Consider the following 72,089-nt stretch of genomic DNA (forward strand, 5'->3'; position numbering starts at 1 on the left):
AATGAGCAAACTCAAGGTCCTCCTCAGCCAGGGTATCAAATTTGTAAATTTTAGCAAAAGTGTTAGACCCTGACCAAGTAGCCGCTCGGCAAAGTTGCAGTGCCGAGACCCCTCGGGCAGCCGCCCAAGATGAACCCACCTTCCTTGTGGAGTGGGCTTTTACTGATTTTGGCTGTGGTAGTCCTACCGCAGAATGCGCAAGCTAAATAGTGTTACAAATCCAGCGAGCAATGGTCTGCTTAGAAGCAGGAGCACCCAGCTTATTGGGTGCATACAGGATAAACAGCGAATCAGTTTTCCTGACTCCAGCCGTCCTGCAAACATACATTTTCAGGGCCCTGACTACGTCCAGCAACTTGGAATCCTCCAAGTCCCTAGTAGCCGTAGGCACCACAATAGGTTGGTTCAAGTGAAACGCTGATACCACCTTCGGGAGAAACTGAGGACGAGTCCTCTACTCTGCCCTATCCAAATGGAAAATCAGATAAGTGCTTTTACACAACAAAGCCGCCAATTCTGATACACGCCTGGCCAAAGCCAGGGCCAACAACATGACCACTTTCCACGTGAGATATTTCAAATCCACGGTTTTAAGTGGCTCGAACCAATGTTACTTCAGGAATCCCAAAACCACATTGAGATCCCAAGGTGCCACTGGAGGCACGTAAGGAGGTTGAATATGCAGAACTCCCTTGGCAAAAGTCTGAACTTCAGGCAACGAAGCCAGTTCCTTTTGAAAGAAAATCGACAGAGCCGAAATCTGGACCTTAATGGACCCCAATTTGAGGCCCATCGTCACCCCTGCTTGCAGGAAATGCAGGAAACGACCCAGTTGAAATTCCTCCGTTGGGGCCTTCTTGGCCTCACACCAACCCACATATTTTCGCCAAATGCGGTGATAGTGGGTTGCAGTCACATCCTTCCTGGCCTTGATCAGGGTAGGAATGAATTCCTCCGGAATACCTTTTTCCTTCAGGATTGGCGTTCAACCGCCATGCCGTCAAACGCAGCCACGGTAAGTCTTGGAACAGGCAGGGCCCCTGCTGCAGCAGGTCCCGCCTTAGTGGTAGAGGCCATGGGTCCTCTGAGAGCATCTCTTGAAGTTCCGGGTACCAAGTTCTTCTTGGCCAATCCGGAACCACGAGTATAGTTCTCACTCCTCCCCTTCGTATTATTCTCAGCACCTTGGGAATAAGAGGCAGAGGGGGAAACACGTAAACTGACTGGTACACCCACGGTGTCACTAGAGCGTCCACAGCTATCGCCTGAGGGTCCCTTGACCTGGCGCAATATCTTTTTAGCTTTTTGTTGAGGCGGGACGCCATCATATCTACCTGTGGTCTTTCCCAACGGTTTACAATCAATTGGAAGACTTCTGGATGAAGCCCCCACTCTCCCGGGTGAAGGTCGTGTCTGCTGAGGAAGTCTGCTTCCCAGTTATCCACTCCCGGAATGAACACTGCTGACAGTGCTAGTGTTATGATTCCTGTACTCCAGACCGGAGAAGATCTTATGGCAGGGATCTGAGTACAGGAACAATATGCTGGTTGTGGGAGCTGGAGAGCCTAGTAACCCCTGGCGCCCTAACTCCGTTGTCTCGCCCGTGTTATCAGAAATCCCCTGCGAGACTATGGTTGCTTGAGCCCATGGCAGCCGCGTTCGAAGGGCGGATTATGTCTGCCCAACCCCGATGCCCCCGCAGGTCTTAATGGGAGACAAGGGGAAATCCGAGACAGGGTGATAACAAGGGGCCCTCTGACTAAGCAACCAGGCCAGGGGTTACAAGCTAACTAACTTAAATCAAAAGGTATGTGCGGACTAGCCGCCAGGGAAAAGGACAACCAAAGATCCACTGATCCGACACTCCTATCCGGCACCGCTGGACACCAGAGTGGATCTGTGGAAGCGGAATCCTCCGCAAAAGCTCCAGAACACAATTAAACAAAATAATAAACAGTAAGCGGACAAGCCGCAACACACGGCTGCGCCGCGACTCACGAACACCACCAGATGTTAAAGGTGCTCGGTCAGACTCCAGGAACAGATGGTAAACTTCCGAGTACAGGATCTCTGAGGACAGGAACAACCGAATAGACCGGGACTGGGAACTCTCTGCAGCAGACACAGGCAAACAGGAAGCTATCACCGGCGTCTGTGAGAAGCCCAGGAAGTGTTCTTAACAGAGAGTCCTCCAATCAGCTGTTTGGAGGCTGATTGGATTAAATGCCATGCAGCTGCCAAGCTGCCTGGCCAGGGAAACAGATGAGTGATTAATTACAACATGCCGTGCAGCTGCATGCTACACAGCCAGGAAACCAATGAGGTGATTAACTTAGACCCAGCAACGGGGAACGCGGTCCGACAGTGGCGTCCCCGTTGCTAGGCGCCGGGCCGCACTGACGAGCGGACCCTCGGCGCCTAACAGCTAGCACGTGATTTTCCGCCCACCGGAGAAACCTTGTGGCTTCTGCCATTGCCCTCCTGCTTCTTGTGCCGCCCTGTCTGTTTACATGGGCGACCGCCGTGATGTTGTCTGATTGGCTCAGAACCGGTTTGTTTTGAAGCAGGGAACCTGCTTGGCATAGGGCATTGTAAATGGCTCTTAGCTCCAGGATATTTATGTGTAGTGAAATCTCCTGATTTGACCACAGCCCTTGGAAATTTCTTCCCTGTGTGACTGCTCCCCAGCCCCGAAGGCTGGCATCCGTGGTCACCAGGACCCAGTCCTGTATTCCGAATCTGCGGCCCTCTAGGAGATGAGCCCTATGCAGCCACCACAGTAGTGACACCCTGGTCCTTGCCGACAGGGTTATCCGCTGCTGCATCTGGAGATGCGACCCGGACCATTGGTCCAACAGGACCCACTGGAAAATCCTTGCGTGGAACCTTCCGAATGGAATTGCTTCGTACGAAGCTACCATTTTTCCCAGGACTTGCGTGCATTGATGTACCGACACCTGTCCTGGTTTTAGGAGGTTTCTGACTAGAGATGACAACTCCTCGGCTTTTTCCACTGGAAGAAACACTTTTTTCTGGTCTGTGTCCAGAATCATTCCCAGGAACAGAAGACGTGTCGTCGGGACCAGCTGTGACTTTGGGATATTGAGAATCCAGCCGTGCTGCTGCAGCACTTCCCGAGAAAGTGCTACCCCCACTAACAACGGTTCCTTGGACCTCGCCTTTATCAGGAGATCGTCCAAGTACGGGATAATTAAAACCCCCTTCTTCCGAAGGAGTATCATCATTTCGGCCATTACCTTGGTAAAGACCTTCGGTGCCGTGGATAACCCAAACGGCAGCGTCTGGAACTGATAGTGACAGTCCTGTACTACAAACCTGAGGTACTCCTGGTGAGGAGGGTAAATGGGGACATACAGGTAGGCATCCTTGATGTCCAGGGAGACCATGTAATCCCCCTTGTCCAGGCTTGCAATAACCGCCCTGAGCGATTCCATCTTGAACTTGAATCTTTTGATATATGTGTTCAAGGATTTTAAATTTAAGATGGGTCTCACCGAACCGTCCGGTTTCGGTACCATAAACATTGTGGAATAGTAACCCTTTCCTTGTTGAAGGAGGGGTACCTTAACAATCACTTGCTGTGAATACAGTTTTTGGATAGCCACCAACACTGCCTCCCTGGCAGAGGGAGTTGCTGGTATGACAGATTTTAGGAAATGGCAGGGGGGAGACGTCTCGAATTCCAGCCTGTACCCCTGAGATACTACTTGAAGGATCCAGGGATCCACCTGTGAGAGAGCCCACTGTGCGCTGAAATTTCTGAGACGGGCCCCCACCGTACCCGGGTCCGCCTGTGAAGCCCCAGCGTCATGCTGTGGACTTACCGGACGCGGGGGAGGACTTCTGCTCTTGGGAACTGGCTGTATGCTGCAGTTTTTTCCCTCTACTTTTGCCTCTCGGCAGAAAGGATGCACCTCTAGCCCTCTTGTTTTTATGGGGCCGAAAGGACTGTACTTGATAATACGGTGCTTTATTTTGCTGTGGGGTAGCCTGTGGCAAAAATGTCGATTTCCCAGCTGTAGCTGTGGAAACGAGATCTGAAAGACCATGCCCAAACAGTTCCACCCCCTTATAAGGCAAAACTTCCATGTGCCTTTTTGAATCGGCATCACCTGACCACTGCCGAGTCCATAACCCCCTTCTGGCGGCAATGGAGATTGCGCTTATTTTTGATGCCAGCCGGCAAATATCCCTCTGTGCATCACGCATGTATAAGACGGCGTCTTTTATATGCTCTATCGTCAGCAAAATATTGTCCCTATCCATAGTATCAATATTATCCGACAGGGAATCTGACCACGCAGCTGCAGCACTGCACATCCATGCCGATGCAATAGCTGGTCTCAATATAATGCCCGTGTGTGTGTATATAGCTTTAAGGGTAGTTTCCTGCTTTCTATCAGCAGGTTCCTTTAGGGCGGCCGTATCCGGAGACGGTAGTGCCACCTTTTTTGATAAACGTGTAAGCGCTTTATCTACCCTAGGGGGTGTTTCCCAACGTGACCTATCCTCTGGCGGGAAAGGGTACGCTGCCAATAACCGTTTAGAAATTATCAATTTCTTATCGGGGGAAGTCCACGCTTCCTCACACACCTCATTTAATTCCTCAGATGCAGGAAAAACTACTGGTAGTTTTTTCTCACCAAATTTAATACCCTTTTTTGTGGTACTTGGGGTACTATCAGAAATGTGTAATACATTTTTCATTGCCTCAATCATGTAACGTGTGGCCCTATTGGAAGGTACACTAGTCTCATCGTCGTCGACACTGGAGTCGGTATCCGTGTCAACATCTGTGTCTGCCATCTGAGGTAGCGGGCGTTTTAAAGCCCCTGATGACATTTGAGACGCTTGGACAGGCACAAGCTGAGTAGCCGGCTGTCCTATGTCGTCAAACCTTTTATGTAAGGAGCTGACACTGTCACGTAATTCCTTCCATAAGTCCATCCACACAGGTGTCGACCCCGCAGGGGGTGACATCACATTCACAGGCATTTGCTCTGCCTCCACATCATTATCCTCATCATACATGTCGACACAGCAGTACCGACACACAGCACACACACAGGGAATGCTCTGACAGAGGACAGGACCCCACAAAGCCCTTTGGGGAGACAGAGGGAGAGTATGCCAGCACACACCAGAGCGCTATATAAGACAGGGATATCACTATACAGAGTGTTTTCCCCTATAGCTGCTTGTATTATATATACTGCGCCTACATTTATTGCCCCCCCCCTCTCTTTTTTACCCTTTCTGTAGTGCAGGACTGCAGGGGAGAGCCAGGGAGCGATCCTTCCAGCGGAGCTGTGAGGGAAAATGGCGCCAGTGTGCTGAGGAAGATGGCTCCGCCCCTTTTTCGGCGGGCTTTCTCCCGCTGTTTGTGTAATTCTGGCAGGGGTAATTTACACCTATATAACCTCTAGGGCTATATATGGTGTCAGTTTTGCCAGCCAAGGTGTTAATATTGCTGCTCAGGGCGCCCCCCCCCCCCAGCGCCCTGCACCCATCAGTGACCGGAGTGTGTGGTGTGCATGAGGAGCAATGGCGCACAGCTGCAGTGCTGTGCGCTACCTTGGAGAAGACAGAAGTCTTCAGCCGCCGATTTTCCGGACACTTCTTGCTTCTGGCTCTGTAAGGGGGACGGCGGCGCGGCTCTGGGACCGGACGACAAGGTCGGGTCCTGTGTGGGATCCCTCTGGAGCTAATGGTGTCCAGTAGCCTAAGAAGCCCAAGCTACCACCAGTTAGGTAGGTTCACTTCTTCTCCCCTTAGTCCCTCATTGCAGTGAGCCTGTTGCCAGCAGGTCTCACTGTAAAATAAAAAAACTAAAATATACTTTCTTTCTAGGAGCTCAGGAGAGCCTCCTAGTGTGCATCCAGCTCGGCCGGGCACAAAAATCTAACTGGGGTCTGGAGGAGGGTCATAGGGGGAGGAGCCAGTGCACACCAGATAGTCCTGAATCTTTCTTTAATTGTGCCCAGTCTCCTGCAGAGCCGTCTATTCCCCATGGTCCTTACGGAGTCCCCAGCATCCACTACGGACTACGAGAAATAGAATTACCGGTGAGTAAAATCTTATTTATATCAGGCGTCACTCAGTGATTGGCAATAGTATTGTGTAGATACATGTTGGGACAACTTAGCAGGCCTTTGGAATGAAACAGGCAGAAAGCTGGATATTATCTATGTACTAACCTTGGGATAATATAATGTATACCTCGCTCTGTGACAGGGTTTCATATTGTATACCATGGGGGTAATTCCAAGTTGATCGCAGCAGGAATTCTGTTAGCAATTGGGCAAAACCATGTGCACTGCAGGGGAGGCAGATATAACATGTGCAGAGAGAGTTAGATTTGGGTGTGGTGTGTTCAATCTGCAATCTAATTTGCAGTATAAAAATAAAGCAGCCAGTATTTACCCTGCACAGAAATAAAATAACCCACCCAAATCTAACTCTCTCTGCAAATGTTTTATCTGCCCCCCCTGCTGTGCACATGGTTTTGTCCAACTGCTAAAAAATGTCCTGCTGCGATCAACTTGGAATTACCCCCCTTGTTACAGGGGATATCCCTTCTCAATAACAATATTGTCACAGAAGTGATACAAATGTGTAGAATTGGATATGCATGCCTTAGAGAACTGTGCTGTGTTACAGGGTTACACATGATATGCTCAGTCACAGGAGAACACCTTTTATTACCAACAATATTGTTTTATTCAATGTGCATATCTTTGTGATGTGGTCAGTTATCAATTTATATATGTACTGAATGGGTAACACATGTGATTGAGGATTCTGCTCTGGTACAGGGTTTTACAATGATATACTTGGTTATAGGAAAACATTTCCTCTCAATACCAATATTATTACATATGTGCTGAATTGTACATATATGTTTCTTTGTGCCTGTGAGAACGATGCCACTGTTATACAGTATAGGTAGTAACACTGTCTTATCGTGTGATACGCTACGGGTAGTAACAAAGTGGTCATTGTAAGACATAGCGGTTACCAGAAAAGGCCACTTAGGTTGTATGCAGTAGTAACGCTCTGCAGGGAGCACTTAGGTTGTATGCAGTAGTAACGCTCTGCAGGGAGCACTTAGGTTGTATGCAGAAGTAATGCTCTGCAGGGAGCACTTAGGTTGTATGCAGAAGTAATGCTCTGCAGGGAGCACTTAGGTTGTATGCAGTAGTAATGCTCTGCAGGGAGCACTTAGGTTGTATGCAGTAGTAATGCTCTGCAGGGAGCACTTAGGTTGTATGCAGTAGTAACGCTCTGCAGGGAGCACTTAGCTTGTATGCAGTAATAATGCTCTGCAGGGAGAACTTAGGTTGTATGCAGTAGTAATGCTCTGCATGGAGTACTTAGGTTGTATGCAGTAGTAACGCTCTGCAGGGAGCACTTAGGTTGTATGCAATAGTAATGCTCTGCAGGGAGCACTTAGCTTGTATGCAGTAATAATGCTCTGCAGGGAGAACTTAGGTTGTATGCAGTAGTAACGCTCTGCAGGGAGCACTTAGGCTGTATGCAGTAGTAATGCTCTGCAGGGAGCACTTATATTGTATGCAGTAGTAACGCTCTGCAGGGAGCACTAATGTTGTATGCAGTAGTAACGCTCTGCAGGGCGCAGCTGTAAAACAGTTTTTTTCTGAGATCACAATCCCGTTGTGAAAGGATCTCATAAATTTGATAAATAAAACCTGTGTTTAAATTCCTTTTATATTTCACTTGCTAATATCAGTTATTGCTCTACCCATATACCCATACATAGGTAGTGCTGGTATATAAATTATTTTATATTTTTCATTTATTTCTTGTCTTTCCAGGCTGACAATCAATTGCCTTATGTCATGTCTATTGAAAAATCCTTCTTAAATAAAAATAATAAAAGTTATGCTTTCATTTATTCATGAAACGTAAAGAAAAAAGAGTGCGCCACACATTAAGACTTCTTTAGATATAAGCCCACTAGTGTTTTTTCTAAACCCCCTAACCATTGCAATTTGCTTAATGTCGCACCTCCAACCAGATTAGCTAATCTTTGGTATCAACACTTTCGGATTATTCCCTCTATCCGTTGGTTCATACATTGAAGGATCATAAAACAATTATCACTTGGGCCTGTGCATAGTCCCTCAGACTTAGCGTTTTCCCTGGAAATACTTGTGGATGGAGCCATTCATTCGCTTTGCCAGGATTCAAGGGTGGTCAATCTGTTGAAATCAGAGCACTACATTTTGGCCACTGTGCTCGATCCTAGGTGTAAAGCCTACGTTGTATCTCTCTCTCCAGACACAAGTCTGCAGAGGTGGAAAGACCTGCTGGTGAGAAAATTGTCAACTCAAGCGGAACGTGATCCGTCAACAGCTCCTCCTTCATTTTCTCCAGCAACTGGGGCTGCGAGGAAAAGGATAACATTTCCGAGCCCACCCGCTGGACACAAAAGTAACAATACAAGTGACACATTAACAGGAAATTGTTTCTGTCACCATAGCGACAATTATCTGGAAATAAGATAATACACAGACACATAAAAAGACTCAACGAAAATCTTTTGTTTTTAAAAAAACTTTATTTCATATCTTTAATAAACAGATTTTTCTCTATATTTTAAACTTAAAAAATACTTTACTCTGCACAACATGGATAAAATATCCTTTAAAGCACAGAAACAATTCAAGTTACATTATAGTATTGCACGTAAGTAAAACAGATACATATCAGGAGAGCCAAAACCCTATGGGGGTCATTCAGACCCAGCCGCAATAGTGGCCCGCAGCTGTTTACTGGTGGTGACAAAATGCACGTGCAGAGGCTGCAGACACACGCATTGTGGCCGCATCCCTGAGGGGTGAATGAGGGCGGGCCAGGACCATTTTCCAGGGGCTGCGTGATGTCACATCTGCGGTCATCTCAGATTAACCCCCTATAAGCTTCCAGAGTGCACCTCATATCTCATCTTTTCCAAGTTACTACAAATGATATGAGATCGGTAGCAGCACTACTTTCAGGATTATTACACAGAACACACATAAAGGCTGACACAGCAAATAACAGTAACACATACAAGGGATTCATTAGAAGTAAGGAAGAATAATCATTAAGTCTAATTATCAACTGGTTCTGTGCAGGACCCATACACCTCGTTACTACCTCCAGCAGCCCCTGGTACTGCACTGTGACCATCCACCCTGTCTCCCCCCCCTGCTGTCACCTGCCCTATCTCCCCCTACTACTGCCACTGCCCTGTCTCCCCTTCTGACACCTTAGCACTGCTTGAGGACAATATTACCCACAGACAGTGCCTCCGGCAGCCCCCGCTACAGCACTAGTGCCACCACCCTGTCTCCCCCTCTGACATCTCAGCACTGCTTGGGGATTCTTGGTACTGCTGGTAACAGTCCTTTATCTGCAGATGGAAGTAAACAAGCAGGGCAGTAATGAGGCAGAAGCTGCTTCTGGTACCATAGACCCTGGTCATGTAGGGCTGGGAGAGTCAGTAAGATTATGTAATAGTCACCATCTTACAGGCAGCCGGAGGAGGTAGAGAATGGGTGTTATGTGGCAGGAACGGGCTGGTTAGGTAACAGCCTGGCTGCTGCATTCTGTACAAGCTACAAGCAGTGCAATTCTTTTGCTGGGAGACCCAGGTAGAGGACATTGCAGTAGTCCATGTGTGATGATACAAGTGCATGTATGACTGTAGGTAGATCTTCTGAGGGAAATAAGTGCTGGAGTCTGGCTATGTTCCTCAGATGAGGATCTGATTGTGGCAGATACTGATGTCTAAGTGTCACTCCACCATCCAGGACACCAAGATTCCGCATATGGGGGGTCATTCCGAGTTGTTCGCTCGTTGCCGATTTTGGCAACGGAGCAATTAATGCGAAAATGCGCATGCTACGCAGTGCGCTAAGTATTTTAGCTCAAACTTTGTAGATTTAATCACGGAAGAACAAAGAATTTCCATCGTTGAAGTGATCGGAGTGTGATTGACAGGAAGTGGGTGTTTCTGGCCGAAAACTGACCGTTTCCTGGAAGTGTGCAGAAAAACGCAGGCGTGCCAGGATAAAACGCAGGAGTGTCAGGAGAACGGGGGAGTGCCTGGCTGAACGCAGGGCATGTTTGTGACGTCAAACAGGAACTAAACGGCCTGAGCTGATCTTAGTGTTGGAGTAAGTCTGGAGCTACTCAGAAACTGCTAAGAATTTTCTATTCGCTATTCTGCTAATCTTTCGTTCACAATTCTGCTAAGCGAAGATACACTCCCAGAGGGCGGCGGCATAGCGTGTGCAATGCTGCTACAATCAGCTAGCGAGCGAACAACTCGGAATCACCCCCATGATCAGCATTTTGTAACTCTGAACCCCCAAGCGTAATTCTGGTTGGTAGGCAAAGCTGAGCTGTAGCCCTGTCCTTTGTTGGTGAGCTTCTATCACAAGGACCTGTTTCACCAACTGGCATCACCCACACCTGGAGCTCAGCTAGACAACCATTTAGGATTGGTACTGGGTTCTCAGTAACCAGAGCAAAAGACAGGTCATCTGCATAGCAGTGGTAGATGAGGACATGACATCTGATTATTATACCCAGTGGTAGCATGTATATTGCAAAAAGCATAGGAGATAGGATAAGAACCTTGAAAAACAACGCATGGCAATGATGAGTATACTCCAGAAGATTAAAATGGTTCTTCACCTGAGTTATGTCTATTGTGTGCAACAAGAGCTGATTTATTTCTCAGAGTATAGAAATGGCTTCTCACCTGTGTGACTTCTCTGATGTATAACAAGAACTGATTTTCGTGTAAAACATTTCCCACACTCAGAACATGGAAATGGCTTCTCACCCGTGTGACTTCTGTTATGTCTAACAAGAACGGTTTTGTGTGCAAAACATTTCCCACACTCAGAACATGGAAAAGGCTTCTCACCTGTGTGAATTCTCTGATGTATAACAAGTTGTGATTTCTGTGTAAAACATTTTCCACACTCAGAACATGGAAATGGCTTCTCACCTGTGTGACTTCTGTTATGTCTAACAAGATCTGATTTGTGTGCAAAACATTTCCCACACTCAGAACATGGAAATGGCCTCTCACCTGTGTGACTTCTCTGATGCTTAACAAGATCTGATTTGTTTGCAAAACATTTCCCACACTCAGAACATGGAAAAGGCTTCTCATCTGTGTGACTTCTCTGATGTATAACAAGTAGGGATTTCCAGGTAAAACTTTTCCTGCACTCAGAGCAAGAAAATGGCTTCTCACGTGTGTGACTTCTCTCATGTATAACAAGATTTGATATGTGTGCAAAACATATCCCACACTCAGAACATGGAAATGGCTTCTCACCTGTGTGAGTTCTGTGATGTATAACAAGATCTGATTTCCGTGTAAAACATTTCCCACACTCAGAACATGGAAATGGCCTCTCACCTGTGTGAGTTCTGTGATGTATAACAAGATCTGATTTCCGTGTAAAACATTTCCCACACTCAGAACATGGAAATGGCTTATCACCTGTGTGACTTCTCTGATGTTTAACAAGATCTGATTTATGTGTAAAACATTTCCCACACTCAGAACATGGAAATGGCTTCTCACCTGTGTGACTTCTCTGATGTCTAACAAGACATGATTTCCGTGCAAAGCATTTCCCACACTCAGAACATGGAAATGCCTTCTCACCTATGTGACTTTTCTGATGTATAACAAGATCTGATTTGTATGTAAAACATTTCTCACACTCCGGACATATCAGTGGCCTTTCACCTACCTTACCTGTGTGTGGGTTAATAGGCTTTGTGTTCTGTGTAAAACATTTGGCATCTACAGAACACGGAAACACTGTATCTACTGTCAGAGCTGTAACAGATGCACCAATATCAGAATGATCAGGAGAACATTCACCAGGATCAGGGGGATCAGCTGACAAAGCTGGATGTATAATTGGGTTAATGGGGTTAGCTCCTGGAGAATCCTGTCTACTGTCATTATCTTTTATGTCACAATCCGGGGATAACATTAGATGTCCTTCTGAGATATTCCTGCTTGTGTGTCCATCTGCTGGAAATAAAATACATTATGGAAATGGTGACATTTTCTGTAACAATATTAATCTTGTAAACAATAGGAGAAGACGACTCTCTGGGACACTTAATTATAAATGTGTGTGTATAATAAAACATAACTTTTAATGAAGGCTTTATAATACTGTGTCTCAGACTATCATTGTGTCCACCCTCCTGAGAACACTCACAATAACAAATGTAATAATAAGATTTTACTCACCGGTAAATCTATTTCTCGTAGTCCGTAGTGGATGCTGGGGACTCCGTAAGGACCATGGGGAATAGACGGGCTCCGCAGGAGACTGGGCACTCTAAAGAAAGATTTAGTACTACCTGGTGTGCACTGGCTCCTCCCTCTATGCCCCTCCTCCAGACCTCAGTTAAGGAAACTGTGCCCGGAAGAGCTGACATTACGAGGAAAGGATTTTGGAATCCAGGGTAAGACTCATACCAGCCTCACCAATCACACCGTATCACTTGTGATAAACTTACCCAGTCAACAGTATGAACAACAACAGAGCATCAAACAATGGATGCCAACATAACATAACCCTTTATTAAGCAATAACTATATACACGTTTTGCAGAAAGTCCGCACTTGTGACGGGCGCCCAGCGTCTACTACGGACTATAAAAAATAGATTTACCGGTGAGTAAAATCTTATTTTCTCTAACGTCCTAGTGGATGCTGGGGACTCCGTAAGGACCATGGGGATTTTACCAAAGCTCCCAAACGGACGGGAGAGTGTGGATGACTCTGCAGCACCGAATGGACAAACACAAGGTCCTCCTCAGCCAGGGTATCAAACTTGTAGAACTTAGCAAATGTGTTTTAACCCGACCAAGTAGCTGGGGGGCAAAGCTGTAATGCCGAGACCCCTCGGGCAGCCGCCCAAGAAGAGCCCACTTTTCTTGTGGAGTTGGCTTTCACAGATTTTGGATGTGGCAATCCAGCCGCAGAATGAGCCTACTGAATCGTGTTACAGATCCAGGGAGCAATGGTTTGCTTTGAAGCCGGAGCACCCAGCTTGTTGGATGCATACAGGATAAACAGCGAGTCAGTTTTCCTGACTCCAGCCGTCCTGGTTACATAGATCTTCAAAGCCCTGACTACATCAAGCAACTTGGAATCCTCCAAGTCACGAGTAGCCGCAGGCACCACAATGGGTTGGTTCAAATGAAAATATGACACCACCTTCAGCAGAAATTGCGGACGAGTCCGAAAGTCTGCCCTGTCCATATGGAAAACCAGATAGGGGCTTTTACATGACAAAGCCGCCAATTCTGACACACGCCTAGCCGAAGCTAAGGCCAATAAGCATGACCACTTTCCACGTGAGATACTTCAGCTCCACGGTCTTAAGTGGCTCAAACCAGTGGGATTTCAGGAAACCCAACACCACGTTGAGATCCCAAGGTGCCACTGGTGGCACAAAAGGGGGCTGAATATGCAGCACTCCCTTAACAAACATCTGAACCTCAGGAAGAGAAGCCAGTTCCTTTTGAAAGAAAATGGATAGAGCCGAATCTGGACCTTAATAGAGCCCAACTTCAAGCACATAGTCACTCCAGACTGTAGGAAGTGCAGGAACCGGCCCAGCTGAAATTCCTCTATAGGGGCCTTCCTGGCCTCACACCAGGCAACATATTTTTGCCATATGCGGTGATAGTGTTTTGCCGTCACGTCCTTCCTAGCCTTTATCAGCGTAGGAATAACTTCATCCAGAATGCCTTTTTCCGCTAGGATCCTGCGTTCAACCGCCATGCCGTCAAAAGCAGCTGCGGTACGTCTTGGCCCCTGTTGCTGCAGGTCCTGTCTGAGAGGCAGAGGCCATGGGTCCTCTGTGAGCATTTCTTGCAGTTCCGGGTACCAAGTCCTTCTTGGATAATCCGGAACAATGGTGGTCATTCCGAGTTGTTCGCTCTGTAATTTTCTTCGCATCGCAGCGATTTTCTGCTTATTGCGCATGCGCAATGTTCGCACTGCGACTGCGCCAAGTAAATTTGCTATGCAGTTAGGAATTTTACTCACGGCATTACGAGGTTTTTTCTACGTTCTGGTGATCGGAGTGTGATTGACAGGAAGTGGGTGTTTCTGGGCGGAAACTGGCCGTTTTATGGGTGTGTGTGAAAAAACGCTACCGTTTCTGGGAAAAATGCGGGAGTGGCTGGAGAAACGTAGGAGTGTCTGGGCGAACGCTGGGTGTGTTTGTGACGTCAAACCAGGAACGACACTGACTGAACTGATCGCACTGGCAGAGTAAGTCTCGAGCTACTCAGAAACTGCAGTATATTTCAGCATTGAGACAGCGACTGACTCGTCCCATACAAAAACAAAGGTGTTGGATTTTAGGAAGGCTGATTTTGTAGGGATGGGAAAATGTGTAAGTGATTCTTTGGCAGAGTGGAGGAACTTGGAAACAGTGCAGGAGAGGTGGGAAACATTCAAATGTGCAATATTGAAGGCAACAGACCTTTGTATCAAAACTGTTAGGAAAAACACAAGGAAAAGGAAGCCAGTGTGGTTTGCAAAAGAAGTAGCAAATATTGTGAGAGCAAAAAAGATGGCTTTTAGGAAATATAAGCAGACACAAAATAATGAAGACAAAAAGATATATCTTGTTAGACAGAAGGAGACAAAGAAGGTAATCAGATGTGCAAAGGCACAAGCTGAGGAGAAAATGGCCCAGTCAGTGGGTAAAGGAGGCAAAACTTTTTTTAGGTATATAAGCGAAAAGAGAAAAACAAAAGGCGGAATTATAAAACTAAAGACGGACACTGGGAGTCTTGTTGAAGGAGACAATTTAATAGCAGATCATCTTAATGATTATTTTTGCTCAGTATTTACTACTGAAAGAGAGGGGAAGGGGCCACAGTTAAGTTGCAGGGATAATCAGGAAAATGAAACAAGTACATTTACAGAGGAGAAGGTCCTAACAGAACTCTCAAAGCTGAAAGTGGACAAATCTATGGGGCCAGATGGGATACATCCAAGGATACTAAAAGAACTTAAAGAGGTGCTGGCAGCACCATTGACAGAATTATTCAACCAGTCATTAGCTACAGGAGAAATTCCAGGGGACTGGAAAAGAGCAAACGTAGTCCCACTGCACAAAAGTGGAAGCAAGGAAGAGGCAAACAACTACAGACCAGTGAGTCTTACATCAGTAGTGGGGAAATTGATGGAAACACTCTTAAAAGAAAGAGTTGTAGATTATCTCAAATCCGGCAATTTACTGGATCCCAAACAGCATGGATTCACTGGGGGGAGATCATGTCAAACAAATCTTATTGACTTTTTTGATTGTGTGACTAAAGTGATGGATAAAGGTGGAGCCATGGATATAGCTTATCTAGACTTTAGTAAGGCTTTTGACACAGTTCCACATCGCAGACTGCTAAATAAACTTGAAAGTTTGGGATTAGATATTAGGATTATTGAATGGATAAGATCTTGGTTGAAGGATAGAAAACAGAGAGTTGTGGTAAATGGAGTGCATTCACAGGAGGGAAATGTTACCAGTGGAGTACCCCAGGGATCTGTACTTGGACCAGTGCTTTTTAATATCTTTATTGGTGACATTGCAAATGGCATTAAAGGGAAAGTATGCCTTTTTGCAGATGACACAAAGGTATGCAACAGGGTAGACACACCAGGTGGGGTAAAACAAATGATTGAGGATCTAGGTAGACTAGAGGAATGGTCAAGAGTCTGGCAATTACAGTTTAATGCCAAAAAATGCAAAATCATGCACTTGGGTCTCAAAAATCATAAAGCTAAATACAGTATTAATGGCACTATACTGGAGACTACTGAGGAGGAAAGGGATCTAGGAGTCACTATTTCAGATGACTTAAAAGCAGGTAAGCAATGTAACAAGGCAATGAGGAAGGCTAGTCAGATGCTTGGCTGCATTGGGAGAGGAATCAGCAGCAGAAAAAAAGAAGTAATAATGCCACTGTATAGGTCATTGGTACGGCCTCATCTAGAATATTGTATTCAGTTCTGGAGGCCATATCTTCAAAAGGATATTAATACATTAGAAACTGTACAAAGGAGGGCAACTAAAATGGTGCATGGCCTACATCACAAAACATACCCAGAAAGACTAAGAAATCTCAATATGTATAGTTTGGAGCAGAGAAGGGAAAGGAGGGACATGATAGAAACTTTCAAATATATGAAGGGTTTTAACAAAGTCCAGGAGGGAAACATTCTCCAAATGAAGAGAAGCAATAGGACACGAGGACATGCACTGAGACTGGAGGGGAGGGGGGGGGGGGTTCAGGGGAAATTTGCGGAAAAATTATTTCACAGAAAGGGTAGTGGACAAGTGGAATAGCCTCCCATCAGAGGTGGTAGAGGCTAAGACAGTAGAGCAATTTAAACATGCATTTGATAGACATAAGTATATCCTTACAAAGAAATAAGGATCAAATAAGGTTAGTGATAAAAAATAATATAAAAATAAAATAAAAAATAAGAGGCAGACTAGATGGGCCAAGTGGTTCTTATCTGCCGACAAATTCTATGTTTCTATGTTTCTATGTAACTGCACAGAGATGTCTTTTCGCAATATTGCGAATCTTTCATTCGAAATTTAAAGATGCTAAGATTCACTCCCAGTAGGCGGCGGCTTAGCGTGTGCAATGCTGCTATAAGCAGCTTGCGAGCGAACAACTCGGAATGAGGGCCAATGAGAACAATTGTTCTCACTCCTCTTTTTCTTACGATTCATAGCACCTTGGGTATGAGAGGAAGAGGAGGAAACACATAGACCGACTGGAACACCCACAGTGTTACTAGTGAGTCCACAGCTATCGCCTGAGGGTCTCTTGACCTGGCGCAATACTTTTGTAGCTTTTTGTTGAGACGGGATGCCATCATGTCCACCTGTGGCAGTTCCTATTGATTTGTAATCTGGTTGAAGACTTCTTGATGAAGTCCTAATTCTCCCGGGTGGAGGTCGTGCCTGCTGAGGAAGTCTGCTTCCCAGTTGTCCACTCCCAGAATGAACACTGCTGACAGTGCTTGCACGTAATTCTCTGTCCAACGAAGAATCCTGGTGGCTTCCGCCATCGCTACCCGGCTTCTTGTGCCGCCCTGGCGGTTTACATGAGCCACTGCGGTGATGTTGTCTGACTGAATCAGCACCGGTTGGTTACGAAGCAGAGGTTCCGCTTGACTCAGGGCGTTGTATATGGCCCTTAGTTCCAGGATATTTATGTACAGACAAGCCTCCTGACTTGACCACAACCCTTGGAAGTTTCTTCCCTGAGTGACTGCCCCCCATCCTCGGAGACTCGCATCCGTGGTCACCAGGACCCAGTCCTGTATGTCGAACCTGCGGCCCTCGAGAAGGTGAGCACTCTGCAGCCACCACAGAAGAGACACCCTGACTCTGGGGGATAGGGTGATCAGCCGATGCATCTGAAGATGTGATCCGGTGTTATGCACACCAGTGCCTGCAGGAATGTACTGGTGTCTGAACGGAGAGGGATGCAAAACAAATGAACTCACTGACAGACTGGGGAATATGACATTACGTACACAGAAGGTGATAGGGTAACAAAATAAACACAAAGTGAACAGAGAAGCCCAGAGGCTAAGAAACTGGGTGTCTCCCTAGTATTATGAATGCTCAGATGGAAAGAAGCGAGATGTTGTGTTTTAATACGTAGAGAACCCGAAATGCTGTTGCTAAGGGCAACAGCAAAACCCTAAAGGGTTACCAACGGGTGTGGCAGTAAACTCCTTGGTCAGAGATGGAATAATAGACACAAGGAGAGTCTCCACAATCCTAGTCCTCACTTGCAGTGCACTGGTTCAGCTTACTGCCACTAAACTGACACCTGAACACCTTGCACAGTGAGAAAGGATTTTGGCAGGCAAGTCTGAGAATACAGCCGCAAACTTGCTAAGTTCACAGAGTACCAAAAGAACCCCAGCAAGTTAAACGACTGACTCCAGTCTTACTGCTAGGTCTGAATTGGCAGAGTGTAGTACCAAATCCCAAGGCCTATTTGCAGTAAGCAACAAACAAATACAAAGTTACACAGTACTGGCTAACTTTCAGGAACTGACTAACCAACAAAGATTCAGCAGCATCTGCTTAACCTGAGAAGAGGATTTATATAGCAGGTGCTGTCCACGCCCCACTCAGACCTCACAGACTGTGAGCACAAAAACCAGCACCGGATCCCCTGCCGTGCACAAGGCCTGTAACCACTGCACAGCAAAAGACCCGAACCGGAGTATCAGCTGCGCTCAGGTTACTCCGCTAGCACTTGCCTCCCGGTTGCCATGAGGTCGTGGCAGCACAGGGCAGGAGACCCTAACATCCGGACCACTTGTCCAACAAATCCCACTGAAAAATCCTTGCATGGAACCTGCCGAAGGGGATGGCTTCGTATGACGCCACCATCTTTCCTAGGACTCACTTACCTGTTTCGGTTTTAAGAGGTCTCTGACTAGAGTCACGAGCTCCTGAGCCTTCTCCGTCGGGAGAAACACCTTCTTCTGGTCTGTGTCCAGAATCATGCCCAGAAAGGGCAGACGCATCGTAGGAATCAGCTGCGACTTTGGGATATTCAGAATCCAGCCGTGCTGTCGCAACACTTCCTGAGAGTGTGTTACGCTGATCAGCAACTGCTCCCTGGATCTCGCCTTTATGAGGAGATCGTCTAAGTATGGGATAACTGTGACTCCTTGTTTTCTCAGGATCACCATCATTTCTGCCATTACCTTGGTAAATATTCCCGGTGCCGTGGAGAGCCCAAACGGCAACGTCTGGAGTTGGTAATGACAGTCCTGTACCACAAATCTGAGGTACTCCTGATGAGATGGATAAATGGGGACATGCAAGTAAGCATCCTTGATGTCCAGAGACACCATAAAATCCCCCTCTTCCAGGCTTGCAATGACCACTCTGAGCGATTCCATTTTGAACTTGAATCTTTTCAGATAAATGTTCAGGGACTTTAAATTCAACATGGGTCTGACTGAACTGTCCGGTTTCGGTACCACAAACATTGTGGAATAGTATGCCCTTCCCTGTTGAAGGAGAGGAATCTTTACCACCACCTGCTGGAGATATAACTTGTGAATTGCCGCCAACACTACTTCCCTTTCTATGGGGGAAGCTGGCAGGGGCGATTTGAGGTAACTGTGAGGGGGCACAACTTCGAATTCCAGCTTGTATCCCTGAAACACAATCTGTATAGCCCAGGGATCCACCTGTGAGTGAACCCACTGGTGGCTGAAATGTCGGAGACGCGCCCCCACCGCTCCTGGCTCCACCTGTGGAGCCCCAGCATCATGCGGTGGATTTAGTGGAAGCTGGGGAGGACTTCTGCTCCTGGGAACTAGCTGTATGGTGCAGCTTCTTTCCTCTACCCCTGCCTCTGGCAAGAAAGGACGCACCTCTGACCTTCTTGCTTCTTTGTGATTGAAAGGACTGCATTTGGTAATACGGTGCTTTCTTAGGCTGTGAGGGAATATATGGCAAAAAATTTGACTTCCCAGCTGTAGCTGTGGAAACCAGGTTTGAGAGACCGTCCCCAAACAATTCCTCACCCTTGTAAGGCAAAACCTCCATGTGCTTTTTGGAGTCGGCATCACCTGTCCATTGCCGAGTCCACAGGACCCTTCTGGCAGAAATTGACATTGCATTTATTCTAGAGCTCAGTAGGCAAATGTCCCTCTGGGCATCCCTCATATATAGGACAGTGTCTTTTATATGCCCCAGGGTCAGTAAAATGGTATCCTTGTCTAAGGTATCCAGCTCCTCAGACAGATTATCTGTCCATGCTGCTACAGCACTACACATCCAGGCCGACGCAATCGCCAGCCTCAGTAGAGTACCTGAATGTGTATAAACAGATTTCAGGATACTTTCCTGCTTCCTATCCGCAGGATCCTTTAGGGCGGCCGTATCCTGTGACGGCAGGGCCACCTTCTTAGATAAGCGTGTCAGAGCTAATACTACCCTAGGGGTGGATTCCCAGCGCATCCTGTCGGTTGGCGGGAAAGGGTACGCCATAAGTAACCTTTTGGAAATCAGCACTTTCCTATCGGGGGAATCCCACACTTTTTCACATAACTCATTTAACTCATGTGAAGGGGGAAAGTCACTTCTTGCTTTTTCTCCCCATACATATAAACCCTCTTGTCAGGGACAGGGTTTCCTCTGATATGTGTAATACATCCTTCATTGCTATAATCATGTAGCGGATGGCTTTAGCCATTTTAGGCTGCAATTTTGCATCATCGTCATCGACACTGGAGTCAGAATCCGTGTCGATATCTGTGTCAACCAACTGGGATAGTGTGCGCTTATGAGACCCTGACAGCCTCTGAGCTGTAGGATCAGACATGGGCTGAGACCCTGACTGTCCCAAGGCTTCAGCTTTATCCAACCTTTTATGCAAGGAGATTACATTATCATTTAACACCTTCCACATATCCATCCAATCAGGTGTCGGCACCGTCGGCGGAGACACGTCATTCATCTGCACTTGCTCTGCCTCCACATAGCCCTCCTCGTCAAACATGTCGACACATGCGTACCGACACACCACACACACAGGGGATGCTCTATTTGAAGACAGTTCCCCCACAAGGCCCTTTGGAGAGACAGAGAGAGAGAGTATGCCAGCACACACCCCAGCGCTATATGACCCAGGAATCACACAGTAACTTATTGTGTACCCAGTAGCTGCTGTAAATATGATTAAAGCGCTAAATTTATGTGCCCCCCCTCTCTTTTCTACCGTGAGTCTGCAGGGGAGAGCCTGGGGAGCTTCCTCTCAGCGGAGCTGTGGAGAGAAAATGGCGCTGGTGAGTGCTGAGGAAGAAGGCCCCGCCCCCTCAGCGGCGGGCTTCTATCCCGCGATTTTGTGTAAAATTAATGGCAGGGGCTCATGCATATTACAGTGCCCAGCTGTATATAAGCTGCTTTTGCCAGTAGGTACTCAATTGCTGCCCAGGGCGCCCTCCCCCTGCGCCCTGCACCCTACAGTGACCGGAGTGTGTGGGTTATTAGCAAGCTCAGGAGAGCCCACTAAAAGCACCCAGCTCTGGCCGGGCACAGATTCTAACTGAGGTCTGGAGGAGGGACATAGAGGGAGGAGCCAGTGCACACCCAGAATACAAAGCTTTCTTAAAGTGCCCTTGTCTCCTGCGGAGCCCGTCTATTCCCCATGGTCCTTACGGAGTCCACAGCATCCACTAGGACTATAGAGAAATTATAATAAGACTTAGATATATCTCTCTCTTGTACTGGTAACTAACCATGAAGTATAAATGGAGACGTAGTCCCTCGGCAAGTCCTATGTCAGCACCAATGTAAAACAATGGATGGGGAACATATCGTATGAATTGGAGATTCTAGATGAATAATAACATCAGTCATATGAGTTGATGGATCAGAGAAATGTCTCCTAACGTTACTCCTGGAAGCATTGGTAAGGTAGCATTCCTTTATGTGTGTGCTCATACGCTGGTAAGCCTGTACATGTGTTACTCACCCTTATATAAGGTATATTGCTACAGCAGAGTAGGTGTGGAACAAGGTACTTTACATGCAATACACCATATAATACCCTGTAATCATCATCTGCTAGGTTATACTCTACTTTCTCTTACGTCCTAGAGGATGCTGGGGTACATTTAGTACCATGGGGTATAGATGGGCCCTTTGGGAGCCACTGGCACTTTAAGAGTTTAATAGTGTGGGCTGGCCCCTCCCTCTATGCCCCTCCTACCAGACTTAGTTTAGAAAATGTGACTGGAGAAGCCGGTCACAGCTAGGGGAGCTCCTAGGAGTTTTCTTAGTTTTTTATTTTCTAGAGATAGGTTACAGGAAGGCTCCTGGCAACAGCCTCCCTGCTTCATGGGACTTGGGGGTGGGGGGATCGGGAATAGGAACCAACTTCCTGAAGAGTTAATGGTTCCCTACTCCGCTGACAGGACACTGAGCTCCTGAGGGTGCTCCTGTTAGCACTAAAATCCTCAGGCCAGTATAAACAATTAGTGCGGGAAGCCGGGCGCCATTACAAGGGGCGGGGCTTCCTCTCAGAACGGATCCAGCACTCACCAGCGCCATTTTCCCCCTGCAGATCATAGGAACTAGGACACTGACAGGGAGCGCTGCCTTCCCTATTAAGATTAGTCAGCACCGGGCTTTTATCATAGTAACTGCCTACAGGGGCGCTGTGTGGCTGGCTCCTTATACTCTGTGACTCTCTGAAGGTACTCTGGGGGAAACTGTGTCTGACATTTTCCTGTGTGTGTGTATATCCACATTACCATGTCTAAGGACTCTGTGTCCTGTGCTGCAGAGTGTGTATCTTCTCCTGAGGAGTCTATTCCATGTACTCAGGACTGCAATGTGCTGTCTCAGCCTTCTGAATCCGAACCCCCATGGGTGGATTCTTTAAGGGGAATGATATCCCAGATTTCAACAAGGATGTCACATACTGAGAAAGAGACGCAGTTTTGAGACAATCTGTGGTGGGTTTGAAGTATTCAGCTCCCACTACTTCATCTAAAACCCCACCTACATACCCCAAAACACGTACACTTGCCCAGATAACACTGGTACCGACTCTGATACAGGGGACGGTGATGGGGATATGCAGGGGGGGTGCATCCATTGCTAAAGGGGCGCAGCTAATGATTGAAGCCATTAGGGATGTTTTGCATATTTCTGAGAAGGTTCCGGAACAAGTAGAGGAATCTTATTTTACAGTAAATAAGAAGTCCTCGCTTACCTTCCCTGCTTCTAAAAAGTTAAACTCCTTGTTTGAAAAATCCTGGGAAAACCCAGAGAAAATATTCAAGATCCCTAAAAGAATTATCATTGCTTTCCCTTTCCCTGAAGAGGATAGAAAGAAGTGGGAAAACCCACCTATAGTAGACGCTTCTGTACCTAGGCTGTCTCAAAAGGTGGTTTTACCTGTCCCTGGTTCAACTGCCTTAAAGAAGCTGGCTGATCGCAAGATTGAAACTACGCTCAAATCACTATACACTGCTACAGGCGTGGCTTTAAGGCCCACTATTGCTTGTGCATGGATTTCTGAAGCCATAGTAAAGTGATCAGGCACCTTACTAGAGGACTGAGATACTATGGATAGGAATGACATTTAATTATCTTTACGTCACATACAGGATTCTGCAGGTTTCATGGTGGAGGCCATGAAGGACACTGGCCTGCTACTTCCATGGCTGTCTCTGCACGCAGAGGAAAAGTGTGGAGAACCTGCCATTCACAGGTCAGGCACTATTTGGGGATGCATGGATTTCCACGGCAACTGCGGGTGATTCGACATTTCTTCACTCCGCAGCAGTCCCAGCTAGGAAATCTTATCCTACACCTACACTGCAGTCCTTTTGGACCACAAAATTTAAAAAATCCAAACCCCCTCCCACCTTCTTTAGAGGAGGTTGGGGAAGATCTAAAAAACCTCACCAACAGGTTCCCAGGAACAGAAACCAGGTTCTGCTTCCTTCAAATACTCAGAATGACCGTGTACCTCTCAGCCTGGAGATCAGGCAGGTGGGAACAAGACTACACGATTTCAGTCACGTCTGGGCGTCATCATGCCTAGACCCCTGGGTGACGGATATTGTTACCCAGGGGTACAGACTGGAGTTTCAGGAACTCTCACCTCACAGATTCTTTAAATCCGGCTTACCAGCTTCGCTGACAGAAAGTGCTATCCTACAGGAAGCCATTCAAAAACTGGTACAAACAAATGTTATTGTTCCAGTTCCACCTCACCCAAAAACCAAGGGTTATTACTCAAACCTGTTTGTGGTACCAAAACCGGACGGTTCAGTAAGGCCTATATTAAACCTGAAGTCGTTGAACCCCTAACTTGAGGGTTTTCCCATTCAAGATGGAGCCTCTGAGAGCGGTGATCTCAGGTCTGGAGGAGGGGGAAAACCTAGTATCCCTGGATATCAAGGATGCGTACCTTCACATTTTGCTCTGGCCGCCTCACCAGGCCTATCTACGGTTTGCACTACAGGACTGTCACTATCAGTTCCAGACATTGCCATTTGGCCTCTCCACAGCACCGAGGGTGTTCACCAAGGTCATGGCAGAGATCATGCTCCTCCTTCGCAAACAGGGAGTGAACATAATTCCATATCTGGATTATCTGCTGATAGAGGCATCTTCTAAGGAGAAGCTGTTGCAGGGTATTGCGCTGTGAACTCAACTAATCTGGGATCATGGGTGGATCCTGAACCTTACAAAGTCACATTTTGAACCGACAAGGAGACTGCCCTTCCTGGGGATGATACTCGACACGGAAGTGCAGAGGGTGTTTCTACCGGTGGAGAAAGCGTTGGTGATCCAATCAATGGTCAAGGTTGTCTTGAAACATCCCCGGGTATCTGTTCAGGGCCATCTTTTCGTATGGTCTCAATAGCTCTTGCCCAAGGGCCCCAGGAGTAAAAGGGCCCTAGGCTGATAGCTGAGGGTCCCCTCTTTCCAGGGGTACCAGATTTTTGAAAATCGGCCCTGGGGTACCGGAGATATCCGACTTCAAAACAGTGGTCCCCATCCAAGCCTGTTAATTGTCCTTCCCAGCCAGATATCTCGGGTTCTGTCTGACTTAGAGTTTTTCTGAGGGATATCAGCTTTCAAGCAGCTTGTCTCTGCTCCAGCTCCAGACGCTTGGTATGCAGTTTTATATTTTTGTTGGTGGATTGCTCTGGCTCCTGAACTTTGATCCCCAAGTTCCCATTACCTCTTGAAAGGTGGGACTCTCTAGTTTTTTGCACCCATAAAAGTTAAGAAATCTATTTCCAGGAAATGGAGATATCTGCAATCAAGCAAGCTGCCCTCCCACCAGAAAATTATGAATATTAAGCCCACTCCACTATCGACCCCTCCCCTACGTATTAAACATTCCCTACCAACCTGAAAGTCATGTACCAGGGCCCCTTCACTTTGCCCAATTTCCCCTTCTACAGTTTAGTGTTCTCATTCCTGCCCCATCTGTGCAGTAAAGGAGTAATTAGCAGAAATAATTTCTCCAGGTCCTACATGCTGAGCAAAAGATAGAACACCCCCTATCGCCCGCTGGACATCAAAACTGCCGCTGACAGCACCCCCACCCCTACTGCTGGAGGATGGGTAGGGGCCCCAGTGCATTGCTGTGCCCCGGGGTCTACACTGCTGTTAAGATGGCTCTGTATCTGTTCATCAGTGCATTCACCTTCTGGGGAAGATGGTAGCCTCCTACGAGGCTCTACAATATGGCAGATTCCATGTACGTTTCTTCCAGCTGAATCTCCTGGACAAGTGGTCGGGATCGCATCTTCACATGCACCAGCGGATATGACTGCAGCTGAAAGCAAGAATTTAACTACTGTGGTGGCTGCAAACTTCTCACGTGCTCCAGGGCCGCAGGTTCGGGATTCAGAATTGGATTCTTCTAACCACAGATGCAAGTCTCAAAGGTTGGGGAGTAGTCACCCAGGGAGAAAACTTCCAAGGAAAGTGGTCAAGACAGGAATCGGTCCTTCCAATAAACATTTTGGCACTAAGGACCATATTCAATGGCCTTCTACAAGCGCTCATCTTCTGCAAGATCGAGCCATTCAGGTTTAGTCAGACAATGTCACAGCGGTGTCCTACATAAACAGGCAGGGTGGAACGAAGAGCAGGGCTGCAATGTCATAGGTAACAAGAATCCTCCTCTGGGCAGAAAGACACGCGCTGGCGCTATCGGCGATCTTCTTACCGGGAGTGGACAACTGGGAAGCGGACTTCCTCAGCAGACACAATCTCCACCCAGAAGAATACCCAGAGGTATTCAGAGGTAACACGCCGATGGGGTGTACCTCAGATAGACATGATGGCCTCTCCTCTCAACAAGAAGCTTCGGAGGTACTGTTCCAGTTCACAAGATCCACAGGCAGTGGTGGTGGACGCCTTGGTGACTCTGTGGGTGTTCCAGTCAGTGTATGTGTTCCGTCCACTTCCACTGATCCCAAGGATTCTCAAACTAATAAAAAGATCAAGAGTTCCGGCGATCCTCATTGCTCTAGACAGGCCAAGGCGGGCTTCATATGCGGCTCTTTCTTGAAAGAGGTTCTGCACATCCAACCACCCTTTGTGCCTCCTACGACACCTTGGGATCTTAATGTGCTGCTGCAGTTCCTGTAATCGGATTGCTTCGAACCTTTACAGGAGGTGGATGTAAAGTTTCTTACTTGGAAGGCGGTCACGTTGTTGGCCTTGGCTTCTGACAGACGTGTGTCAGAATTGGGGGCATTGTCACACAAGAGCCCCTACTTGATTTTCCATGAGGATAGAGCTGAGCTTAGAACGCGTCAGCAATTTCTCCCTAAGGTTGTGTCGGCTTTTCATATCAACCAACCTATTGTGGTGCCAGTGGCTACTGACACCTCAATTATCTCAAAATCCGTGGATGTCATGCGGGCTTTGAAAATCTATGTGAAGAGAACTACTCATCACAGGAAGTCGGACGCACTATTTGTACTTTATGATACCAACAAGATTGGGTGTCCTGCTTCTAAGCAGACAATTTCACGCTGGATCAGGCTTACTATCCAGCATGCTTATTCCACGGCGGGATTGGCAATTCCAAAATCTGTTCAGGCCCACTCTACCCGTAAAGTGGATTCTTCCTGGGCAGCTGCCTGGGGTGTCCCGGCTATTCAGCTTTGCCGAGCAGCTACTTGGTCAGGGTTGAACACGTTTGCTAAGTTTTACAAGTCCTATACTTTGGCCTCTGAGGACCTCAAGTTTGGTCAATCAGTTCTGCAGGAAGCCCAGCACTCTCTCTCCTGTACTGGGAACTTTTGTACATCCCCATTGTACTAAATGGACCCCAGCATCCTCTAGGACTTAAGAGAAAATAGGATTTTAATTACCCACTGGTAAATCCTTTTCTTGTAGTCCATAGAGGATGCTGGGTGCCCGCCCTGTGCTTTGTATTACTACAGTGTTACTTGGTTCAGTATTGTTGGTTCAGCCGTTGCTGAATTGTTCCAAGTTGGTGAGTTTGGCTTTCCTTTTTGTTATGTGTGAGCTGGTGTGAATCTCACCACTATCTGTGTATTTTCTTCTCTCAAAGTATGTCCGTTTCCTTGGGCACAGTTTCTAGACTGAGTCTGGTAGGAGGGGCATAGACGGAAACCAGCCCACACTATTAAACTCTTAAAGTGACAGTGGCTCCTAAAGCACCCGTCTATACCCCATGGTACTAAATGGACCCCAGCATCCTCTACAGACTACGAGAAAAGGATTTACCGGTAGGTCATTAAAATCCTATTTTTACATCCCCATCATCAGTGTCTTACCTCTATATTCTCAATAGTAATAAGGATGATGTGTGTACGGTAAGTATGATATAGAGATTTACATATCAGAATCTATACAGCTGCCGCCATACTTCTGCTTCTCATACGTGTGCTACTGGCAGCAGTGAACATCTGAGTGAGAGTGCAGGGAAGACAGCAGAGTCTGATGAGAAAGAGATTGGATCTGCCATTGCAAGGATGTACCACACCTGTCACCTCTGTTAGTATATAAAATAATAAATAAGAGCAGCGTAGTCCATCCAGACCTGCTTTCTGGAGATCTCCTCACTAAGTGGCTTCTTATCTACCCTACCTGATAGCTCTCCGCCACTGCTGGGACCAAGAACCAATCTATTAAGTCCCCCACTCCTACTGCCCTAAAGCCACTCCCTCCGGGCACCATTCACTGCCGCAGCCTGGTGACGCCTATGAAGCCACGGGCTGTATTCTGGGGCTATGTACGCCCAGTCTTTCCTGCACGGTCCAGACACCTGACTTGGAGGCGCTTTTGGCTAAGGTGGGAGCACTTACTCTCCAGATAACACGGGTGCGCAGCTTCCGCTACTGCTGAGGACAGAACAGGATGCCCACAGTCACCGGAGCCCGGCAGTGATATTGGGAAGTGAGATGGCTGTGAGATTTTGGATCCTGGTGCCCAGCCATTGTATGCTTTGCCTTCTGCCTTCAATAAGGTTTAATATAAATAAGTGTCCTGACGGCTGGACCGGGGTCACTACACTAAATTGCCTGGAGACAGCGCCTTTGCTGTGATACCTTCAACAGAGGATGGCTCTGCTATTCTGAAAAAATAGGATTTTAATACCTACCAGTAAATCCTTATCTCATAGCCCGTAGGGAATACTGGGATGGTCTTAGTACCATGGGGTATAGATGGGATCCACTGGAGCCTGGCACTTTAAAACTTCAGAGTGTGCTGGCTCCCCCCCTCTATACCCCTCCTGTAGACTCAGTCTAGCAAAACCCGAGGAGACGGACATACTTTGAAAGGAGGAAAAGAGACAAGAAAGTGGTGAGAAGGAACCAGAACACAACATAACAAGAGGATAGCAACACTAACCACAACATGAAAATAGGGACAGCAAAAGCAGACCCAAACTACAACACACAAGAACAACTCTTGCTGGAAAATATCAAAGCACAGAGGCGAGCGCCCAGCATCCTCTATGGACTATGAGAAAAGGATTTACCGGTAGGTATTAAAATCCTATTTTCACTAATGTCAAAGGGGATACTGGGATGGTCTTAGTACCATGGGGAAGTTCCAAAACTCCAAATCGGGTGGGAGAGTGCTGAGACCCCATCAAAATTGATTGACCAAACTGAAGGTGCTCAATAGCAAAGGTATTAAACCTTTAAAACTTTACAGCGTGTTCGAACCCAACCAAGTAGCTGTCCAGCATAACTGCAAAGCCGAGACACCCTGGGCAGCCACCTAGGAAGAACCCACTGACGGTGTGGAGTGGGCCTGAACAGACCTTGGCAGCGGCAAAGCCACCGAAGAGTGAGCCTGTTGGATCGTAAGCCTGATCCAACACACAATAGACTGCTTTGAAGCAGGACAACCAATCTTTGAGGCATCATAGAGAACAAAAAGCAAGTCTGATTTTCTGAGAAGAGCTGACATATATCTCCAAAGCCCGAACCACGTCTAAGGGCATTGGTGTAACAGACGTCCCAGTGACAACCAGAACCACCATCGGCCAATTGATATGAAATGCCGACACCACCTTAGGCAAGAATGTCTAGCGAGTTTTAAGCACCACTCTATCCTCATGAAACACCAGATAAGGACTCTTACATGATAAGGCCCCTAATTCCAAAACAAGCCTCACTGAGGCCAAAGCCAACAACATGATAGCCTGCCATGTTAAATACTCCATGTCCACCTTGTGGAAAGGTTCAATCAAACCGACTGGAGAAAGGCCAGAATCAAATTGAGAACTCACAGCGCTGTGGGAGGCAAAAAGGGTAGTCGAATATGAAGGACACCTGTCAAGAACATCTGTACCACTGGGAGAACAGCCAATTGTTTCCTGGAAAAAAAAGACAAGGCTGAGATTTAAACTTTTATGGAGCCTAAATGTAGGCCCACATCCACAACAGCCTAAAGGAAGTGCAAGAAATGTCTCAGGTGAAAATCCACAGCAGAATACTGATGACCCTCACACCAAGAGACACATTTCTTCCATATGCGATGGTACTGTTTCGATGCGACCATCTGGCCGGCTTGGAGCATAGTAGAGATAACCTTGCCGGGAATCTCTTTCCTGGAAAAAATCCTCACAATATACTTCCATTGCATCAAACATAGCCGTGGTAAGTCTGGATAGACGAACGGCTCTTGCGTAAGACGATCATCCTGAATTGGCAGAGGCCAGGGGCCTACGAGTAATAAGGCTAGAATGTATACATACCAGGCCCTGCGGGGCCAGTCTGAGGCAAACAGAATTGCCTGAACCCTGTCCCTTTAAGTCCTTTGAGAACTCTTGGAATTAGAGGAACTGGAGGAAACAAGTACACCAACCGGTAAATCCACGGTGTCGCCAGAGCGTCCACTGCTGCGGCTTGTGGATCCCTCGTCCCAGAACAGTAACGAAGAAGCTTCCTGGTAAGCTGAGAAACCAACAGGTCGATTTACGGGTAGCCCCACCGATTAAATATCTGCTGAAACACTTGCGGGTAGAGGCCCCATTCCCCCCAGGTGCAGATAGTGTCTACTGAGGAAGTCTGCTCACCAATTGTCTACTCCCGGAATTAATATGGCAGAATTTGCCTTGGGATTCCACTCCACCCAGAGGAGTATCTGTGACACCTCCCTCATTGCAGCTCTGCTGTTTGGACCTCCTTGTTGGTTTATGTACGCCAAAGTTGGTGCATTTTCCGACCATACCTGTATGACCTGATACTGAAGGATATAAAGAGGTCAGCAGAAGAGCATTGTAAATCGCCCTGAGTTCCAAAACATTTATCGGAAGGGAAGCCTCTTGATCAGACCACCTTCATTGGAACTGAGCCCCTAGGGTCACTGAACCCCAACCATGGAGGTTTGCATCCGACGTCAACAGAATCCAATCCTGAATTCCGAAGGGTCGATCCTCCAGGAAGAAGATCAGCAACCACCATAAGAGGAAAATCCTGGCATTTGGTGAAAGGCATATCATCTGGCGCATGTGCAGATGTGACCCAGACCATTTGTCCAGCAGATCCAGCTGGAATGGTTATGCATGAAATCTTCTGTACCGAATTGCATCGTAGGAGGCCATCATCTTTCCCAGTAAGCTTATGCAAAGATGTACTGAGATTTTGTTCAGCTTCAAAATGGAACGTACCATTGTCTGAATTATCTTTGCCTTGTCCAAAGGAACACCTTCTGAGACACTGTGTCCAGTATCATTACCAGGAACTGAAGCCTCTGCGTAGGTTCTAGGTGGGATTTCTGCAGATTTAGAATCCACCCATGATCCGTAAGTAGTCGTGTTGGAAGGCTGATCTTTTCCATCAACGGTGCTCTGAATATAGCCATTATGAGGAGATCGTCCAAGTATGGAACGATGTTCACTTCCCGCTTGCGGAGTTGTAGCAACATCTCTGCCATCACCCCTGATAACACCGTCAGTGCCATTGAGAGACCGAAAGGCAAGGCCTGGACCTGGTAGTGACTGTCCTGCAGTGCAATCCTGAGGTAAGCCTGAAGAGGCGGCCATATTGGGTTGTGAAGATACGCATCCTTAATATCCAGAGAAACCAGGAATTCCCCTTCTTCCATGTCACACTTGGATTGAGTTGGGGATCTGACTACTGATAATTGACTGAGACCCCTTTCACATCGCACAAATAACCCGGTATCGACACGGCATATTGCCGTGTCGACCCGGGTCAGTGTGCGATGTGAAAGCACACTGGCAGATTTAGCGGGTCGCCTGACCCGGTAAATCAACCCGGTAAAAAAGAAGGGTTTTTACCCGGGTTGATTACCGGGTCAGGTGCGGTGTGAATGGGAGCCGTGTCGATGCGACACGGTTCCCATTCACAAGATAGGGAGAGGCGGCGCTGGAGATGAGCTCATCTCCCGACGCCGCCTCCACCCCGCCCCTGCTGCTGCTGAGCTCCGTTGCTATGGCAACCGACCCGGTATATTGCCGGGTCGGAAAGCCTGCAACAGAGCGCAAATGCCGGATCCCACCCGGTAAGGACACGTTTCCCTTACCGGGTAGGATCCGGCATTTGCGGTGTGAATGCAGCATGAGGGAGCAGCTATCGGCAAAGGAAGGAAACAAGGTGGCAGAATGTAGTTCTTACTCATGGCTTGAAGCCTTAGGCCCGAAGATGTAGAAGGGTAGGCAATGTGGTCAATGACCGAGAAAGATAGACTGAAGAAAGAGGAAGTCAGTTTTGAGACCTCAATCATACACAACGACTCGGAGAGAAGTCTGAGTGAATTCTGAAAGACGAAAGGTTAGTGACTTGTAAACGATGCTGAAGAATACTGAATGAAGAAGTAACTTGTGATTTGTAAACGATGCTGAAGAACATGGAATGAAGAGATGACTTGTGATTTTTAAACAATGCTCAAGAGAGGATCGCTGTGAGCACCATCAGCAAACGGAGACCCTCTACCAGATAGAGGGCCCAGTGGTTAAACTAGGATACCAGGGGTTAACCTGGGAGCACAGAGTTCAGGGAACCCTACAGCAGCAAGTAACTTGAAGTACTGGCAACATAGCTAAGCATCAACCCCTTTTTATAAGGGAAGCCTGTACCGGATTGGCTGGACGCGAACTGGGATACCTATTGTCTCGGATTGGTCTCCAACATGGTGGATCCCTGCACAGAGGACACATGTGAAACCAGCACACAGCCACTACCTCTGGCCTCAGCCTCCCAGACGCTGCACTCCAGCAACAGGACACTTGCAAACAGACACCTACGGCTGCCATGCTCCGCTCCCCAGGACCCGGACCCCGGCCTCCAGACACCCGGCAGCTGCACCTGAGGACCTTGCTGCTGTAGTTCCTATCCATTGCAGCGACACCAGCTAAGAGGAAGGCCGCAGGGACCAGAACCGGTGGTAAGACTCCAGATGCTGACAGTACCCCCCTTTTTAGGGTGGTCTCCGAACACCCACGCTGCTTAGTGGGATTCTTGGAATTAAAGGCACAACTCAGTCTTGGAGCATGAACATCCTCTGCAGCCACCCAAGATCTTTCCTCCGGACCATATCCCCTCCAAACTATGAGACACTGGAGATGACCATACCTCTTGCGGAAGTCAAGAAACTTATGAACCTCAAATTCCTCATTTTGAGCAGCTTGAACCTTCGGAGGTTAAGGGAAAGCTGCCCGAATATTATTTAGTACAGGATAGTTTAGCAGAGAAATGTGAAAGGCATTGGGAATTTTCAAATAGGGAGGCAGTTTCACCCTGTAAGAAACAGGATTCAACACTCTTAATAGGATACGGACCGATGAATCTTGGAGCAAACTTTTTGTAGGAACTTTGAGTCTGAGGTTTCTGGTGGCAATCCAAACACGATCTCCCACTTTGAGACTAGGAACAGCCCTATGTTTCCGATCAGCATAGGTCTTTTATTTCTGGGAAGTCTTAAGTAGCGCCTTATGAATTTGACTCCAAATCTTAGAGAACTAAAGAAAATGCGGATTCAGCAGCAGGAACCTCAAGAGGTGTTAGAGATTAGAAGGAAGGAACTCATGGATGAAAACTATAGTTAATGAAGAAAAGAGTGGAATTGGTAGAATAATGATATAGGTTATAGTATGCAAACTCAGCAAATGGGAGGTAATCCATCCAGTCTTCCTGAGCAGGGGACATGAACATCCATAAGAAAGTTTCCAGACCTTGGTCGACTCTTTCAGTCTTTCTGTCAGTCTAGGGATGGTAGGCTGAAGAGAAGTTCAACTTGATTTCCAGGACAGAGCTGAGAGCTTTCTAGAGCTTGGCGACGAATTAAGGACCCTGGTCAGAAACTATTTCCCGTGGAAGGCCATACAAATGAAAAATCTATGAGAAAAATTATTTGGATAGCTGAGGAGCAGAGGGAAGACCGGTGAGGGGTATGAAGTGAGCCATCTTTGAAAACCATTCCACAATGACCCAAATGGTGTTATGCCCTCTGGAGACCGGCAAATCGACTATGAAATCCATAGTGATGTGAGTCCAAGGCTTTTGAGGTATTGGAAGTGGATGAAGAAGACCTGAGGGAGATGCTTGTGGATTTTTATGTTGAACACACTTAGAAAAGGCTGTTACAAATTCAAAGACATCCGTTTTAAGATGAGGCCACCAGTAGTATCGCTGAATGAACTTGAGAGTCTTAAGACCACCGCCATGACCCATGAAAGATGAAGAATAAGCCCACGTATGCTATTTCCTGCAAAATTTTGGTGCTACAAAAGTTCTCCCCGGAGTAGGTAGAGGAACAGTACGTGTTGAAGCAAATGAAGCTGGAATCAGAATAAACTGTTTCTCAGAGGAGTTGAGTGAATCATCCGTTTGAAAAGAATGAGAAAGTGCATCTGCTCTTTGATTTAAGGTTCCTGGGCAGTTAAAGAGTTTAAAGGAGAACCGAGAGAAGAAGAGAGCTCACCTGGCTTGCCATCGGTTTAAACAATAAGTTTAAACAATGGGTTTAAGCCATCATGGAAGGACTTGGAGGAGAAGACGGGATGGGAGAAGATTCTGAATGATCAGGACTGGGGCTCAATGTTAGTTGATTAGGAAGAAGAATAAGGCCTCCAGTCAGTTTGAGAGGTTTCCTGTTGAGGACGAGGTTTAGCTTTCTTATGAGATGATTTTCCAGTTCTGCCCATTCTTCAGCATAACATTATGGAGATTAGAGAACAAGGTCAGGAGGCCAGTAGTGACATAGCAGAAGTATTAAAGTGTGGAAATAGGGAGACATCAGTGAGCATAGACCCCCAGTGGCCATCGGTTACAGAAACATTGTGAGGCCAGTTGTTTATGGGTAATAGCAAGAAGATGCCATCCTTGAGCGGTAAAGTAATTTATAGGAGCCAGCAACTGGAGACTGCTACTGTCCTGGACACCTGGACTGTTACGTCGTAGCTATACTGATGCCCCCCAAAAGCTCTAATTGGATCTTACGGTGATTGAGGGGGGCAGTAGGAAAAAAAACCCCAGCAGCAAACAGTATGGAGGATGTAGTCAGCACAGTCTGCCACCAGAGGGAGCCGACAGAGCAGGAGTGGAGGCCAGGCAATAATAATAATAAAACCAGTTCAGGCGACCACTTACTGCCAAGGTAGGGCCGCAGCGGCAGAAGTCCCTGTCGGAAATCACCGAGACTGTAATTAAGGGCACTGATCATGGGCTGGCAGTGTCTGTAGCTCCCAGAGAAGCGGCTGGTTTCATGTGGATAAATTGCCAGTTTTCAAGATGACCACTTCTGGCAGGGAAGCCCAAATCAGAAAAAACTGGGCGGGTGAACCAGGTCAGTAATAAGACAGGAGAGGAGGGGGTACTAGGATACAGTGGCACAGGGTAGCGTATCTGGCTGCACAGGAATCCCACGTGTATGTCCTCTATAATTCACAGCTCTGCCAGATTCCCCCGTAGCACCATGGGTTAGGAGGAGAGGGGAGACGCCGGGACACTGCTGGAGTGATGACAGGCAAGCGCTCTGTGTATTCCCTGCTGCCACAACTCAGGGCTTCAATGGCCAGACAGTAGGAGAAGGCAGGATGTGGGCAGGTGAGCTGACTAACCTGACGCGTCCCTGCTGAGGCCACCAATCCCCATAGTATGCACCGCATCAGATGCCAGGAGAGCAGCTCCGCTCAGTGTCTCCCGCCGCAGTCACCGCTGATTCCCAGTCAGCCTCTCCCCACGGCTCCAACAGCACAGCTAGGCACAAGAGTGGACAGGGCACACAGCCCTCGGTGAGTAGCAGCGCTACCTCACTGAGGTCCGGTCCCGCGGTGGGATCACTGCACAATTTCAGTCCGCAGCTTCGGATCCGGGTGTAGGCCGCAACCTGCAAAAGCCAAATGAATGGCTCCCCGGCGCCGCAACCTACACACAGGGGTGTCAAAACACACAGAGGGGCAAGAAAGGGCCTGGAAGAACCCGTATGACAGCTGTAAAAGGCAGAAAGGACCTATATAAGCAGGTGCTCCTTTATCCTGCTTTCTGCTTCCTTTTCAGTCAGGCCACACCCCCCGTGACAACTTTTATTGATGTTGAAAACAAAAGTAATGTAGATTTTCGCACCAATCTAAGACATGCGAATCTACTTTGGAAGCCACCTCTTTTTTTATTTTTTTAAACAGTCCCCAACTGGACGAGGATAATTGGAATTCCATTTCTTGGTATTCTAACTTCCTACTTGGCGTAACCCAAAATTTCCATCAGCTGTTTTGGGATGTTTAAACACAGTTGTCTTAGTTTTTATAGTTTTTAACACAGGCTCCGCTGCCTTTTCTAAAGATGGAATGGCTTACACAGAACTAATTAGCTCAGGTATGTCAGGTATGTCCAGACCTTCCGAAGTGCAATGAGTCCTCATCCTCCAACGAATCCTCATCTAAAACATGTGTAGACTGTGAAGATGTTGTATCATGTCTATGTGATTTACTTACCACCAGCCTTTCAGCCTGCTGTTTTGAGAGGCTGACAATTCCCTAGGTGTATAAACCTCATAATGAATGTTGCATGTATGGGTTAATAGGGAATAGCTACATTGGATAATGTCTGTGCAAAGTAGCCCATGAAGGTTTACCAGAACCTGTGCCTGCCTCACTTGTACACGTGGGTAAGCGTTGTCGCCATCCGGCGGGGAGTTGTTGGAGCGACTCTATGGTGCGTATAAGATGCTTTTTTAGAAAGATCACTCAAAAAAATTAGTAATACTATAAAAATAAAATAAGAAAACTTATGGCTCCTGCCGCACCAAACAAAATAGACGTTATGCTAAGAACTTACCGTTGATAAAGTGATTTCTCCTATGTCCACAGGTATCCACAGGATAACATTGGGATATGCCGAAGCGACAGCGGAAATGGCACCAAACAGTCACAAGCTTTCTGGCCTCCCAGGATGCATTGGGGCTCTTGCATATAATCCCGCCCACTGACTCAGTCAAATAAGTTGTTTCCACAGCAATTTAGGCAGGAACATCATGTAGAACCCTGTTCAGGCGATAAGAACACACATGCACACCCTTCCATACAAGAGGGAAGAGGTTTAGTGATTGTAAAGATCCTCAAATCAGGTGCGTCAGGGTGGGATTCCTGTGGACATAGGAGAAATCACGTTATCAACGGTAAGTTCTTACCATAACGTCTACTTCTCCGGCTGGGTCCACAGGTTATGCACAGGATAACATTGGGATTCCCAAAGCCATTTTTAGTGGTGGGTACGCTCCTGATTAGACAGGAGAACCTTTCGTCCGAATTTAGCGTCATGAGAGGCAAAAGTATCCAAGGTGTAATGTCTAATGAAAGTGTTAATGGAAGACCATGTGGTTGCCTTACAAATCTGTTCTGCTGAAGCACCATGTTGTGCCGCCCAAGAAGGACCTACCTTATGTGTAGTGTGCAGAGACATTGGCCGGAACAGGGAGATCAGCACGAGAATAAGCTTCTGAAATTACCATTCGGAGCCATCTTGCCAGCGTCTGTTTACTAGCAGGCCATCCTTTTCGGTGAAATCCGTAGAGAATGAAGAGAGAATCTTTCTTTCTGATGGCACTAGTACAATCCACGTAGATTCTTAACGCACGGACCACGTCCAGCGACGCTTCTCCCGCAGAAAGTCTCGATACCTGAAAAGCTGGGACTACAATCTCTTCGCTAAGGTTCAATTTTGAGACCACCTTCGGAAGATAACCAGATCTAGTTCTGAGAACTGCTTTATCTGGAAAAAAGATCAGAAAAGGAGACCTACACAATAGTGCTCCTAAATCTGACACTCTTCTAGCTGACGCCATTGTCAGTAGAAAGAGAACTTTAGCCGTCAACCATTTAAGATCTGCTCTCTTAAGAGGTTCAAACGGAGGTCCCTGAAGGATTTTAAGAACCAGATTCAAATCCCAGGGAACTGCAGGAGGAACAAAAGGTGGTTGAATGTGTATCACTCCCTGAAAGAAAGTACGCACATCCTGTAAGTCAGCAATCTTTTTCTGAAACCATAAAGTTAATGCTGATACCTGAACTCTCAAGGAAGCCATCCAAAATCCTGGATACTTTAAAAGATCTTGGATCCAAACTTCTTTCGCTACATCAATGAGTATAGGCTTGCCATATTCGATGATAAATACGAGCTGAAAAAGGTTTTCTTGCTCTAAGCATAGTTTGAATTACTTGTTTTGAAAATCCTCTTGCTTTTAAGATAGAGGTCTCAACAGCCACGCCGTCAAAGACAGACGATCCAGATGACTGTGATAACAAGGACCCTGCATTAGTAGATCTGGACGTTGAGGGAGCAGTATTGGAGCTTCCACGGACATCCTTAGCAGATCTGTGTACCAATGCCTTCTGGGCCAAGCTATTACAATTATGGCTCCCTTTGCTTGCTTTATTTTCCTCACTACCCTGGGTAACAGGGAGACTGGAGGAAACAGATATGCTAGACAGAACTCCCAATTCACTGACAGTGCATCTACAAGGATTGCTCCGGAATCCTTTGTTTTTGATCCGTATATCGGAACTTTGTTGTCCAGATGGGATGCCATGAGATCTATCTCTGGCAACCCCCATCTGTTTACTATGGTCTGAAATACATCTGGGTATAATGCCCATTCGGTTTCCTGAATGGTTGTCGACTGAGAAAATCCGCTTCCCAGTTCAGCACTCCTGGAACAAACACTGCTGACAATGCTGGGAGATGGAGCTCTGCACACCTTAGTATGTGAGTTACTTCCTCCATCAATCTTTTGCTGTGAGTTCCTCCCTGATGATTGAGGTACGCTACCGCTGTAGCACTGTCTGAACGGATCTGGACTGGTCTTCCTTGCAGACTGTCCTTTGCCTGAACTAGAGCAATGTATATGGCCCTTATTTCCAACAGATTTATTGGCAGGCGACTTTCCCTTATAGTCTATTTTCCCTGGAACCAGAGGCTTTGGAACACCGCTCCCCAGCCCTGAAGACTGGCATCTGTTGTCAGGATTTGCCAATCCGTTACCCAAAAAAGGTCTCCCCTTGCTTAGATGGTCTGTCTGTAGCCACCAAGCTAGATACCTTCTTACGTCTACTGGAAGATTAATCATCTGTCTTTTTATTGTCTGATGTCTTCCGTTCCATCGGGTCAGAATGAGATGCTGTAGAGGTCTGGAGTGGAATTGTGCATATTCCACCATGTCGAAGGTAGACACCATCAGACTCATCAGTCACATTGCTGCATGGACTGATATAGTCTGACTGCAGCAACTCCAGAGTCATTACTTGCACCTTCGATATCTTTTTCCATGGTAACAAAATTCTCTGTAGACCTCAATCCAATATGGCCCCCAAATGAACCATCCGTTGTGACGGACTCAGACGACTTTTCACAGTTTATGAGCCACCCGTGTCTTTGTAGACAAACTATTGTCTGTTGAAGATGGCTCAAAAGTAATTCCTGAGATTGTGCCAGGATTAAAAGATTGTCAAGGTATGGAAATATTCTTATCCCCTGCTTGGGGGCTGTTGCTAGCCCGAAGGGCAAAGCCTGGAACTGAAAATGTTGCTGGAGGATGGCAAACCGGAGGTAACACTGATGAGACTGTGCTATAGGCACATGTAGGTAAGCATCCTGTATATCCAGAGATACCATGTAATCTCCTGGTTCCATGGCCAAAACTATGGAGCGTAATGTCTCCATGTGGAACCTTGGAAACCAAATGTATTTGTTTAACATTTTGAGATTGAGAATGGGTCGGAATGACCCATTTGGCTTCTGCATCAAAAATAGATTGTGGAGTAAAACCACTGTCCCCATTGTGTCGGGGGTACTGGGATAATTACACCAGACTGAAGCAGTTTCTGAACCGCTTCCTGCAGGGCACTGCCTTCGACTCTATTCGAGATGGAGCGGTGCAAAAAAACCTTTGAGGAGGCTACCTCTTGAAGGGGAAACCATAACCGAGAGATACCACTTCTGCACCCAAGCATCTGTCGTCCACTGCTGTCATATATGTGCATATTGAAGGAGTCGGCCCCCAACCCTGGAAACCTCCAGGCAGAGGCCCGTACCCTCAGACTGATGGCTTCTGTTCTGGCTTGGAGCCGGCCGTCTATTGGCCCATTGCTTCCTATCCCTAGTTGACTTATTGAACTGGGGCTGCTTAGGTTCCTCTTTCCCTTTTGCTCTGCCTTGCCATCGAAATGGCCGAAATTTCGAACCCCTAGTCTTAGGGTTATAACTAGCCGGAAATCTGACCTTCTTGGATTCAGCTTCCGATTCTAGAATATCTGTCAATTGTTTCCAAACAGAATATCACCAGCGAAAGGCAGAGCTTCCAGAACCTTCTTGGATTCTGCATCCGCTTTCCAAGTACGTAGCCAAACTGCTCTGCGAGCAGCTACTGTCAAGGCTGATGCTTTAGAAGCAATTGTACCCATATCAAGTGCTGCTTCTTCCAAATATTGCGCAGCTTGTTTTATACGGCCTAAAAGAGATTCCGCCTCACCTGTGGAAGGGGAGAGGCCTTTTTCTAGTTTCTCTGCCCATTCTACCATCGCTCTCGTCATCCAGGCTGAAGCCATAGCTGGCCTTACTACAGCCCCCGAGAGAGAAAAAAATATTTTTCAATAAACCATCTATTCTTCTATCTGTAACATCAGTCAGTGAAGTAGACGGCAATGGTAAAACAGATTTACGCACAAGTCGCACAACATGTGCATCTACTTTAGGAGGAACTTCTCTTTTTGAACAATCCGCAGCTGGAAAAGGATAATAAGAATCCCATTTTTTCGGAATCTTATATTTTTTACCAGGCGGTGCCCAAGATTCTTCCATCATTTCCGTCAGATCTTCTGATACTGGAAATTCAGTCCTAACTGTCTTTGTTCGTTTAAACACAGGTGCTTTAGATTTTGACACTGTCTTGGCTGATTCCTCCAAAGAGAGAATAGCCTTCATTGCATCAATAAGCTCAGCTATATCCTCTGAGCTAAAACCCTCCGACTAATCATCATATGGGGTATTAGAATACACTGTATCCTCATCTGTTGTATCATCTTGTGTAGTCTGCAACATGGATGTATCTACCCTGGTCCTAACAGCCTGGCTATTGTAGAAGCTACTGGAACCGAACCATAAGGAGGGAGCTGCATGTATGGGTTAATAGTGTAACCTATTCCCTGGGGTGGAACTGCAGGAGTTAATCTCTCCAATATTGTAGACAAGGTCTGCGCGAACATACTCCATGGTGGTTCTACTGGTTGTTGAACTGGAGTCTGCTTTTTACTTTGCCGATATGCATAACAGTTTGTACATAACCCATCATAAGTAATAAACTGTTCCATTCCTTCTAAAATACCCGTTTTACAAGATAAACATGTTAAGGATGTAGGAGTGCCTGATAAATTATCCTCGTCACTTTTGCCGCTCACAGACAGTCAATTTTTCAGCGTTTACCAACTACACAATTTGTGACTGAGAATCACACACACACACACACACACACACACAAATATATATAAGTGAAATCAATCTGACCACAACCGTGCACCTGAATTGAGGTTCAGAATAAAACTGACAACATATAAAAGTCAGCAATCATACTAGCAGTCAGTCACATGTTAAATATTAAACATTGTCATATGAGAATATAATCAACCACAAACAATTACTTTACAAGTAAGTAGGAGTACAATTACTGTATTTATGTTTTAACAGCTATTATAACAAGTTTTTCAGACATTTTAGTAGAAAACAACAGTAGTGTACAGGCCTCATATGCAATATGTACCAAAATTAACAATTCATACTAACAAGTAGAAGGAATCTTAGTACTGTATAACCCTTACTCAGTAGAGTGGGATACAGGGAGACTCACCCCACTTCCATGATCTATCAATACGCTCGAAAGACGCTGAGTAGATTCAGATGCTACTAGTGTACACTACCGCTCCGGTAACTGATGAGAGACACAGACGCTCAATAACGGACACAGACGCTCGGAGAACGATAAGTGTATGCAGACGCTCCTGTCTACGACCCGGTCTAGGCGGAAACTCTAGTGTACGCCAAGCTGCGACCGAGTACCCTCGTTGTAGCGTCTGAGACGGAAGTGAGGCCATCAGTTCATGGACGGGAGACGCACGGAAACTGGTCATGAACTGGGGGGAGGGGCGACCAGGAGAGCGCCTGACTCCCCTTGTTGACATAAACTCTAGGGATCGCGGCCTCAACCTAGTCCTGGCGCCTATGGTCCCTAAAGCGTAGCGCTGTCGCACTTAAGAGTGGTGGCGCATCAACCACTGTTTGTAGTCTCCTCCAATACAGTGAGGCTGTGTCCGGAAATCCCTAGTAAAAGGAAACCGATGTACTTATCGTCCCCCCATGCTCAGGCCACAGCCTGGTAACGTCTGCTGGACCTGCTAGAACATCCGTCACAGACGCCCGCCGAGACAGCACTGTACCGCGAAGGTAAGCATTGTTGCGACCCGGTGGGGAGTTGTTGGAGCGACTCTTTCTAGTACGCGTTTAAGACGCTGTTAAGAAAGATCACTCAAAACAGACTATAAAAATAAAATAATAAAAGCTTAGGGCTGCCCTAACAGCAGCCCTGTGACCATGGTCCGGCTCCTGCCGCACCAAACAAAAAACTGATTTGACTGAGTCAGTGGGCGGGATTATATGCAAGAGCCCTGATGCATCCTGGGAGGCCAGAAAGCTTGTGACTGTTTGGTGCTATTTCCGCTGTCGCTCCGGCATATCCCAATGTTATCCTGTGGATAACCTGTGGAACCAGCCGGAGAAAAACTGATTTGCCTGAGCCAGGAGGCGGGGATAGATGGACAGGCCTGTTGCATACTGGGAGGCTGAAAGCTTTGACAGTTTGTTACAAATCTCGTGACTGTTTGGTGCTATTTCCGCTGTCATGTCATCATATCCCAATGTTATCCTGTGGATAACCTGTGGATCCTGCCAGAGGAACATATATATATATATCTAAGAGGATAGAATTTGATCGGTGTTGTTACACTGTTTTGTTGGCAGGTTACTTGATACTTTTGTCCCCATTGGTTACTATAGGTCACGTGGACGAGGTTCTCTCCGTGTCCCCGGACGTAGCGTGTGTCAGATGACGTCACTTTTATGCGCTGGAGTGAGCGACGGATGGCGATATGGACGGTTCCACCGGGTATATTAACGACACGGGACATGCACATGCGTGTAGATGGTGACACTAAAACTACTGCATGATCATTGTGAATGTCTGAGGTATTCATAGATGTGTCCAGCACATTTTATTAGGGGGTGCACCGTCGGAGGGGTGTGTCTAGCCTTTTGGGCGTGTCTAGCACCATCTATTGACGGTCAACGCAATATAAAATATCCACCCTTGTACCAATCCTAATAAAGCAGATACATTGTCAGATGTTGTGGTGTGCACCAAGCAAACACCACTGATGCCACTCACTGCAATTACACTGCTCCTCCTCAGCCTGGTCTGGCTCCCCCTCTTTTTCCCCTGCAAGCTGCAGCAGCTTACTTACAAGTCAGTCACTCACTGACACTGACAGTCGCAGACTAGTACTGCTGCTGCTGAAAAAACTAATGATGTGTCAATGTTGCCGCCGACCGCCTGCCAGTATTGAATTTGTCTTCCTAAGAGGAACGCTGGCTGCATGCTGATCCTCATCAGTGGCTGGCGTTGGCATAGCATAGAAGGAGAGAGGTGGGCATGTGGCGGGTGGGCGTGCGAGCAGCATGATGTAATCACATCACATCACGCTGTTTTTGTACATGGAGGTGGAGCCGGGAGTTTGAAAGCCGTGGCAGTAATGCAGTCCTGACAGGGTGCAGCGCAGAGGGGACAGTAATCAGCCTGTTCGGCGATCGCTGCATCAGGCATGTGAGATCGGGATGCCAAATATTAGGGGGTGCCTGTGCGCAACAAGGACCCCCCCACCCCTGCGCACACCTATGGAGGTATTGATAAAATGCAAATTTGTTGAGATATTGTTTCTTTTTCAGATGGAACCATGGGTCGTGCATGTGATGCAACTGGCAAAAGGGAGCCACTGGTTTTGTCCGAGACCGGCATTTGTTTGTTGGTGATCCCTTGTAGACAGTGAGTAGTATGGACACCAAGAATATCAGCGGCAGAACAGTGGGCGAAAGTAGATCATGACAAATCGGGACCACAGGCATTTAGGGCGCCTAGCAACCACCAATCGTTCCAAACGCATCAGGAACTGCACAAACAGTGCTATGCCAGACCCAGCCAAGCAGTCCCACAGTCCCAGATCTGGTGAATTGGAGGGCCACGTGAGATGTGGTGGCACGTCAGACTGGTGCTCTGAAAACCTATCCAAGCCTTTCAGCCACTGTTCTGCCGCTGAGAGCAAACCTAAAGTTTAACACTAATGTGATAGCTGTTTTTATTGTAATTATTTTGAGCAATAGAGTAGGACCTGCAGTATAGTGGGGTTCCTTGACGGGGGCTGCAGGCTTAAATGCATTGAGCAATACATGAACTAAAACGCCACTGTTTATTATTGTTAGTTAAAATAGTAATGCAAGACACATTTATGTATGTAGTAAGGCTACTTAGATTGAGCAATATTTGATCTGACCATTACATTCCCTAAAGTCATAACCTCAGAACTGCACAGAGCAGGAACTATTATTCACAAGTAATTAGGAATGTGTTCATCATGAACAAGTCCACAATTACCGTCTGAAGGTTACACAATTATTTCAAGTCTACACAACTGATATTTGAGGATAAAGCCTTTAACAGAAAACACCCCTGAAGAAGTCACTATTGACGAAACGCGTTTGATGATACGCAATTTGTATTTAGAGTGAATTGGCAGTGGATAAGAACAAGCCCACCCATGTAAGGGTGACAACAATTGAAAAATGCTTGTCTTATGATTATACAGATATGTACTTGTGATAATTTTTTACTCTGTTTTACTTGTAGTTCTAGATTCAAATTTCATTTTATTTCTGAATCTCATACGAACTGTATTTGGTGAGCTCAGGTCTACTGTATAGCAGGAAATATTTCTTACCTGCATCATCTAACAAAATGCATATAAATTAGGCACTCCACAAAAAAACTTTACTAATTATATTTTATACATATATACACATTTATATATAATCACTAATAATAAACTTCTGCTTGTTACTTTTAATAACATTATAGTGTTGTGTGTAATAACTCTCTACATGTGATATTTGTCATGGATAGCCTTGTGTTAGAAACACCCAACTGAGAACAGGGCTGATGGCGGAGGAGGGTGTAGGATAAGAGATTGCTGTAGTGACTGAGCAATGAGAATATGTGACTTCTGTAATAAGTGTTGATTACTCACCTGTGCTGATATCTGTAGGGATCTCCTCCTCCTTACACTGCTGATCACCCCTCACATACGTCTCTTCTTCTCCCTCTGTATCTTCTGCCTTTATATCAGTCACATACGTCTCTTCTTCTCCCTCTATACCTTCTGCCTTTATATCAGTCACATACGTCTTTTCTTCTCCCTCTATATCTTCTGCCTTCATATCAGTCACATACGTCTCTTCTTCTCCCACAATATGTTCTGCCTTCATATCAGTCACATACGTCTCTTCTTCTCCCTCTATATCTTCTGCCTTTATATCAGTCACATACGTCTCTTCTTCTCCCTCTATATCTTCTACCTTTATATCAGTCACATACGTCTCTTTTTCTCCCTCTATATCTTCTGCCTTTATATCAGTCACATACGTCTCTTCTTCTCCCTCTATATCTTCTGCGTTTATATCAGTCACATACGTCTCTTCTTCTCCCTCTATATCTTCTGCGTTTATATCAGTCACATACGTCTCTTCTTCTCCCTCTATATCTTCTGCCTTTATATCAGTTACATACGTCTCTTCTTCTCCCTCTATATCTTCTGCCTTCATATCAGTCACATACGTCTCTTCTTCTCCGCCTATATCTTCTTCCTTTATATCAGTCACATGTGTCTCTTCTTCTCCCTCTGTATCTTCTGTTTTAATATCAGACAGACTTTCTACCTATAAAAAAAAAAAAAACTATAAAGACATTTGCATACAGTCAGACTAAACTGAGGTGAAACAGTATAATATCAGTGTATAAGACACACAGCTCCTCTACACATTATATAGTGACAGTCACTTTGGTATATTGGGGAGACCCTAAATCCCACCTACCTGATCCTCCTGTGGGATCCTGTGATTCTCCTCTGTACAATCCTGGGAATACAGAGGACGGGGACATCTCTCTGGGGTATCTCTGTTACTGGGCCCATCTGTAGGAGACACACAGTGACTGAGTACAGTGTATATATTTGATTATCAGATGATGTGTGTATATAGGGCCCCCATACCTGCTCTCCCCTGTACAATACATGACAGTCTCCTCTTACCCAGTGATGTGAGGGGCCGGTGATTCTCCATCATCACGTCCTTGTACAGACCCCTGTGTTCCTCTATATACTCCCCCTCCTGCATGGAGACATGGACAGTGACATCCTGACACCTTATAGGAACCTAACACCCACAGTGATACATTCATCACCCAGACACATCCCTGGTGTTATTGTATAATGCCCCATTCCCAGCAGTCACCTCTCCAGTCATCACCCAGACACATCCCCCGGTGTTACTGTATAATGTCCCATTCCCAGCAGTCACCTCTCCAGTCATCACCCAGACACATCCCCTGGTGTTACTGTATAATGTCCCATTCCCAACAGTCACCTCTCCAGTCATCACCCAGACACATCCCCTGGTGTTACTGTATAATGCCCCATTCCCAGCAGTCACCTATCCAGTCATCACCCAGACACATCCCCTGGTGTTACTGTATAATGTCCCATTCCCAGCAGTCACCTCTCCAGTCATCACCCAGACACGTCCCCTGGTGTTACTGTATAATGTCCCATTCCCAGCAGTCACCTATCCAGTCATCACCCAGACACATCCCCTGGTGTTACTGTATAATGTCCCATTCCCAGCAGTCACCTCTCCAGTCATCACCCAGACACATCCCCTGGTGTTACTGTATAATGTCCCATTCCCAGCAGTCACCTCTCCAGTCATCACCCAGACACATCCCCCGGTGTTACTGTATAATGCCCCATTCCCAGCAGTCACCTCTCCAGTCATCACCCAGACACGTCCCCTGGTGTTACTGTTTAATGGCCCATTCCCAGCAGTCACCTCTCCAGTCATCACCCAGACACATCCCCTGGTGTTACTGTATAATTTCCCATTCCCAGCAGTCACCTCTCCAGTCATCACCCAGATATGTCCCCTGGTGTTACTGTATAATGCCCCATTCTCAGCAGTCACCTCTCCAGTCATCACCCAGACACATCCCCTGGTGTTACTGTATAATTTCCCATTCCCAGCAGTCACCTCTCCAGTCATCACCCAGAGACGTACCATGGTGTTACTGTATAATGTCCAATTCCCAGCAGTCACATCTCCAGTCATCACCCAGAGACGTACCATGGTGTTACTGTATAACACCCCATTCCCAGCAGTCACCTCTCCAGACATAACCCAACACGTCACCCGGTGTTACTGTACAATGTTCCATTCCCAACAGTCACCTCTCCAGTCATCACCCAGACACGTCCCCTGGTGTTACTGTATAATGTCCCATTCCCAGCAGTCACCTCTCCAGTCATCACCCAGACACGCCCCCCGGTGTTACTGTATAATGCCCCATTCCCAGCAGTCACCTCTCCAGTCATCACCCAGTCACATCCCCCGGTGTTACTGTATAATGCCCCATTCCCAGCAGTCACCTCTCCAGTCATCACCCAGACACATCCCCTGGTGTTACTGTATAATGTCCCATTCCCAGCAGTCACCTCTCCAGTCATCACCCAGACACATCCCCTGATGTGACTGTATAATGCCCCATTCCCAGCAGTCATCTCTCCAGTCATCACCCAGACACATCCCCGGTGTTACTCTATAATGCCCCATTCCCAGCAGTCACCTCTCCAGTCATCACCCAGTCACATCCCCCGGTGTTACTGTATAATGCCCCATTCCCAGCAGTCACCTCTCCAGTCATCACCCAGACACATCCCCTGGTGTAACTGTATAATGTCCCATTCCCAGCAGTCATCTCTCCAGTCATCACCCGGACACATCCCCTGATGTGACTGTATAATGCCCCATTCCCAGCAGTCACCTCTCCAGTCAGCAGCTGAATGATCTTGTTGGTGAGTTCCAGTATCTTCTGGTCATTGTGTCTCTTATGTATTAGTGTGTCAGTGAGTGAGGTAGAGGCACCGTGATGGGGCTTTAGGTCTGGCTTAGTCCACCTGCAACACGAGGATGGTTGCTGGGGGTCTCACGCTCACCGGATGTCTTCTTCACTATGGTGCAGTCCTGCTAAATGGGGGAGACATCAATATCACTGTAAATACTCCCAGATCTCCTCACCTCCCCAGTCATGTCCCTGTATTATTATTATAGATAATAGGATTTTAATACCTACCGGTAATTCCTTTTCTCTTAGTCCGTAGAGGAGGCTGGGGATGCTTCAAGAACCATGGGGTATAGACAGGATCCGCAGGAGACATGGGCACTTTAAGACTTTGAATGGGTGTGAACTGGCCCCTCCCTCTATGCCCCTCCTCCAGACTCCAGTTTAAGTAACTGTGCCCAGGAAGACGGCCATTACGAGGAAATAATTTATTGTTAAACCACGGTGAGCATCTTACCAGCTCACACCTCCAGTATGGCGCAGAACGTTCCATTCAATAGAACACCAGCCGACGGCATGAAGAATATGAAGCAATATGCTGACATAAAGCATAACACAACCTGTGGGTAAACACAACCAATAACAGCATAACGCATGCCACAGCATGAATAACGTCAGCAACAGGCTGACTTAAACGCAACACACCATGTGTGTAACCATACCCAATAACTGCAGATACAGTACGCACTGGGACGGGCGCCCAGCATCCTCTACGGACTAAGAGAAAAGGATTTACCGGTCGGTATTAAAATCCTATTTTCTCATACGTCCTAGAGGATGCTGGGGACACTTCAAGAACCATGGGGTTTATACCAAAGCTCTAGAACGGGCGGTAGAGTGCGGATGACTCTGCAGCACCGATTGGCCCAACAAGAGGTCCTCATCAGCCAGGGTATCAAACTTGTAAAACTTTGCAAAGGTGTTTGAACCCGACCAAGTAGCTGCTCACCAAAGTCGTAATGCCGAGACCCCTCGGGCAGCCGCCCAGGATGCGCCCACCTTTCTGGTAGAATGGGTCTTCACCGATTTCGGTAACGCTAATCCAGCCGTAGAATGAGCCTGCTGAATCGTATCACAGATCCAGCGTGCAATAGTCTGCTTGGAAGCAGGAGCCCCAATCTTGTTGGGATCCTACAGGACAAACAGAGCCTCTGTTGTCCTAATCTGAGCCTTTCTGGCGACATCAATTTTCAAAGCTCTGACCACATTGAGAGACTTCTATTCCGTCAAGACTTCAGTAGCCACTGGCACAAAAATAGGTTGGTTCATGTGAAACGATGAAACCACTTTTGGCAGAAAATTGCTGATAAGTTCTCAACGCCGCTCTATCCGTATGGAAGATTAAATAGGGGCACTTGTGGGACAAAGCCAAACTCTCAACAGTTCTGTGTCTAACAGTATTTCCAACGCTGACTACAGCGTCGTTGGGATCAACAGTGATTCTGGCAAGTTCAGGAGCCAACCACTTTGTTGAAGAACTGTCAGGGAGAATGCAACGTTTTGCACCACTTGGTTTCTTGACCTCACCGTAATCAGGAGAGCGTCCCATTACAGAATAATAACGACTCTTTTACTATCGAAGGAAAACCATCATATCGCCATCATTCCAGTGAATTGGTAATGACAATCCTGAATAGCAAACCCAGGTAAGCCTAATGCGGAAGAAACCGTAATTAGACCCCTTTTTCCTTTTCCAGATTGGAGATCCCTGCCCTGAGAGATTCCAGCTTGTAGTTCAACTTCTTAAATAGAAATTTTTGGGATTTTAGATATAGGATTGTTCTGACCGAGCCGTCCGGCCTCGGGAGCACGAAAAAGCTTGAATAACAGCTTTTTTGTTTTTGTGACCGGGACAGCATGACAATGACCTGATCCTGACACAACTCTTGTATGGCTTTGCATACTACCTCCCCGTCCACAGGAGAATCGGTAAGGTCTATTTGGAATATCGGTGAGGGGAAACGTCTGGAAACTGCAGTATGTCCCCCTTGGGACTCTATTCTTAAACTCACTGGTCCATGTCCGTTGCAGGACTGACTGAAGAGTATTATACGTGGTCCCACCAGTGTAGACTCCCGCAAGATAGACCCAGCGTCATGCGGTGGATGTGGCAGAAACAGAGGAGGATTTCTGCTTCAGCGAACTTGAAAAGACTGCTGACCTCTGACCTTTTCACCTTCCTCTACCTGCAAAGAAAGGGAAATCCGTATCTATTCGGTCAAAATGACTGCATCCTACAATAATGCGTCACCAACCGTTGTGAGGGAACATAGGGCAAGAAGGTAGACTTACCAGTGGTATCTGCCGCGATCAACTTAACAAGACCATCCCCAATCCAGGTTTCACCTTCAAAGGGAAGGGACTCCAGTTCTACTCGGAGTCAGCCTCAGCATTCCATTGGTGAATCCACAACGCCCTCCTAGTCGAGACCGCCATGGAATTGGCCTGCTAACCCAAGAGTCCTATATCCCTTGTGGTCGCACGGCAGTCTGCTGCAATGTTATAGATATTACCCAACTTCAGGAGTACCCTGCATACAACTACTCCCCTACGCGCACGTAATGCTAGTATAATCAACGTACACGCGGACACATAATTAGAGTATCACATATCTTCCTGCATACGATCCTTTGTGACAGGGCCCCGTACAGAACAGGGGGTGACTCTCACTTTATTCTATCCACGGCGGGAAAAGAATAAACACTCGGAATCCTCTTGAGGATTTGAAAATATCTGGTCACGGTCACTCAGCACATGAGAAGGAATAACTTTACCTCAGCATTCATTATAAAAAATTTTTTATATATATATATATATATATATATATATATATATATATACACACACACCTTTAAATACAGCTATACACACAAATATATATATATATATATATATAACTCATATATAAATATCCCTTGTGACAGGAACAGCAGGGTTCCTAGTGACGTTAATACGTTCTTAATGTGTATGAAACATGTACTGAATGCCGATTTTGTGGATCTAGTCAGGAAACATTATGGTCGACATAAGAAACAGTATTCGTGTCGATCTCCGGGAGTAGTAACTGGGCAAAGTATCGGACTTCTGGCTCTGCAAGGGGGGTGACGGCGGGCTCTGGGAACGAGCATCTAGGCGTACCTAGCGATCAGACCCTCTGGAGCTAATGGTGTCCAGTAGCCAAAGAAGCAGAGCCTTGAAACTCACAAAAGTAGGTCTGCTTCTCTCCCCTAAGTCCCACGATGCAGGGAGACTGTTGCCAGCAGTGCTCCCTGAAAATAATAAACCTAACAAAAAGTATTTTCAGAGAAACTCAGTAGAGCTCCCCTGTGTGTGACCAGTCTCACTGGGCACAGAATCTAAACTGGAGTCTGGAGGCGGGGCATAGAGGGAGGAGCCAGTTCACACCCCCTGTATTATGGTAACGGCGGGGCCCGCGCCACCTGTTTTACAGCAACGGCAGGGTCCACGCCACAGTATTACGGTAACGGCGGGGTCCGTGCCCCCTGTATTACGGTAACGGCGGGGTCCGCGCCACTTGTGTCACGGTAACGGCGGGGTCTGCACAACCTGTATTACGGTAACAGCGGGGCCAGCGCCAACTGTATTACGGTAACGGCGGGGTCTGCACCACCTGTATTACAGTAATAGGACACTAGAGTGTCAGCCACCTGTACAGGGATAATGCAGCACCAGAGGCTGCTCCAGCTGCACTATAACAAGGCACCAGAGGCTGCTCCCCCTGTAGTACAGAACCTGACACCAGAGCTGCTCAGCCTATAGAAGAATAATAATAATATCATTACCTGCTGCCAGACACAGCAATGGCTGCTCTCTGCTCCTGCTGCCTTGTGGGAATGATAGAAGGAAGGCGGAGCTCAGACCAGGGGAAAATGGCCTTGAAACTCACAAAAGTAGGTCTGCTTCTCTCCCCTAAGTCCCACGATGCAGGGAGACTGTTGCCAGCAGTGCTCCCTGAAAATAATAAACCTAACAAAAAGTATTTTCAGAGAAACTCAGTAGAGCTCCCCTGTGTGTGACCAGTCTCACTGGGCACAGAATCTAAACTGGAGTCTGGAGGAGGGGCATAGAGGGAGGAGCCAGTTCACACCCATTCAAAGTCTTAAAGTGTCCATGTCTCCTGTGCATCCCATCTATACCCCATGGTTCTTGAAGCGTCCCCAGCATCTTCTAGGACGTATGAGAATTTAGTAATGTCATGGTGACATTCACCTCCCCAGTCATGTCCCTGTATTATTACTGTAGTTATACGTGATGTAAATGTGACGCTCCCAGATTCCCTCACCTCCCCAGTCATATCCCTGTATTATTACTATATATGTGATGTGACTGTGACATTCCCAGATGCCCTCACCTTCCCAGTCATGTCCCTGTATTATTACTATAGCCATAACTGATGTCACTGTCACATTCCCAGATCCCCTCACCTCCCCAGTCATGTTCCTGTATTATTACTGTAGATATAAATGATATCACTGTGACGCTCCCAGATCCCCTCACCTCCCCAGTCATGTTCCTGTATTATTACTATAGATATAAGTGATGTCACTGTGACTCTTCCAGATCCCCTCACCTCCTCAGTCATGTCCATGTATTATTACTATATATGTGATGTTACTGGGATGCTCCCAGATCCCCCTCACTTCCCCCACTCATGTCCCTCTATTACTACTAATATAAGTGAAATCACTGTGACATCACCACCACTCCCAATGTATAATAATAATAATAATAATAATAATAATACCAGGACACCACAAGCTGCTGTCCCTGTATAATAATAACCATACACAAAAACCTGCTCCCCCTGTATTATACTAATAACAACAGGACACCCTATTCTGCTCTCCCTTTATAGTAATAATAAAATGACACCACAGGCTGCTCCCTCTGCAAAATAATAATAATAATAATAATAATAATAATAATAATAGGACACAACAGGCTGCTCCCTTCTGTATAATAACAACAACAACAACAACAGGACACCATAGCCTGCTACCCCTGTATAATAATAATAATGACAGAACACCACAGGCTGCTGACCCTGTATAATAAGTGAACACCACTAGCTACTCCTTCTTTATAATATTAATAATAGGACACAATAGGCTGCTCCTCTTGTATAATAATAATAATAATAATAATAATAATAATAATAATAATAATAATAACAACAAGTCACCACAGGCTGCTCCTCTTGTATAATAATAATAATAATAACAACAACAACAACAACAACAACAACAACAACAACAACAACAACAACAACAACAACAACAACAACAACAACAACAACAACAACAACAACAACAACAACAACAACAACAACAACAGAACACCACAGCATGCTTCCCCTGTATAATAATAATGACAGGACACCACAGGCTGCTGTCCCTGTATAATAATAATAAGTGAACACCACTAGCTACTCCTTCTTTTTAATATTAATAATAGGACAACAAAGGCTGCTCCTCCTGTATAATAATAACAACAACAACAACAGGACACCACAGGCTGCTCCCCCTGTATAATAATAATAATAATAATGCTTCCCCTGTATAATAATAATAGGACACCACAGGCTGTATAATAAATATAATAATAATAACTGTACACCACAGGCTGATCCTCCTGTATAATAATAATAATAATAACAACAACAACAGGACACCACAGGCTGCTCCCCCTGTAGAGTAGTATGCCACAGGCCACTGCCCCTGTATACTATGACAACACAGGATGCTCCCCCTGTATATTATGACAACACAGGCCACCCCCCTGTATACTATGACAGGACAGGATGCTACCCCTGTATATTATGACAACACAGGCCACTCCCCCTGTATACTATGACAACACAGGCCACTCCCGCTGAGTACTATGACAGCACAGGATGCTACCCCTGTATATTAGACAACACATGCCACTCCCCCTGTATACTATGACAACACAGGCCACTCCCCCTGTATACTATGACAGCACAGGATGCTACCCCTGTATATTATGACAACACAGGCTGCTCCTCCTGTATACTATGACAACACAGGTCGCTCCCCTTGTACAGCACAATGCCACAGGACACAACACCTGTAATGTCCCGTGTATACAATTATGGTAACGGCGGGGTCTGCGCCACCTGTATTACGGTAACGGCGGAGTCCGTGCCCCCTGTATTATGGTAACGGCGGGGTCCACGCCACAGTATTACGGTAACGGCGGGGTCTGCACCACCTGTATTACGGTAACGGCGGGGTCTGCGCCACCTGTATTACGGTAACGGCGGGGTCTGCGCCACCTGTATTACGATAACGGCGGGGTCTGCGCCACCTGTATTACGGTAATGGCGGGGTCTGCACCACCTGTATTACGGTAACGGCGGGGTCTGCGCCACCTGTATTACGGTAACGACGGGGTCTGCGCCTCCTGTATTACAGTAATAGGACACTGGAGTGTCAGTCACCTGTACAGGGATAATGCAGCACCAGAGGCTGCTCCAGCTGCACTATAACAAGGCACCAGAGGCTGCTCCCCCTGTAGTACAGAACCTGACACCAGAGCTGCTCAGCCTATAGAATAATAATAATAATAATATCATTACCTGCTGCCAGACACAGCAATGGCTGCTCTCTGCTCCTGCTGCCTTGTGGGAATGATAGAAGGAAGGCGGAGCTCAGACCAGGGGAAAATGGCCGCCGCTCCTGACGTCACTACACGGCCAGGGAACGTATTGCTGCTGCCGGACTGGTCTACAAGAAAATGGCCGCCGGCCTCATGCACTGAGGACATGTATGGTTAAAACTTACATATGCCGGGGCTGTGGGCGGGGTGTAGTAGGGGAGGACCCAGTAACCAGTAAGCAGCCTTTGCCAATCATGCCCTACTTCCTGCCTGTGCGTTCCACCTTACTTCCGGACTGTGCGGTCCACATACAGGAAGTGAATTTTAATCGACTGCTGCCGCCTCCCAGTGTCCGTGGAAATCAGGTAATGACGTCTTACTGTACAGGGGGAGCAGCCTGTGGTGTCCTGATATTATTATTACACATGGGGAGCAGCCTGTGGTGTCCAGTTATTTTTATACAGGGGGAGCAGCCTGTGGTGTCCAGTTATTATTATTATACAGGGGCAGCAGCCTGTGGTGTCCTGTTATTATTATACAGGGGGAGCAGCCTGTGGTATCCTGTTATTATTATTATTATTATACAGGGGGAACGGCCTGTGGTGTCTTGTTATTATTTTTATTATACAGGAGGAGCAGCCTGTGGTGTCCTTTTATTATGCAGGAGTAGCAGCCTGTGGTGTCCTGTTATTATTATTATACAGGGGGAGCAACCTGTGGTGTCCTGTAGTTGTTATCGTTATTATTATTATTATTATTATTATTATTATTAATATTATTATAATAATACAGGTTGAGCAGCCTATGGTGTCCTGTTGCTGTTATGATTATTATACAGGGGGAGCAGCCTGTAGTTTCCTGTTATTATTATTATACAGGGGGAGCAACATGTGGTGTCCTGTTATTATTATACAGGGGGAGCAGCCTGTGGTATCATTTTATTATTATTATTATTATTATTATTATTATACAGGGGAAGCAGCATGTGGTGTCTTGTTATTATTATACAGGGGGAGTAGCCTGTGGTATAATTTTATTATTATTATTATTATACAGGGGTGCAGCCTGTGGTGTCTTGTTGTTATTTTTATACAGGAGAAGCAGCCTGTGGTGTCCTGTTATTATTATTATTTTCTCATTTGTCCTAGAGGATGCTGGAGACTCCGTAAGGACCATGGGGTATAGACGGGATCCGCAGGAGACATGGGTACACTATTAAGACTTTGAATGGGTGTGAACTGGCTCCTCCCTCTATGCCCCTTCCCCAGACCTCAGTTAGATTATGTGCCCAGGAGAGACTGGACACACACTAGGGGAGCTCTACTGAGTTTCTCTGGTAAAAGACTTTATGTTAGGCTTTTTTATTTTCAGGGAGACCTGCTGGCTACAGGCTCCCTGCATCGTGGGAGTGAGGGGAGAGAAGTCAGACCTACTTCTTCTTAGTTCAAGGGCTCTGCTTCTTAGGCTACTGGACACCATTAGCTCCAGAGGGTTTGATCACTTGGTGCGCCTAGCTTAGGGGTGGGCAACATACGGCCCGTTCTTTTTTCCCTTTCGGTGCAGATTGTGGAAGATGAAAAGTAAGAGTTCTGCAGCCTTGTCAGGTTCGCAGAAGCGGATGTCGTTTTCTGTTTCTACCACATCCACCGCATGTCGCTGGGTCTATCTGGCTGGAGGCCACTCCGGTGGAACTCATCTACTACTCTTCAGTCAGTCCGGTAATGGACTCGGACCTGTGAGTTAATTCTAGAATCCAAAGGGGGACATACTGGCATTTACAGATGTTTTCCCTCACTGATTTTTCTAATAGATCTTGCCGTTTCCCCTCTGAAAGGGGAGGTAGTACGCGACGCCATACCAGAGTTGCTTCAAGGTCAGGGCATTGTCCTGCAGTTCCTGGTAAAAAAAAAAAAAGGAAAACAGAGATTTCTCCTTACGAAGTTGAACTACAGGATGGAATCTCTCAGGCCAGGGAGCTCCAGTACGTAAAGGTAGAAAGGGGTTTAGATGCGTTGTTCTCCGCATTCATCTTACCTGGGTTGATATCCAGGACTGTCTTTGCCATTTCACCGGAGTGATGGCAGTAGGATGGTATTCTTTCACCAGTGAGAGCCATTGTTATTCTGTACTGGGACACTCTCCTGATTAAGGCGAGGTCAAGACACAAGTGCAAATCGTTGTTCCTCTCTGAGTGTTCTTCAACACAGGAAATGGCTGTTTTCCCAACGACGTAGACGTCGGAGGTGGGTATCAGGGTAGATACGAAACGGTTGAAGTTCTCTGTGTTTTCCTGTGGAAAGAGGTCTGAGGATCCGGAGTCAGGTCAGATTTGCAGTGACAATCCATCAATATGTTCCGTTGATGAAGAAGATGGTGCGGCCTAAGAGGCTTTTCGGTGAGCAGGTCTAATGCCAGAGTGGATTTCACGGGGCCAGTTGGAAATGTGGTCCGAATCTCACCTGCACAGGTGCCGGAATATAATCCTAATGGCCAGGATATCGCTCCTGTGGTGTCTGCTCAGTTCTCACCTGCTAGAGGGACGAAGGTTCGGAATCCAGGATGAGATCCTGGTGTCCATGCATGCAGATCTCCGATACTGGGGAGCAGTCCTTGCAAGGGAAGTATTTCCAGAGGAAAAGGTCAAGCTGGGAAGCTTGTCTGCAATAGCTTTCTTGAATTAAGAGCTATTTTCAGTGAACATATGCTTAGTGATCTGCACGTGTTAATTCTGTCGGAAGACTTGACAGCTGTGGTGTTAGTAAGCCGCTAGGGCGAAACAAGGAGCAAAGCGGCGATGGCAGATGCCGTAGAAGTTTTCTGGTAAACGCTATATTAGCAGTCTTCGTTCCGGATGTGAATGACGGAGAAATAGTTTCCTCTGCAGACGCGATCTCCATCCGGGAGAAATACTGTCGTCATCGAGAAGTTTCGCTGAAGTGACAAGTCTTTGAGGAGTGCCTCACTTGGACATGTTGGCATCTCGCCTCATCGAGAGACCTCAGGTATATTGTTCCAGGTCAGGGGACAATCAAGCTATAGCAGTGGACGTCCTCGGGACACCTTGGGTGTTTTCAGTCGGTCTATGTGTCCCGTCCGTTATCACTCTACTGAAGGTGATAAACATAAGAAGAACAAAGGTTCAGGCGATCCTCATTGTTACGGTCTAAACAAGGAGGGCTTGGTATCCAGTTCTTCAAGATTTACTCATAGAAGATCCCTGGCCTCTTCCTCTACGTGAGTAACTGTTACAGCAAGATCCGGGCGTGTATCAAGACTTACCGCGGCTGCGTTTGACGACATGGTGGTTGAACGCCATATCCTAGCCAGAAAGGGTATTCCCAGTGAAGTAATTTCCACTCTTGTTCAGGCTAGAAAAGAAGCAAAGCCTTACCACTGTGTTACGGAGAAAATATGTGTCTTGGTGTGAATACAAGAAGGCTACTACGGAAGCTTCAGCTGGGTGGTTCTTCTCCATTCTTTGCACCGGTGCAGGCCTAAAGTTAAGCTCCATTCAAGTGCGGTTTTGCCCTTATAAATTTTCTTTCAAGAAAGAACTGGTGACCTTTCCGGAAGTTCGGACCTTCAAGGAAGGAGTACTGCACATCCAACTTCCATTTGTACCCCCATTGGCACCGTGGGACCTTGACGTGGTGTTGTGTTTTCTTGTGTCACAATGATTGGAACCTTTATGAAAGGTTGTGTTAAAATTTCTATCTTGGAGAGTGGTCATGCTTTTGGCTTTTGCGTCCGCAAGGCGGGTGTCGGAAGTAGCGGCTGGGTCTCACAAGAGCCCCTGTTTGATCTTCCAGGTGGATAGAGCGGAATTGAGAACTCGGATAATAGTTCTGCCAAAAGTGGTTTCGGTGTTTCGTAGAAACCAGCCTATTTGATGACTGTGGTTACTTAAGCATTGGCTGATTCAAAGTCTCTCGATGTAGCCAGGGCTTCGAATATTTATGTCGCCAATTTGGCTCAGATTGGGGAAACAGAGGCTCTGTTTGTCCGGTATGCTCCCAGCGTGATTGGGGCGCCTGCGTCTCTGCAGTCTGTTACACGCTAGATCTGTGATCCGATTCGGCGTGCTCGTTCTACGGCTGGATTGCCGTTACCGAATTCGGTGGTGACCCATTCTACTAGGAAGGTGGGCTCTTCTTGGGCGGATGCCCGAGGAGTCTCGGCGGTTCAACTTTGCCGAGCGGATACTTGGTCGGGTTCAAACACTTTTGCTAAGCTCTACAAGTTTGATACCCTGGCTGATGGGGACCTCATGTGTGCTCAATCTGTACTGCAGAGTCGTCCGCACTCTCCCGCTCGGTCTGGAGCTTTAGTATAAACCCCATGGCCCTTACGGAGTCCCCAGCATCCTCTAGGATGTATGAGAAAATAGGATTTTAATACCTACCGGTAAATCCTTTTCTCTTAGTCCATAGAGGATGCTGGGCGCCCGTCCCAGTGCGTACTGTATCTGCAGTTATTGGTTATGGTTACACTCTTGTGGTGTTTCTTCTCTGTCAGGCCATTGCTGACGTTGTGCATGCCATGGCATGCGGTGTCTTATTATTGGTTGTGTTGACACACAGGTTGTGTTACATATTCTCTCAGCATGTGGCTGTGTATTTTCCATGCCGTTGGCTGGTGTTCTATCGAATGCCACGTTCTGCGGTATGTTCATGGTGTGAGCTGGTATGATACTCACCGTGTTTACACAATAAATTCTTTCCTCGAAATGTCCGTCTCCCTGGGCATAGTTTCTAACTGAGGTCTGGAGGAGGGGCATAAAGGGAGGAGCCAGTTCACACCCATTCAAAGTCTTATAGTGTACCCATGTCTCCTACGGATCCCGTCTATACCCCATGGTCCTTACGGAGTCCCCAGAAAAAGATTTACCGGTAGGTATTAAAATCCTATTATGATTATTATTATTATAATACAGGGGGAGCGGATTGTGGTGTCCTGTTATTAATATTATACAGAGGGAGCAGCCTGTGGTGTCCTGTTGTTGTTATTATTATTATTATTATACAGGGTGAGCAGTCTGTAGTGTCCTGTTTTAGTTGTTATTTATTATACAGATGGAGCAGCCTGTGGTGTACAGTTATTATTATTATTATTATACTACAGGGAGAGCGGACTGTGGTGTCCTGTTATTAATATTATACAGAGGGAGCAGCCTGTGGTGTCCTGTTAATAATAATAATAACAGGACTGCTCCCTCTGTATAGTAATAACAACAACAGGACACTACAGACTGCTCCCCTTGTATAATAATAATAATAATAATAATAATAATAATAATAATAATAATATTATTACACAAGGGAACAGCCTGTAGTACCTGTTGTTGTTGTTGTTGTTATTACTATACAGAGGGAGCAGCCTGTGGTGTCCTGTTATTATTATTATTATTATTATTATTATTATTATAATACAGGGGAGCAGCCTGTAGTGTCCTGTTGTTGTTGTTGTTGTTATTATTATACAGGAGAGCAGTCTCTGGTGTTCTATTATTATTATTATTATTATTATTATTATTATTATTCAGGAGTAGCAGCCTGTGGTGTCCTGTAATTATATAAAGACATATGTTATTATTTTTATACTGGGGTGCAGCCTTTAGTGTCGTTGTTATTATTATTATTATTAATTTTATCATATGTAATTGTGGGGATTGAAAATATTGCTCAAATTCTAGAGAATTAGAGACCATAGTATCCCTGGCATGTGTAACAGATGATAATTGGAGCAGTATGAAGCAAATGTATATCACACTCCTGGAAGTGTCACTGTGACATCACTTATATCTATAGTAATAATACAGGGAAATGATTGGGGAGGTGAGAAGGTCTGGGATAGTCACTCTGATGTCACTTATATATATAGAAATAATACAGGGACATGACTGCGGAGGTTATGAGGTCTGGGATAGTCACTCTGACGTCACTTATGTATATAGAAATAAGACGGGGACATGACTGCGGAGGTGAGGGGATCTGGGAGCGTCACAGTGACATCACTTATATCTGTAGTAATACTGGGACATAACTGGGGAGGTGAGGGGGTCTGGGAGTGTCACTTTGACATCACTTATATATATATAGTAATAATACAGGGACATGACTGGGCAGGTGAGGGAATCTGGGAGCGTCACTGTGGCATCACTTATATCTATAGTAATAAAGGGACATGACTGGGAAGGTAAGGGGATCTGGGAATGTCACAGTGATATCATTAATATCTATAGTAATAATACAGGGACATGATTGGGGAGGTGAGGGGGCCTGGGAGTGCCACAGTGACAAGAGAAAGAAAGTAGACTTCTTTGTGGGCGCACTCTTGTGAAGAAATAATGAGATATTCTCAAAGAATAAAACTTAACTTTTATTACAAATGATTAAGAAATTATGCAATCTCCTGAGAACAAATAATGTCTCTTGCCGCCTTCCCCCTGCCTGTCGCCTGCAACTTTTTCCCTGCCTGTCGCCTGCAACCTTTCCCATGCCTGTCTCCTGCCGCCTTTCCCCTGCCTGTCTCCTGCCACCCCCTTGCCTGTCTCCTGCCACCTCTGCTACACCATCGGCTGGATGTGTGAAACCTGAGGTCACGGAGACTGTACGCCGCAGCTCCATGAATGAGGCCATGAAATTTCCCTCAGGAGACCCTGTCCCTTCACAACCAATTCTCACCCTTACACCACTTCATGGCTGCAGCCATACTCGTCTGACAACTCAGGACACATAGAGCACATGCTCCGTACGGGTCGTGCACATGAGCGGTGTACCGAACATCAGCTCATTGTGACTCCACCCACAATAGGGCTACACTCTAGATCAGGCCCACTATGCAGTACAGCCTTATGGGGCTGGGTCACAGGAACCTCGGAGACACTGACCAGGACTCTATGGCTGTGGGGAAATAGGAGACTTAATGACCACTCTATTCCATATTTACTATGTTACATGTGCAATATGTTTTATGTGTTATATTTATTCCAGGAACTCCAGCTGTGAGGAACGGAGTCTTTACTGCACATCACACGTTCTGTATTCTCTCTTATTCACCAAGGATGGACAAGGACAGGAGTCACAGGACTGAGAGGATAATAAATATCACCATGGAGATCATCTACCTGCTGACTGGGGAGGTGAGTGGATCTGGGAGCGTCACATTGACCTTATATCTATAGTAATAATACAGGGATATGACTGGGGAGGTGAGAGGATCTGGGAGGATCACTGTGACTACTTATATCTATAGTAATAATACAGGGACATGACTGGGGAGGTGAGGGGGTCTGGGAGTGTCACAGTGACCTTATATCTTTAAGTAATGATACAGGAACATAACTGGGGAGGTGAGGGGATCTGGGAGCGTCACAGTGACCTTATATCTATAGTGATAATACAGGGACATGACTGGGAAGGTGAGGGGATCTGGGAGCATCACTGTGGCCTTATATCTATAGTAATAATACAGGGACATGACTGGGGAGGTGAGGGGATCTGGGAGCATCACTGTGACCTTATATCTATAGTAATAATACAGGAATATGACTGGAGAGGTGAGGGGATCTAGGAGTGTCACAGTGACATCACTTATATCTATAGTAATAATACAGGGACATGACTGGGGAGGTGAGGGGATCTGGGTGCGTCACTGTGACATCTCTAATATCTATAGTCCTAATACAGGGATATGACTGGGGAGGTGATGGGATCTTGGAGCTTCATAGTGACGTCACTCATCTATAGTAATAATACAGGGACATTACTTGGGAGGTGAGAGGATTTTGAAGCGTTACTGATAAGTAACTTATATCTATAGTAAATACAGGGACTTGACTACGGAGGTGGGGGGATCTGGGAGCGGCACAGTGATGTCACATATCTATAGCAATAACACAGGGGCATGACTGGGGAGGTAAGGGGATCTTGGATCGTCACACTGGCATCACATATCTATAGTAAATACAGGGACATGACTGGGGAGGGAAGGGGATCTGGTAGCGACACAGTGATGTCACATATCTGTAGTAATAACACATGGACATGACAGGGGAGGTGAGGTGATCTGGGAGTGTCACAGTGACATCACTTATATCTATAGTAATAATACAAGGACATGACTGGGGAGGTGAAGGGATCTGGGAGCATCACTTTGACGTCACATATATCTATAGTATTAATACAGGGACATAACTGTGGAGGTGAGGGGTTTGGGAGCATCACAGTGATATCACTTTTGTCTATAGTAATAAAACAGGGACATGACTGGGGAAGTGAGTGAATCTGGGAGTATCACAGTGACATCACTTATATCTTTAGTAATAATTCAGGGACATGACTGGGGAGGTGAGGGGATCTTGGATCGTCACAGTGACATCACTTATATCTATAGTAATAATACAGTGATGTGACTGGGGAGGTGAGGGGGTCTTGGAGCCTCACAGTGACATCACTTATATCTAAAGTAATTATACAAGGACATGACTGGGGAGGCGAGGGAATCGGAGCGTCATAGTGAGGTCACTTATATCTATATTAATGATACAGTGATGTGACTGGGGAGGTGAGGGGGTCTTGGAGCCTCACAGTGACATCACTTATATCTATAGTAATAATACAGGGACACGACTGAGGAGGTTAAGGGATCTTGGAGCTTCATAGTGACGTCACTTATATCTATAGTAATACAGGGACATGACTGGGGAGGTGAGGGGATCTGGGAGTGTATATATTGATATTTGATGTCTCCACCATTACACAGGATTACACAATAGTGAAGAAGACATCCAATGGGTGTGAGACACCCAGCAGCCATCCCCGTGTATCAGGAGGACTGAGTAGAACCCAGAGCCCAATCACGGTGCCTCCACCTCACTCACTGACACATGAGAGACACAATGACAAAAAGATCCTGGAACTCGCCAACAAGATCATTGAGCTGCTGACTGGAGAGGTGACTGCTGGGAATGGGGCATTATACAGTAACAACGGAGGACGTGTCTGGGTGATGACTGGAGAGGTGACTGCTGGGAATGGGGCATTATACAGTAACAACGGAGGACGTGTCTGGGTGATGACTGGAGTGGTGACTGCCGGGACTGGGGCATTATACAGTAACACCGGGGGACGTGTCTGGGTGATGACTGGAGAGGTGATAGCTGGGAATGGGACATTATACAGTAACACCAGGGGATGTGTCTGGGTGATGCCTGGAGAGGTTACTGCTTGGAATGGGGCATTATACAGTAACACCAGGTGATGTGTCTGGGTGATGACTGTATCACTGTGTGTGTCAGGTTCTTATAAGGTGTCAGAATATCACTGTCTATGTCTCCATGCAGGAGGGGGAGTATATAGAGGAACACAGGGGTCTGTACAAGGACGTGATGATGGAGAATCACCGGCCCCTCACATCACTGGGTAAGAGGAGACTGTCATGTATTGTACAGGGGAGAGCAGGTATGGGGAACCCTATATACACACATCATCTGATAATCACATATATACACTGTACTCAGTCTCTGTGTGTCTCCTACAGATGGACCCAGTAACAGAGATACCCCAGAGAGATGTCCCCGTCCTCTGTATTCCCAGGACTGTACAGAGGAGAATCACAGGATCCCACAGGAGGATCAGGTAGGTGGGATTTGGGGTCTCCCCAATATACCAAAGTGACTGTCACTATATGATCTGTAGAGGAGCTGTGTGTCTTATACACTGATATTATACTGTATCACCTCAATTTAATCAAACATTATGCAAATGCCATTGTATTTCTCTTTCATCCACTAGGGGACACTGGAGTCTTATACAGTAGGGGTCTAAAGCTTGCAACCGGAGGTGTGGCACAATGTAAAATTAGCATTGTCTGCACAGCCGGCTCCTCCCCCTTCACATCCCTCCTCCCTCAGTTTGAAAAATTGTGCCTAGGAGGTAACATTACAGAAAACTCAGGCTGCGTCAACCTAATGAAAAGGGGGACCAAAGCCTTTGAATTAGAGAGACAATGATCCCATATAAAGGGATCTGCATCTCTCTATGGAAAGTCCGGAGCACAGAGTCAGCATTTCCATGGGCAGTGAGTACTGGTGGTTAATATGGGCCTTAGATAGAAAGGCAGAGGCTATTAGCAGACTCCTTCCAATTCCCACAACTTAAGGTTTAAAAAATGATTATTATTATTATCTGGCCAGTGTGCACGCTGCTGCCTCCAGGCTTCCTGTAACTTATGTCCTGGCAGACTAGCAGCGCAGCTCCCCCGCCGCGCCCACTTCTTTTATACACACAGCGCGGGCTCAAACACTCCCTGGCCGGCTTCTACTCCCGCTGCATGTCAGCTCCCACGCCGCCCCCCCTCTACATCGGAGGGAGACGCATCGCGGCTGTCAGCGGCGGCTTCCTCACATACAGCGTGGACGCGCACTGACCTCCCGCCACACGCTGAAATGGTTTCTCGCCCTCTCCCACCGCCAGCGGAGGGAGACACAGCGCGCCTGTCAGTAGCAGCATCACACACACTACGGGCGCTTGGGAAGTGCGTCCACCGCCCGCTCAGATGATCTCTCGTCCCTTCCCGCCACCAGCGGAGGGCTGAGGGTGACGACAAAGGGGGAAGTTAATAGAAACTGACCCTCTTGCTAGTAAGTCCGGCCTGGGGCAGCCGTTAAGGGGGTAGAGTGACCCTAGGAAGGACCCAGAGAGCCTTAGTAATATATATTTATTAAATAAATGGCGGCCGAATAGAGGCGCCAAAAGGACTCTCTCAGGCATTATTACCTTTAGAATAGACGGGCTCCCTGGGCGGTCAGAGCAGAGGGACGGGTTATTATAATAGAGCAACTGCTCCCTCTACTGGACATTTGTATTTAGGACTCTCTCAGGCGTTATTACCTTTAGAATAGACGGGCTTCCTGGCCGGTCAGAGCAGAGGGACGGGTTATTATAATAGAGCAACTGCTCCCTCTACTGGACATTTGTATTTAGGACTCTCTCAGGCGTTATTACCATTAGAATAGACAGGCTTCCTGGCCGGTCAGAGCAGAGGGACGGGTTATTATAATAGAGCAACTGCTCTCTCTACTGGACATTTGTATTTAGGACTCTGCTGCAATGGATTTTCAATGGATTCTGACAGGCATTTTTATGCTTTAGATTTTCAAGGGACTTCTAAACAAAAGATCCCGGTGAAATGATGGGAACGACTGGATCACAACCCCGACCTCAGAACTGAAATACAGTTGGGTGTGTGAGGGTTGCAACGAGGCTGGTGATATTATTATTATAAATTGTTATTTTTTGTTTTGTGTGCAGTGTTTAGAAAGATCCAGCTAGGGGGATCCAGTGTACCTTTACTCCCATCACCCATTACGGTCTTTCTGTTCCTATTATAAAGGGGGGAAGCCCTGAGGAGCGCTCTATGGGGTACGGCTTCAAATGTCAAAAGCACTTACCACCAACACTAAGACTTACTATGTTTCCACAAAATGTAGTAAGATGAGCAAGGGTGAGCGGCTCCTGGGTATGCGTTGCCTGTCTAGTTAAGGGCGTCCAGCACGGGAGGAAGGCTCCGCCAAGGTCATGGGAGCAAGCCCTAACAGGTATTTTAGAGGAAATGTCAGAATCCCGCAAACAGCAGTCGGAAAGGACTGAGGGATTCTCAAAAACTATGGAGGAATTTCTGATTTAAATTCATCCCTCCTGCGCAAGCATTAAGAAATGCGAACAAGTCGATTAAGAGAACCATCCTCATCTTACACGAAGGAGGAAGAAGGTCTTATTATAGATAAAGAGGCAAGATACTTAAGTCTGTCTTAGATCAGGAGTTTAGATTCCCTTATAGAAGTGGTTATAAAGACCCTAAACTTCAGGGAGTAAGAAGTTAAGGATATAGAGAGTTTTCGATTGATTCGTATCCCACAATCGTTGCCAGTAGTGCTCCCTATTCCTAGAACTCTCCAGACTCAGATGGCGAATGCTTGGAAGCAGCCTGATAAACGCTTTCAAGTGCCAAGGAGGTTTAAATTTAAGAATCCTTTATCAAGAAGTGTAATGGTTAAATGGCCTACTGGGCATTTTCAAACAAGGCAATGTCACCTAGGCCTAGCGTGACCACCTTAAAGGATATGTCAGGTCGCACTTCATCAAAAGCAATTTTTGTACCAGCACATTGTCACATGGACTGGGCGTGAATAGGTAGCATGGAGGAGGTTTCTCAGTAGCAGAGCATATTGGAGAATTAGCTGCTTATCTGTGCCAGGCTTCAAAGGACGCTCATTAAATAACAGTCAGTTATTGCAGGTTTGGAACTAGGAGAGTTAATGGTATCCATGGACATAAGGGATGCATTCCTGCATATCCCGATTTGGACCGCCCACCAAGCTTACTTAAGATTTGCACTGGTGCAGGATCATTTCCAAATGAAGGGTCCTACCATTCGGTCTATCATCAGCCCCAGGACTCTTTTACGAGGATCATGGCAGTAATGGTGGCAGGATTGAGACGATCTCCTGATCAAAGCCTTCTCTCAAGAACGGCTCATCAAGGATGCTCAGACATCTTATCAACTTCTCATTCAACATAGGTGGATGGTGAATTTCCAGAAACCTAACCTCAGACCAATGCAACGTATTCCATTCCTATATTTCATCTTGGACACAGTAAGATTGAGAGCTTTCTTACCAGAGAACAAGATCCAGGACCTACAGAGGCTAGTGACTCAGGTACTGAGGACACAGACGGTCTCCATTCACCTCTCTGTGCAACTTCTCGGGATGATGGTGACGTCTTTCGAGGCTCTCCAGTACAGCTGACTTCACTTACGACCATTCCCAATGAACGTTACTGCTCAGGGACCAGGGTAACACTGGCTCCTACATCGAAGGATCCGATTGCCACAAGAGATACGGATCTCCTTAATTGGGTGGTCGTTCCACTAAAACCTTGCAGCAGGCAAGAATTTGGAATTTAGTATTGGAGGATTCTCACAACAAATGCCAGTCTCAGAGGTTGGGGAAGCTGTCCTAGAGACCCATCACTTTCAGGGCAAATGGACTTTACTGGAGAGCGGGTTACCCATAACCATTCTCGAACTGAGAAACAGTTTACAAATCGCTTCTCTTAGCAGAAGATATAGTCAGTGGTTAACAGTGAACCGGAAAGCAGATTATCACAGTCGCCAGGACTGCATCCAGGCGAGCGGTGCTTACACAGATCTTCGACATGATGGTGAGTAGATGGTGTCTACCTCAGGTGGACCTGATGGCGTCTCGACAAAATCATTAGCTGCCCAGGTATGTGTCCAGGACAAGAGATCCAGCAGCAGAGGAAGTGGACACGCTGACACTTCCTTGGTGTTACAGAAGGGTTTACATTTTTCCACCTTTCCCACTCATACCCCGAATTCTCCAAAAAGGGGTAATATGAGAGCGAGTATGGGCAATTCTCATAGCACCAAGTTGGCCCCGTAGAGGTCGGTACTCGGACTTACAGGGGATACTAGCGGAGGACCCTTGGCGGTTACCTCGAAGGGAGGACCGACTATATCAGGGGCCGTTCCTCCACTCAGACCTAAACAGGCTACGTTTAATGGCGTGGCTGTTGAGACCCGGATCTTAAGAGTGAGAGGGATACCAAGAATGGCTATTCCTAAAGATGATCGCTGCTCGAAAGCCGGTGACACCCATGTACAACTGCAGACATTAGAAGAAGTACATGGACTGGTGTTAGGAACATGGGTAGAATTCGACGAATGTCCACTTACCCAGACTTCTACTTTTCACTCGAGCTGGTCTAGATGAAGGACTAAGACTAGGTTCCTTGAAGGTTCAAGTTTCGTCTCTCTCCATCCTATTTCAACAGCGGTTAGCGTCCTTACAAGAGGTTCAAACCTTTTTACAGGGGGTTCTGAGGATACAACCTCCATTCCGTCCTCCCACTGTAGTTGATTTGTAGTTGGAATTTTTGAGATCTCCATCTTTTGAGCCGTTGGAAAGAACAGACCTGCAATATCTCTCTTGGAAGATCATGTTATTCTTGCCTTAGCTTCGGCCGGAAGGGTTTCGGCGTAAGGAGCCCTATCAGGTTAGAGTACTTTGTTAATTTTCCAGAAGGATAAGGCCAAACTCCGTATATGAGCGGATTTCCTTCCTAAGGTCGTTTCGGGGTTTCAGGTAAACCAACCGATTGTGGTCCCATCCTTTCAGGGATTCGCAGATGGGGACGTGTCTTTGGATGTTGTCCGAGCTTACGAATATACGTACAAGTTACGTCGTCCTTTAGAAGGTTGGACCATTGGTTTGGTCCAAAGAATGGTTGGCCAGCATCTAGACAGTCTTTGTTTAGATGGAATAGCTTTGCCAATCGGCAAGCTAATATTTCCTGTGGTAAGCAGTTTCCGTTTCAGACTGGTGCTCATAATACCAGATCAGTGAGTGCCTCATGGGCGGCTATTCGAGGTGCTTCCACTACTCAATTTTGCACAGCGGCAACGTGGTCTTCAGCCCACACATTCGCAAACTTTTACAGGTTTGATACATGGCGTCCGGAGATTCTAAGTTCGGACGTTTAGTTTTGCAGGCCATCGACAGCACTCCCTCCCTTGGGAATAACTTTGGGACGTCCCGTACTGTATAAGACTCCATTGTCCCCTAGTGGATGAAAGAGAAAAGAGGATTTTCGTGCTTACCGATATATCCATTTCTCTGAATCCTCTAGGGGACACTGGACGCCCGCCTCGGTGCTGTCAACCTGCTGTGTTCAAAGTTCTTGTTCAAACAGTTCGTGCAAACAGCGTTGGTTTTTCTGTTAAGAGTTTCTTGGATGCTGTTTGCTTTGTTGTACGGTTTGGTTCCTCGCCAAGTACTATAGTATCATGTCCTATTCTCTCAGTCAAATTTTTCAAACTGAGGGAGGAGGGATGTGAAGGGGGAGGAGCCGGCTGTGCAAACAATGCTAATTTTAGATTGTGCCACACCTCCGGTTGCAAGCTTCACACCCCTACTGTATAAGACTCCAGTGTCCCCTAGAGGATTTAGAGAAATGGATTTATAGGTAAGTACCAAAATCATCTTTTTTTGGGTTATTTAGGTAGAACGTCTTGTATAAAGGCAGAAGATATAAGGAGAGAAGAAGAGACACATGTGACTGATATAAAGGCAGAAGATATAGATGGAGAAGAAGAGACGTATGTGACTGATATGAAGGCAAAAGATACAGCGGAAGAAGAAGAGACGTATGTGACTGATATAAAGGCAGAAGATATAGAGGAAGAAGAAGAGACGTATGTGACTGATATAAAGGCAGAAGATATAGAGGGAGAAGAAAATACGTATGCGACTGATATGATGACAGAAGATACAGAGGGAGAAGAAGAGACGTATGTGAGGGGTGATCAGCAGTGTAAGGAGGAGATCCCTACAGATATCGGCACAGGTGAGTAATAAACACTTATTACAGAAGTCACATATTCTCATTGCTCAGTCACTACAGCAATCTCTTATTCTTCACCCTCCTCCGCCATCAGCCCTGTTTTCAGTTGGGTGTTTATAACACAAGGTTATCCATGACAAACATCAGATGAAGAGCGTTATTACACACATCACTATAGTGTTATTAAAAGTAACAAGCAGAGCCACTACGGTCTATGCATACTTGTATCCCTTCAACAAAACTCACCTGCTCCCTGTGGCTTTTCTGCATTCGACATTACGGCCTGTCCACTTTCCCTTCACCCATCACGTCCATTTGGGATAACCGGGATTTCCCCCCAGGCTCTACATTGCGGTCCCACTCGTGGCTCCGTTTGGACCCGCACCCGTGTCTGGTGTTTGATTTTATAGATGGGTCCTCATGGCGTTCCCTTCAATCGCTAAGTGACAGATATAATATTTCCCAACCTGTAGTATATGAATACTTACAACTCCGCTCCTTTTTAAGCTCCCTTCCCAAATCCCAGGTTATTCGCCAGCCTACCCCCTTGGAGCGTCTTTGTATTTACTCTCCCATGCGGCAGGGTATTATCTCCATACTCTACGGTTTGTTACGTTCCCTGAAGGCAGTAAATCTACTCCCCCATGAAAGTAAGTGGGAACAGGACCTAGGCCCACCCCCCGACGAAGACTCCTGGGAAACCATTAGACAAAAAGTAGCCCAGTCTTCAATTTCCTCCTTGGTAAAGGAAAATTCTTATAAAGTCTACACGAGATGGTATCAGGTCCCTGCGACCTTGCATAGGATCTTTCCAGGGTCCTCTCCACTATGTTGGCGTGGATGCGGCCAAACCGGAGATTTCAAACACATATGGTGGTCATGCCCAAAAATACACATGTTCTGGACTCAGGTGGAAGCTCTCATTAGTTCTATCTTCTGTTCACGAATAACCCTGGGCCCATGGTCTGCCCTGCTGGGCCTTCCCTTACCCAATTTGGATAGCCATGCAAACAGCCTAGTACTTCAAATCTTACATGCAGCCCGCTGTGTTATAGCTAAGAATTGGAAAAAACCAATACCCCCCCTAGGAGCATGCTAATAGCTAAAATTTGGCATATCTCCACGATGGAGAAAATCACAGCATCCTTACATGACAGATCGGACAAATTTAGGAGGATATGGGAACCATGGTTCATCTTTATTACACCCTCCACCTCAGGGGTGTGATGTAATGTGATGCGGTATGTTGCATTAACCTATACCAAAAAGGTCATAATAAATATAAGAGATGCTATGCCGTCCTTGGTTGGACAGTTGACATGGTTTGTACCAGGGAGGTATTGCCCTTCAAGGCACATCCCCACCCTGCTAGCTCCTCTGACGATCCACCACTCTCCCATCCCCCCCCCTTTCCCTCTCTTTCTCCCACTCTATCTGTCTCCTTCTCAGATTCTTCTTTCTTTTTACTACTTTTCCTCTTTATGTTTATCATTGTTTAAACACAGAAAAATTGTAGTCGATATATACATCTGTCATTATTAACGTACTCCATTGTTCTTGTTATATTGGGTTACCCCTCCACGGGATAACATGTATGTGATTCAATATTTATTCGGAGTTGTCATCTCCTGTCTGTATTGTAACAGTTTACTCGACTTAATAAAAATATTAAATAAAAAAAATTAAAAAAAAAGTAACAAGCAGAAGTTTATTTTTAGGGATCATATATAAGTAGTATTGTGTTTTTTGTGGAGTGCCTAATTTGTATGGGATCTAAATTTCTCAGTTTAGCAACCTTTTATTAAATAACCTTCATTTTGTTAAATGATTTTTTTTTATACTCCTTGTATATAGTAGACCTATTTGGCCATTTGTGGTCAGGTTTATATCTTTTCATTTAGTGAGTTGTAGTCGTGGTGTAAAGGACAGTGTGTGATTCCTGATTAGTTAAAAAAACAAATACCAAATACTGAGCAACATCACCAAACAGGTAATTTCAACTTTAAACTTGTCATTTATTTTGTACTGTCTGGACATGGCTACTAATAACAGATGCACAGACATAATTCTTAAAGCTATGTGTGCAAATGCTAGGAGCTTAGGAGACAAAATTCCAGAG

General features: G+C 46.4%; 2 protein-coding genes across 2 annotated transcripts in view; one reads left to right on the plus strand and one right to left on the minus strand.

The window, feature by feature from the left end:
- Window positions 1-8,631: 8,631 nt before the first annotated feature.
- On the minus strand, window positions 8,632-58,017 carry LOC134984101 (zinc finger protein ZFP2-like). The gene is made up of 5 exons (XM_063949733.1): window positions 57,934-58,017; window positions 56,646-56,832; window positions 51,707-51,744; window positions 44,983-45,670; window positions 8,632-12,097 (listed from the first exon to the last, which is right to left on the minus strand). Exons 1-5 carry the CDS (start codon window positions 58,015-58,017, stop codon window positions 10,764-10,766), a joined length of 2,331 nt encoding a protein of 776 aa, XP_063805803.1. The 3' UTR covers window positions 8,632-10,763.
- An 11,616-nt stretch (window positions 58,018-69,633) lies between these two features.
- The window catches only part of LOC134984106 (zinc finger protein 260-like), a 15,421-nt gene continuing 12,965 nt past the window's right edge, over window positions 69,634-72,089 (plus strand). Inside the window, exon 1 of the mRNA XM_063949737.1 lies at window positions 69,634-69,973. Within this exon, the coding sequence (XP_063805807.1) occupies window positions 69,739-69,973 (235 nt within the window). The 5' untranslated portion in view covers window positions 69,634-69,738. The remainder of the gene's footprint in view (window positions 69,974-72,089) is intronic.

Source organism: Pseudophryne corroboree, assembly GCF_028390025.1.
Source record: "Pseudophryne corroboree isolate aPseCor3 chromosome 3 unlocalized genomic scaffold, aPseCor3.hap2 SUPER_3_unloc_36, whole genome shotgun sequence".
Taxonomy (NCBI): Eukaryota; Metazoa; Chordata; class Amphibia; order Anura; family Myobatrachidae; genus Pseudophryne; species Pseudophryne corroboree.

Excerpts from the sequence above, each read along its gene's own strand:
- LOC134984101 (XM_063949733.1), bottom strand. The coding sequence starts at position 58,017 with ATGGAGAAGAACCACCCAGCTGAAGCTTCCGTAGTAGCCTTCTTGTAT. Across the intron at positions 56,833-57,933 it reads ATTTTCTCCGTAACACAGTG|GAAAACACAGAGAACTTCAA; the intron begins GTAAGGCTTTGC and ends CTCTTTCCACAG. Across the intron at positions 45,671-51,706 it reads ATTGCTGTGTCTGGCAGCAG|GTAGAAAGTCTGTCTGATAT; the intron begins GTAATGATATTA and ends TTTTTTTTATAG.